This window comes from Magnolia sinica, chromosome 9, assembly GCF_029962835.1.
Source record: "Magnolia sinica isolate HGM2019 chromosome 9, MsV1, whole genome shotgun sequence".
Classification (NCBI taxonomy): Eukaryota; Viridiplantae; Streptophyta; class Magnoliopsida; order Magnoliales; family Magnoliaceae; genus Magnolia; species Magnolia sinica.
The window spans coordinates 34,161,874-34,233,962 of NC_080581.1; the positions used below are offsets into that span (position 1 = coordinate 34,161,874).

The following is a 72,089-nucleotide window of genomic DNA, read 5'->3' on the forward strand; positions in this document are numbered from 1 at the left end:
ATTAAAAACTTCAACTTCTTGAGGGCCACCAAAGTTTTCAATGAAGCTGATCTTTGTGTTTTCCCTTTAATCATGTTTTTTTTTATTTTTTATTTTTTATTTTTTTTAACCTAATCAATAAGTTGAATAGAAAATAAACATTACAAGGGACTATAGGAAAATTTTAATAATGGGCAATCAATCACCACTATTTTCTTGTGGTGTGGTCCACTTGAGATATGGACATATCTCATTTTTCGGTCTAGATCCTAGAATGACTTGATAAAATAGAAGGATGGTATGGATTAAACAGATACATTAAGTGGGCACATGAAGCACTGCCCAGTAGCCACCTCACTACTAGCAGAGTCAATAGGCAAATCGGGAAATGGATTTCCTGTTAAAGGCTTTCAGCTTAGGATGCTTAGGTAGGGCCTCCTTGATGTTGATGAGAAATCCATCCTGTACATCTGTTTAGTGAGCTCATTTTAGTGTATGTGACCATAATTGAGAATGAACTAAAACTCAAATGGGCAGACCATAGGAAAACGTGGGGATTCAATGACCACTTTGAAACATTTGTATGGCCGCAAAAGTTTTTCACCAAGACAAGTTTTTAGTGTTTTCACTTCATCCCAGTGATAATGACCTTATAAACAGTTTGGATGGCATATAAACATTAAGCTGACAACTAGGAAGGTTTTAATGGTAGGCATTTCTTTTACCAAAATTTTCCCTTATGTTGTCCACTTTTGGATCCGCCTCATTTTTTGTTTTATGTCCTAAAATGATATCTTAGGGTGAATTTCTCATCAACATCACAGTGAGCCCCCACCTAGCATTTCAATGCAGTAACTTTGATGTTTGTGAGAAATACAAGAGGTCCATCTATTTTTTAAAATCATTTTAGGATATGGGATCCAAAATTACACAAATCTAAAAATTATTTTAGGACATGGGATCCAAAATTATGCAAATCTAAAACTCTAAGTGGGCCGCATGACTAGAAACAGTGGGTAGGGAAATGACTACCATTAAAACCTCCCTGGGTCCACCATGTTGTCCATACTATAGGTCATTAAGATGAACTGAAAACACAGGTATATTAGCTTGATCTAAATATTTTATAAACCTACAAATGTTTTAACGGTGGATGTCCAAACTCTCCGCGCGCAGTTTTGGGTCTGCCTTATTTTTTATCCCATGTCTCATAATAATACGGCAAAATGGATGAACAGGTAGATTTTCCAAAACCATCAGGATGGGCTCCACATTGCTTCCCTCGCGTAGCTTCCCGCCAAAACGATTTTTGGGCGGGAAATCTTTATGTGTGGACCCCACCTTTTATCCATTGGATATTCATGAAGTAAAACGAAATTAACATACGAACTTAGACTGTTCGTACGGACAGCGAATTTGAGGACGAAAAATACCCCTGCTTTTAAAAGGAGACTAGTGGCGGCCCTCTATAGCTACGGATTATAACCGTAGCATAACCGTAGTCATTGCGACCTGCCGAGGCAGTATCGCCGAACCGGTGGTAGTGCCGCGATAGTCGATGCAGTCTGTGCAACCTCCATGGCTACGGATTAAAACCGTAGCTATTTCTGCCACACCAGTCTATTTTTTTTTTTGTTTTTTAATTTTTAATTTTTAATTTTTAACACGGAGAACTTTATTCTACCTACTTATATTTTTCTCTAATACATATTTACATAAATATGTATATATAAGCATATAAAAAAAAATTCTCTCTTTTTATAATTTCTTTCTTTATTCATTTAACAAGAATATGTTCTAAACCAAAATTATTTATTTGACATACCATATATGATTTTGGGGTAGGAGAAGCAACTTTAGCCAACTAACCTGATTATTTTCAAGATTTCATCAGGTCAATGGTTGAAAATCCATATCATTCACTTTGTGGTCAATTTTAATCAGTTTGTGGTCAATTCCAATCAAATTTAGATGGCTTGGATTGTCACGCAACTATGCCGTGTGCGGTGGAAGAATTTCCATAATTTTTTAGTCAGTATTGCACTAAAAAAGAAGAGAAAATGGGCTTTATTGTTATACATTGTCAGCATGACGATTCATATGCAGGTGTAGCAATTATATATGACATAGGCAAATAGCAAAATTGTGTTTGCAAAAATGACGATTCATATGCGGGGCAAACTAGAAATTGAGTGGGGCAAACTATAAATTAAGTGGGGCAAACATGAAATTCAGCGGGGGAAACTGGAAATTGAGCGGGGCAGACATGAAATTCAACGAGAGAAACTGAAAATTAAGCGGAGCAAACATCAAATTAGAGAAGTAAACTAGAAATTAAGCGGGGCAAACATGAAATTGAGCGGGGCAAACTAGAAATTGAGCGGGGCAAGCATGAAAATTGAGCGGGGCAAACATGAAATTCAGCAGAAGAAACATGAAATTCAGCGGGGCAAACATGAAATTCAGCGTGACAAACATGAAATTCAGTCGGGGAAATTGGAAATCGAGCGGGGCAAACTAGAAATTGAGCGGGGCAAACATGAAATTGGGAGGGGCAAACAGGAAATTGATCGGGGCAAACTAGAAATTGAGCAGGGCAAACATGAAATTCAGCGGGGCAAACATGAAATTCAGCGGGGCAAACTTGAAATTCAGCGGGGCAAACAAGAAATTCAGCGGGGCAAACATGAAATTCAGCCGGGCAAACAGGAAATTCAGTGGGGCAAACTAGAAATTGAACGGGGCAAACATGAAATTCAGCGAGGCAAACATGAAATTGGGCGGGGCAAACTTGAATTTCAGCGGGGCAAACATGAAATTGAGTGGGGAAAACATGAAATTTAGCGGGGCAAATATGAAATTCAGTGGAGCAAACTTGAATTTCAGCAGGACAAACATCGAGAGATCATTCAATATTATCAAGCATTGCTCGATATATCGAGATTTGAACGTCGATATTATCGGGACATGCTCGATATATCGAGAAATTATTGAAATTTTAGTGTTGGCTGCTGAACATTTCAAAGGCAAAGTCGATATTATCAAGCAACGCTTAATATATCGAAGATTGAATCTTGATATTATCGAGACACTCTCGATATATGTCGATACTTGCATCTTAAACCAAGCTTACTGAGTTGAAGTGATTATGTAACTTTAAGTAAAAAAGTTACTTATAATTGATCTTAAACCGAGCTTACCAAGCTTACTTATCTCGAATAAGCTACTTATCTACTACTGTAGGTATACAAAATAACTTATTTTGGGGTATCCAAATAGGCCCTAAAAGCCAAATACCTTACACCAGCACAAGTTAGTGATAAGTAAACATCATTTTAAGCTAGCCTTTGAGAACATTTCTCTTTGGTTGATGTGTTTTGAACAGTGGTTATTGTGTTTGTCAATCCAATCTCCAATATATAATGAAAGACAACAATTTCATTAGAAATGAAAGAAGGGCTACGCCAAGTCAAATGAAAAGAATTTACAGTACATAGAAATTGTTTCGTGGGTACCTTAGTGAGCATTCATGCTTTTATGATGCAACAAGGATCTATTGTGTCAGAGAGGATCAAATACTATCAATATTATCTAAGTACCCTGAAATTGAGCGAGGAAAAATGAAAATTGAGCGAGCCTAGCATGAGAGGGAGTAGGGAAAACTGAAATTATAGCGAACTTAGTATGAGAGGGAGTGAGGAAATTTGAAAATTGAGCGAGCCTAGCATGAGATGGACCAGCAAGATAACCCAATATAGTTTTAATTAGCCCTTTTGCAATCAACCCATCCCTCGGATCAACCCACCCAAGGCTATCGTGATTAGAGAAAGAACTCAGACTGAAATGCACAGACTTGGAAATTTCCTGCACTCCAAGATTACTGTAAACCTTGTACAATTTACTTGAATCAATGGTCTGTAAGCTGGACTGCGGGTACCAAATAAATAGAATATCATCTTCGCTAGCTTCCATAAACATTTTCCCCAGTTGTAGGTCATCTGGTATAAAGAGTTTATCCTTCTTTACTAACCAAATTCCATTGCCAGAGGCAGTCTAGGAGGGCAGCCTGGTTATTTTTTCTTTGAGAATCTCTTCAGTTTTAGGGTTCCAATTTTCAAGTACATGAGTCCAAAAGGAGCAACACTTCGCCAAATTCACTTCATAAGACTAAGCAGCAAGAAAGAACCACAAAATTTAACAAATGGTAACTGCATGATCAATCATATTCTGGAGTATTGGAATTCAGCTCAATTAAAGTGCTGGATTTCACACCAATGGATTGCACATCATATACAAAAAGGGACATTGTCACTAGTCAAAATGGAAATTGAAACATGTGTGGTTACAATACTTGCCAATGTGAAAACTGCAACATAATTAAAGATGAAATTTGTCATTACATGCCAAAATGGAAAGCAAATCCTAACTACTCTATTATCAAGTTAGTAACCGTCATCAGTACTAACTACTGGTCATCCAAGTTGGGTGAGGGAGGGGGCGCTCCCTCCTTTTGTAGACAACACAATATCGTTTTGATGTTGCGACTCATATTCTTAAACTTCCTTTCCAAAACTGAACAAACATGAACTTCAGCGGGTCAAGCTAGAAATTGAATGAGGCAAACTAGAAATGGAGTATGGGAAGCATGAAAATTAAGTGAGGCAAACATTAAATTGAGCGAGACAAACTAGAAATTGAGCAGGGCAAACTAGAAATTGAGCAGGGCAAACTAGAAAATCAGCAGGGCAAACATGAAATTAAGCAGGGCAAATTAGAAAATTAGCAGGACAAACTTGAAATTGAGCAGGGCAAACATGAAATTGAGCGAGGCAAACTTGAAGTTTAGCGAGGCAAACATGAAATTGAGCAGGGCAAACTAGAAAATTAGCAGGGCAAACATGAAATTAAGCGGGGCAAATTAGAAAATCAATGGGGCAAACTTGAAATTGAGTGGGGCAAACATGAAATTCAGCGGAGCAAGCATGAAATTGAGCGAGACACTGAATAGAAAACATGAAATTGAGTAGGGCAAACTTGAATTTCAGCGAGGCAAACATGAAATTGAGCAAGGTAAACGAGAAAATCAACGGGGCAAACATGAAATTGAGCTAGGCAAACTAGAAAATCAGCGGGGCAAACATGAAATACAGCGGGGCAAACATGAAATTTATCGAGGCAAACTTGAAATTCAGCGGGGCAAACTTGAATTTCAGTGGGGCAAACATGAAATTGAGTAGGGCAAATTAGACAATCAGCGGGGCAAACTAGAAATTGAGCAGGGCAAACATGAAATTCAGCGGGGCAAATTAAAAAATCAGTGGGCGAAACATGAAAATCAGCGGGGCAAACTTAACAGATAATTTCATGGCTTGAGCCCAAAAAACTAAACGTATCCAATGTTCAAATGGACCACACGACATGAAAATTTTGAATTGAACTTCTACTAATGATCATTTCTTCGGGGCCACGGAAGTTTTGGATCAAGCTTATAATTGTGTTTTCTATTAATCCATGTCTGTATGATATTATGAACAAGTTTAATTGTGTTATGCAGATCATTAGCTTCATCCAAAGTTTTTTTTTTTTTTTTTACACAGGCACCCAACACACACTGACCCATGCACCCACTCATGCCATATATAGTGGGATTTCACCACCTATGTGGTTCCCAAGACCTCGTGTTGAAACTCCATGTTTGGCCGGGTGGATTGGAAGGGCCGGATTGAATGGTATTAGGGTGGATGGTATTACTTTCAAGGTAATGATGGCTGCGTCAGTGGATTGGTGCAAAATCTATGGGATTGCTATATCCTGGGATTAGATCACCGAGTCTGTTTGGCACGCCAGTCCAATCCCGCGATTGCACCTTCCAATCCCTTCTAATTCGTCGAACCAAACACGTTCAATGCAAAATTGAATGGGATTAGGGTGGATTGGATGGATTTTAAGGTAATGATGGTGATGTCAGTGGATTGCTGGGGATTGCCATATCTCAGGATCATAATCCTAAGTCTGTATGGCAAGCCTGGCCAATCCCGGGATTTACCTTCCAATCCTTTCCAATCCCTTCTAATCCGCTGGCCAAACAGGCCCTTAAGGAAGCGGCCCCACAGTGATGTTTTGTCTTTCTTAACGGATTGAGGAGAGGGGGTGAAAGAGCCGAACGCACCAGTGGAAGGGGGTGAAAGCAACGCAGTGAAAGGAGGGATATTTTCGTCCTCATATTCGGAGTCCGCACGAGGAGGTATAAGTTTGTATATGAAGCTTGTTTTGCTTCATAAATATCCAATGGATAAAAGGTGGGGTCCACAGTCATAAATTTCTTATTTTTGGGCGGGAAATCTTTATGTGTATGGCAGTGTGCGTGTAAGAGTTGGCAAAACAAATTTTCTGGGAATACCTTCAATTTTTATAAAACTGCCCATTCAAGGAGTAAAGAAGGATCAGGAATTTGTCCCCGGTTGGTGACTCACCTGATATTTGGATTGGAATGAAATTTGGCCATTAAGTAAAAACATCGTTAGACATACATGATGGACGGATTGGATTTTATACAAGCCTAGTATTGGACCTATAGAATGTACATTTAGTTTAACCTGCAGGCGCTTGGAGTAGATCCTAGCCCCAGTCAGAGTAGGTAGCGGTCTACTGCAAATCACATTAAAGGAGACCTTAAAGTACTCTCATAAGCATAAGATGGGTAAAGTGGGCTCCACCGTGGTGTTTATATGAAATCTACCCCAACTATCAGTTGCTTCTTCCCATATTAGGGTGAAGGCCCAAATATGGGCCCTCTCACTTATTCAAGTGAGCCACACTAAGGAAAAGAGTTTGGAAGGTGACTATTGCCTGTACACTGTTTTCAATCTCATGATCCACTTGAATCATATATGTATATGGTTTTTCATCCTCGTGTGTGATATTGGATCATTTACTAACTGGTTGGAGTAGATTTTTAAAATACACAATGATGGATCCCACCAAAATTACACAAAAGATTTTTATGGCCCGGACTTGATGGTGCGGTGAGAGCTCACCACCCTTTACAATGGTGTGAACTCTATGGGCCCACCGTGATGTATATATTTTATGCATGCCCTTTGATTATGTATGTATGACCTAATCAATAAGTTGGATGGTAAATAAACATTACAATATGCCTTGGTAACTTTTTAATGGCTGTCATTCAATCACCACAGTTTCCTTTGTTGTGGCCCATCAGAGTTTTGAATGTCTCATTTCTGGACACATGCCCTAAAATAATCTAAAAAAGGGATAGATAGTGTGGATAAGACATACATCTGTATGCTACACTATGCAAGGGAAGTCCTCCCAAAATCTCTCACCTCCTCCATCGGATGTGAATGAGGGGGATCAAATTTTTTTGGACAAGAATTTGACATGTGGCAGTACTCATGCTACAAGGGCCTGTTTGGCCGGTCACTGGATATGGTATTAGATGGGATTAGGAGGGTTATCCTGCACCATCTCATCCCATCTCCCATTTGGGATGGCGGGATGTACCTCGCCCTCTAAACACCGCCCATAGCTAACATGGATTCTGCCAATCCCAAGATATGAATTTTCACCTCTATGTGGGGTCCACCAAGATATCAATGAGATATCCACTCCGTCCATTATTTTCACCAGCCTACAGTTAGCCATAAACTTGTTTTAAGGCAAATATAAAACAGTAAGTGGGCACACTACAAGAAGTAGTGTAGATGCAAATCCATCCATTTGGAATGGTCCAAACAGGCTGCTGTATATCCCATGGGCTATCCCAAACCCATGGGATCAAGGGACAAACACTGACACTACCATCATTACCTTAAAATCCATTCCATCTCACCTAATCCCATGGAATTCGTCGGGCCAAACAGCCCCTAAACGTACGTGGATATGCATGTGGGCGCGCAAGCATGTATGTGCGTGTACTATATATACATGCATGTGTACGTGCGCATCCCATTATCGTGTACTGTATATACACGTATGTGTACGTGTGCATGCCGCGCATGCCCATATAATGGGAAGCCCCTTTGCTTTGCTCACGGATGCCAGAATTCTATCTGGCACTTTGGTCATGGCTTTGGTGGATCCTGAACATGGGGCTGCCTTGATTTATGTGTCTTACATCCATCTCGTTCATCTATTTCTCTAGGTTATTTTACAATTTGAGCCCAAAATTTATAAGATCCAAATCGCATGTAGAACACACCACATGAAACAATGTTGATTTACAATTAAAACCTTCTTAGGGTTACAATATAATAAATTTTAGGAAACATTAGAATCAATGAATAAAGACTCATCCAAATATTTGACCATTTAATCACCACAGTTTCCTGTGATGTGGTCCACTTGATTTTGGATCTACTAAACTTTTGAGCTCTTACCCTAAAATGTTAGGGTGAAATAGATGGATGGCGTGATTATAAGATACATATTATGATGGGTCCTGCAGCCAACCTAAGCTGATCCACTGGCTCACCCAGAAATGTGCGGCCCTAATCATGGGGCAACCTTGATGTATTTACTGTATATCCCCACCATCAATTCATTTTTCTAGATTTTTTTACATCATAATCGCAAAAATAAAAGCAGATCTAGATCTCAGGTGGACCCCACCATAGGAACAATAGTGATTGACCATTAAAAATTTATTATGAGCTACAAAAGTTTTGAATCAAGTGACATTCATCCATGATCTTATGACCTTATCAACTAGTTGAAGGAAAATAAATATTAAGGTGAGCTCTTAGAAAGTTTTCAACGGTGGTGCTCGTTCAATTCTAACTGTTTACTCATGGTATGAGATGAGAAAATGGATGAATAGCATGTACGTACAACACCGATATCGAGGTGGCCAATGGTCAGGGCCGAAGTTAATCCACATTGTGGGGAAGGCACTAGAAGTGCGTGTGCCCCCACACACAAGTTCCTGTGGTTCTTGGGAAGCAGGAGGGGCGCGGATTTCCTGCCAAAGCCTTCCAAGCAAGAAATTCCTGTGCAAGGATGCTAGGTGGGGCCCACTAAAATGTACGTCAAAAATCCATTCCATCCATCGGTTTTGAGAGCTCAATTTAGGACATGCAAAAAAAAATAAAAATGAAGGGGACCACTTGAGAGGGAAAATTGGGGAAAAAAATTCCTACCCGCGAAACCTTCCAGAGTTCCACCTAGATGTTTATATGCTATCCAAACCATTTATAAGGTCATTCCTAATGGGATGAAGTGGAAACACCGAAGAGATAGCCTGATACAAACCTTTTATGGCATTTAGAATGCTTCAACTATGCTCATTGAATGCCCACTGTTTCCACTCGTGTGGTCCACTTGAGTTTTGGATACACCTCATTTTTTGTCGCACGTCCTAAAATGAGCTAGAAAAATGTATGGATGGGGTGAATTTCTAACAAACATTTCGATGGGCCCACCTAGCATCCTTGCGTAGGAACTTCCTTTATTAGGGAATCCGTCCCTTTCCATGAAAACTCTCCTCCCATCAGTCTATAAACATCAAATAAAGGAGTATAAATATTAAATTATTATCTTATTGTGATATTTAGAAACTGATAGATGAAATAGATTTATCATAGTAATCTCTATGCCCCACGTAGCTTCGGCCACTAGAAATCCCTGAATGCAGTTGGTCCTTATAATCCTACTGCCTATGGAAGTGGATTGCATAGTGAGTAGAGCTAGGCAATCCTAACCCGATCCAGTGGATCTGACCTGATCCGACTAAATCCGACCAGATCCGACGGCCTGAATCGGTGCGGATCGAGTAGGTTAGACTAGATCCAAAAGCTTTTCAGGTCGAGTTCGAATCCATGCCTACCCGGACCGATCCGATCCGACCCGATCCGATCCGGATGTATGTGTTTCGTTCATTCCGTTCATCCATTTTTTAAGTTCATGTTATAGCTTGGTACCAAAAATGAGAGGAATATAAATCTCAGGTGGACCATACCACATGAAAACAATAGCGGTTGGATATCCACCATTAAAATCCTCCTAAGGCCTACTATACTGTTTATTTGACATCCAATCTGTTGATTAGGTCATACAATCCCAAATGAAGAGAAAAAACAAAGATCAGCTTGATCCAAAACTTTTATGGCCTCAAAATGTTTTTAATGGTTGACTCTTATTCAACACTATTTCCTGTAATGTGGTCCACCTGAGATATGGATATACCTCGTTTTTAGACTCATACTGTAAAATGATCTGTAAAAATATATGGACGGCATGGATGAAACACATACGTCATGGTGGGGCCCGCATAGCATCGACCATGTCAGGGGGAGTAGTCAATCTGTTTCCCTCTTTGTGCGCCACCATGATGTCTATCTGACATCCACTTCAGTCTCCAGCTGCTATAGGTATTTGTCGTGCGAAGACGAACACTGCGCTCCTCGAGCTTCGAGTTGTACGAACAGTTCAAAGGATATCAAAGTTACATGGCCCACAGTGATGTATTTATTATATCTACACCGTTCATATACTTTTAGATATCATTATAGAGCATTATCCAAAAAATCAATAATATTCAAAGATCATCTGGACCACACCACAAATAGTAGCAGAGAATGATTTTCATCGTTAAATAATTCGTGTGGTCCCCACGATAGTTAGATCTGTCTTATTTTTCATCTCAAGCCTTAAGACGAGCTCGCCAAATGGATCGACAGTTTGGATATAACACATACCCCATTATCAGACCCGCAGAACTTATATACAACAAGTCACATTCTTGCGTGAAAAGGATGACACTGCACTTTTGTGTAGTGCACGTCAACACTGTAATACATCTGGTGAAAGCACGGATACAGTTTTTTCAAAGTCATATGGGGCCCACCTTGCTGTATATGTTTTATCTAAGCGGTTCATCCATTTTGACATATCATTTTAGGCCTTGAGCACAAAAAATGCGGTATATTGAAGGTTGAAGTGGACCACACCACATGAAACAATTTAATTAAATTAAAACGATCCGAATTGTACCTAACCCGATCTGACTCGGTTTCCCTGACCGAGTCGAACTCGGTTCAGGTCAGGCCAACCATGCATCGGATTGGTCCGAGTCAGGTGACCCGGACTCAGTCCCAAATCGGATCGAGTTCGGATCAGACCATAGAGATTTCGGATCGGATCGAGTTATACCCAATCTGATTCAATCCGGACCGATGCCCAACTCTAATAGTGAGTAACTCAGTACGGTTAGGGCCAGTTTGGGATGTTGTATTAGACTGGATTAAATGCAATGAAATTACACATAAGCCCATCATAATACCTGTCAGTGGTTGTCGTGGATTTGTAGTGGATTTGAGAAGGCACGGATGTTAAGAAATCTTGTTTGGATGGTTTATGGGATTCAGCCATGTCCATTTGAAAAATTGTGGAATTGTTTGGGAATGCTAGGATATATTGAGATGTAGCGTGTTGTACCGTGGGTCTTGTTGACGGGTAGCCACAAAAAGAGCTCTAAATGCGAAATCCTGATGAGGTCAGTGAGGACGGCGTAGCTGAGATTTCCATGGACAACGACATCAAAGAAGATGTTGTTCTCGTACTTGGTGAGACAACGGCGGTCAAGGAAGACCTGGAGAGCGCCTGATTCATTGAGGGTGAAGGATTTCACGGCTTTTGGGAGGAGCCTGCAGGCATGCCCCTGCGTCAGAGGATGCCGTGGATTGTAGAAAGAGAGCGCAAGAGAGAGGTTTAATGAGAGTTGAGTGAGAGAAAATAAAGAAATATCAGAACTTTGGAGATGGGTTTTTCTATTCTCGCTAAAAACAGAGAAAGAGAGAGCTTTAACGAGGGTTTTGGGGAGAGAAAGGGGGGTTTTGGGACGTGGATTTCTTTTGCAGGAAGTTCCTACGCAGGAAACCTAGGTGGGGCCCCCCGTGAAGACTATGAGAAATCCACATCGTTCATCTGTTTTGTGAGCTCATTTTAGGATTTGAGACCAAAATTGAACAGTATCAAAGACGCAAATGGGCCTCACTAATGGAAAATTTAGGTAGGGAAATTCCTACCGTTGAAACCTCCTTAGGGTCAACAGTTATGTTTAAATGCAATCTATATCATTCAAAACGTCATTCCTATGGGGATTAACTGAAAAAAAAAATATTACCCTGATTCAGAACTTTTGTGGCGCCACGAATATTTTAACTGTGAAAGTTCAATCCTCACTTTTTCGGCCCACTTAAGTATTGGATCTGGCTAATTTTTGATCAGTTGTACTAAAATGAACTCACAAAACGGATGGATGAGGTGGATTTCTCACATACTTCATGGTGGGCCCCACATAGGTTTCCAACATAGGAAGCAGGAAATTCGCGGCTGGATTTTGGTTGGGTGAGGGATGAGCGAAGCCAAGCGGAATTAGCAAGGTGGGATTCGCGAATCCCTTCTATCAGATGTGCATTTTACGAGGCGTTTCTCATCTAGCCATCCAAACATGCAGTGGATGGATATCGGGATCCAATCCCACTTAACTTAAAACGATCTACTTCCATCCATTGCCGTGGGCCAAACACGCCCTTAAGGTACAGTGGGGTTCATCGTGATTTATATATTTTATCCACTCCTTCCATCCATTTTATCATATAATTTTAGGGCCTGACCCTTAAAATGAAGCACATCCAAAGCTCAAATGGACCACACCACGGGAAACAGTGAGAATTGAATGTATACAGTTGAAATATTTTCGAGGGCTACGGAAGTTTTTGATCAAGCTTATATTTCTATTTTCCCTTCATTCATGTTTATGTGATGTTATGAACAAGTTAGATGACAAATAAACATCACTGATGGGCCTAGAAAGGTTTCAACAGTGGAAATCATTATTCCCACAATAAACACCACTGTGGGGCCTAAAAAGGTTTCAACGGTGGAAATCATTATTCCCACATTTTCCTTTGGTATGGTTGACTTCAGATTTGGATATCTTAAATTTTTGGTTGCAGCCCCTCAAATGATCTAGGAAAGCGGACGGACGGCGTGGATAAACCACATCCCTTCAAGGTAGGCCCACCAGAGTTTACTGGTACCATATTACGATAATAGCATTTTGTGTAACTCAGTGCCCAATCCGATTTCATTACCTATTGCCAAGCGAAACGACGCGGTTTGGCTGGTGAGCTTCCACCAGCCAGGTGGCTTAGTAGTCGGTACTATGTAGACCCTACCATGTTGTATGTGTTTTATGAACACTATTGAGAGATAATTTTAGAGCTTTAACAAAAAATGAGGCAGATATAAATCTCATTTGGACCGCACCCTCGGAAAACAGTAGTAATTTAATGTCCACCGTTAAAAACTTCCTAGTGCCCAATGTAATGGTTATTTGACATCTAACCTGTTGATTAGGTAATAGAGACTTGGATGAGGGGAAAAAATATATGTCAGCTTGTTCCAAAACTTTTGTGGCCCCAAGAAGTTTTTAATGGAGGGAGTTCAATCAACACTGTGCGGTCCAGTTGAGATTTGGATCAATTTGATTTTTGGGTTCATATCATAATATGATCTGGAAGAATGTTTGGACGGCGTGGATGAAATACATACATCACAGCGGGGCCCACAGAGAACCGACTAGTAGGCATTGGCTAGAGGCGGGGTGAGTATATAATCCGTTTCCCAAGCGAAATGCCACAAACGGCTCTATTTTCGAAAAACTTAGTACCTAAAAGTAAAAAATCAAATGTCTACTCTCCCAGCGTTCCTCTCTCTCTCTCTCTCTCTGCGCCCACGGCTTCTCTCCGACCGTTAGAGAGAGAGGACAATTTACTCGGAAACCCTGCCTCTGCATTCTCTCGCCTCTGCCTCGCCTTCTCTCTCCCAAGAAAAACCCAACCCCCCTCCTCCCTTCCTCTCTCACCGGTCTCCTCTCGCCCCATGAAACCCTTGATCTCTCTCCTATCTATAATGGCGATGATGGTGAGAATATGATGATGTGATCTAGTCTGTTAGTCTGCATTTTCATGGCATCCAAACCCCGACAACAACCACCAGGTCATCTCTCTCTCTCTCTGGTCGAATGTCCTTTAATTTCCTGTTCTTTGATGTGCGATTCAGGGATTTCTAGGGCAGATAGATGTATTTTGTCTCTATTCTTATGATTTGATCTATTGATTGGCCTCTGGGAAATCGATTCTCCATCTGTATTCTGCTACGATTATGGTCTCTTAATAGGTTTTATAATACAATCAATGGTATCGTGAAATATTTTCCAGAAAATGGTAGTTTGGTCCTTTTTTGAGGACATTGAGTGTTGTATTCCGAATTCGTTAGTGTGTTGGATTTGGTGATCCAGGGTTTGGATAGTTTTAGTTTAATGTTATTCTTTCTCAAAAGCATTTTGGTTTTTTCTTTATCATCTGTAGAGGTTGTTCATGAGGACATTGTGGATTCGAATTGGTTCTAATAAGGATTTTAATATGTTCATCTAGGGCAGTCTTTCTGATTTTTTTCCTTATTACGTAGAGGATATCCGCAAATGTATTGAGTTTTAGATCAGGGATTCTTTAGGTTTTTAGATTGGTTTTAGTCAAGAATCCTCCATGGGTTCAGATGGATTCATTGATCAAAATTCTTTAGAATATGGTATTTTGGTCCCTTTATGTTCCCCTTGTAGAGACTGGTTGTGAGGGTATTGTGTTCCAACTTGGGAAATCATTAACCCTTTTAGTTTTGGATTGTTGAAGGCTTTGATAGCTTTTATAACTTAATGAAATTCTTTCAAAAAATAGGGAATGGGTCTCCATCTTCACCACCCCCCCCCCCCCCGGCAAGGAAGTTTGAGTTTATTATTTGAAATTTGTTATGAATGATTCAATCATTTCTTTCCTTTCTTTGTGGAGCCTTCCTTGCCCTTCTTAAAACTCATACCTCATAGGAAGGCTGCTACATTTCAGTCCACCTATTTCTACATCAGTCCACCTGTTTCTTTTCAATGTTGGAAGTTGGCATGGGCCATGGAAGTATGCCCATGGTTCGGAGTATTGTACAATATGACTTGGTATTGTCAGATTCATATTGGTTTTGGTGGGAATTGGTTCGAGTCGGACCACCTATACAACTATGTTTCTTTATTTTGGAATTTGAATTGTGCTAATAGAGGTAATATCCCATATGGTCCAAGTCCTTATAAGCCTCCGTCTGCTGGTGGAGCACTAGGAACATATCATACATTTAAGGAAATTATCAGTCCTGAGTGCTCCAATCCCTCTGATTTTTTCTTATTTTCACCTGAATCTATTATTCAAACAATTCAGTTCCTTTTTCTTAATAGGGGAATTGGATTTTTTTCTGCTTTTGTCTGTGTTATTGACCAATTTTCATCTTGAAATTTTTTGGAGTTAATTCCTCCAAATAATTCAATGGTTTTCAAGCGGTCTTTGCTCGGAATTATTTAAAGATGCCGTCAATTTGCCAAATTCCAATGGATTAAAAAAGACTCCTCTTTGATGCAGTTTTTAACTTATTTATTTGAACAAAAGAATGTGCTTTTTTTTTTTTTCCCCTTGCTGGTACAGATCCTTTTCCCCTCATTTCATATTTTCCTTTTTATCTTAGCTTTTGATTTCCCCATCCAAGAAAAATGCTTTTCCTTTCTATAGAATTATAGAATCCCCATTGTTGATTTCTTTCTTACTTTTCCTTTTTTCCTAATTACTGATTTTTCCATTGTTGTTCTGATTATTATCTTCTTTCTGGATTTACAACTTGTTAGATGCCTTTGATCTCATTCTAGCTGATGCTTGGAACTTTGTTGTTTCATTTGAGAGCTAACAACATCTACTACAACAATGCTAAAGAGAAGCTCTTCAAAAATCAATTTGTTTTTGGCACCTCCAACGCCAACGGTTATGAAGTGAAGCACATGTATGGACATGATGATCTTTCCACCCAAAATTACTTTAGAAGGCTTTTCTTTCGATTGATAGATCACGGAAAAATGGTATTTCTATGTTGGAATCTAAAATGATTTTTTTTTTTGTTTGTTTTTGTTTTTGTTTTTTGTTTAGTTCTTTTGATAGGTTAAGTATGATTATAGATTAGCGTTCTTCAATGTTCAACATGAATTGTTGGTGTTGTTTTCATCTGGGGCCAGTATTTCGCACACGTGGGCCCATCAATCAGTTATTTTGATTTTTGGATGGGATTCATGTAAAACACTTGTTGAGTGTGGGGCTTCCTTATTTTGCGTGTGACATCTATTCCATCCACTTGATTGTTGGATAGTAGGGCTAGTTTTGGATATATACGGTGAGAGAATGAGAATTAGCACTTGATGAATGGAGTGGATGTTACACTCACAACATGGTGGGCCACAGGGTTTGGTTTTTCTCTTTTGCGTATAACAGTTATTGTAGTTGATTTTGGTCCCTAGTAGTTTGTCTATTGGGTTTCACTTTGTATGGGTGTTGTTGAGGAACTCTGTTTCATCGAATAATACGTCCTAGCCATTTAATTGGTGAAATTTTCTCCGATATGACCATGGGCTTAGTACTATGGAGAGGACACCATGCAAATTTGCCTTAGATAAGAAAAACTGATTAATAAATTGATTAGGAAAGATGTTGAACCTCTAATGTAGATGAAGACATATATTACTTGCATTGTTTGAATATTGGAATGATGATTTAAATAGATTATAAGACACCTTGCCATCCCCTTTCTTTTTGCATTTTTCGTTCAGTCTAATAAAATTATCGTTACCGTTTAAGCAAAAAATTATTAAAGAAACCCAAAGGGTGAAAATATACATTAGTTTAGGAAGACAATGCATAAGAGTCCCCAATATAGAGAGAAGATGTACAAAGTCTTCCCTTAGCTAGTGAATTGATCATTTTATTGCCCTCTAATATAATTTATATTATATATATAATATTTAAAAATAATAAAATCCTACCTTACTCGTCTGATGCAGGACATGAAATTCAAGTATGATGTGCAAGATTTTTAGGGTTTAGATCACACTAGTTTAGAAACAGTTACACAAAATTCCACATCCCACACAAAAGTTCAAACACTTAATTAAGGGGAGTCTTATGCGGATCCAGGCCTACACATGCTAGGGTTGGATCAATCAAAATTATAGACCAAACAAGAATCAAAGGAGGGTAAATTCATCCACACATGCACAGAAATAATTCCCCCAACTCAAGGGATTCAGAACTTTCAATTCGGGGAACTCTAAGGTTGAAGAAAGGTCATAAAATTAAGGATTTGAATAATTTAGGGTTAGGGTTAGAGATTTTGGGTGAAAGAGGAGTGAAAGAGATGAGAGAGACGAACCAGAGAAGTACCGCATGTGTGGACAGCAACAATGGCCAAGACGCATGTGCGTGTGATCCCGCCTGCATGTGTGTGCGACCCACTATTCAGAAAAAGGCTAGCTTGGCCTTGGTCGGCCAGGGGTGGACTCCAAAACCCCCAAATTTCAGCTGGATCCGATGCACGGTTTGTGCGTGGTGCTCCGCCCGCCGAAGTTCCAGCCCTCCTGCAGGGCCAGATTCTGAAAATCTGCTGTAGAGAGAAAAACGGTTGTAATAGAGGATGGATTTGAAGCGTAGATGATTGTAGGAGAAGAGAAATATGGATGGAAGAAGGTGGGGGCGAATCAGGATAGGTGGGGCTTCGCACCACGGTAGTAGCCCTTCGAAGAAGGGAGGGTTTCGCACCCAAGTAGGCTTTCACAACTCAGAGAAGAGCAGGAAAATGTAAAAATTTTATTTAATCTTCACTGAAAAATAAAAGACTACAAGGGGTGCCTATTTGTAATAAAACCCTATGCCCCAAAACACGCGCCATGTGCGCAACCTATTACTTGGAGACGAAGTAATAAAAAATAACAACTAATCAAAGTAATCTAAACCATCCATGATATTCCTAATAACAATAATAAGCAAAACCCAAAGTACTAGATTAATTAGAATAGTGGGCCACGATCATGAGAACCCATGGTGGGATTCACATGACTATCGGGTCCACTCCAACGAACCAAAACGCAGTCCTCTAACTAAGAGGCCCTCCCTGGACTTCGTCATCGATCCCGAAACACGCGCCATGTGCGCAACCTATTACTTGGAGACGAAGTAATAAAAAATAACAACTAATCAAAGCAATCTAAGTTGTCCATGATATTCCTAATAACAATAATAAGCAAAATCCAAAGTACTAGATTAATTAGAATAGTGGGCCACGATCATGAGAACCTATGATGGGATTCACATGACTATCGGGTCCACTTCAACGAACCAAAATGCAGTCCTCTAACTAGGAGGCCCTCCTTGGACGTCGTCATCGATCCAGATCGATGGTGGGGCCCTCTTCCTTGCGTACGTGCCTAGGAGGGCGTGCGTGTGCGCGTGATGTCCACATCAACTCTCCCCGGCTGCAAAGATTTCGCTATTGGCGAAATAAAATTCCTGAACCGCTCTAAGATGTCAGAATCAAGTCTTTAAAGCTCCTCCTCAGTGAGCCACGTACTGTCTGAAGCTGGGCGTGACTTCCACTTAACCAGGTACTTCTGAAACCCGCCGTCCGACGTTGATACTATCTGATGGTCTAGAATATGTTCTATTTCCTCTCTTGGTGTGGGAAGGGTAGGTATGGGAGGTAGAGGTTGGGAAGAGGCCATGGATTAAGGGACAGGTCTGGGGAATCAGGATGGGTGGGGGAAGGGCTGGACAAAGTATCAGTGGTCCCCTGAAAAGTAACTAGATCCTCCACATTGAATGTGGAACTAATTCCTATGGAAGGTAGAAGATCTACCACATACGCATTGAGACCGTTTCATTTTATAATGTGGAACTAATTCCCATGGAAGGTGGAAGATCTACCACATACGCATTGAGCCATTTCATTTTATAATTCTGACTAGATCCTCCACATTGAATGTGGAACTAATTTCCATGGAAGGTGGAAAATCTACCACATACGCATTAAGACCGTTTCATTTTATAAATTTGAAAGATCCAGCGCTTCGCGCATGTAATTTACGAATGGCCCCTTGAGGATACCGCTCGGGCCTAATGCGGACCATCATAGAGTCCCATACATTGAATTTCTTGAAATGTTTATGCTAGTCTGCAGAAAATTTGTAATGTTCATTATTAGTAGTGATCTTTCGCCTGATTTCTTGATGTAATGAATGAATGTGTTGCGCAAAGGACTCTGCAGACTCTGATGGCCTATGGGACGGTGACATAGGGACAAAATCAGTAGGCTTCCTAGGCTTATAACTAGTAACGACTTCAAAAGGACTTAGACCTGTGGACCTATTGACAGAACTATTGAACGCAAACTTGGCTATAGGTAGTATGGTGTCCCAATGAAACCTATCCTCCACTTGGGTAATGGTCTTTTCTCGACCGAAATGACCCGCGACCCCTCCTGAATGTAACTCCTAGACAAGAAAATCGCGAAGGGCGGTGCGAGATATGCACAAGCGATCACTCCTAAACAAATATCCGTCTAACATCAAGTACTCACTGCTAGCTCCTGACGGGCTCTCTAACAACGATGTGTACACAACTCCAAAATCTAGACACTCAGAATAATCTTCTTTGATGCGCTTGAGGCCCGTGACTTCGTCACTTATGGAATTGAGTAACACGACTTGACGACTCAATGCGTTGGCAGGCTTATTCTCTACACCGGCCTTGTGCTTAAGCACAAAAGTTTACTCCTGAAGGAATTGAACCCACTTGGCGTGCCTAGGATTTAATTTCTTCTGAGAGTTCAGATATCTCAAGGTCTCGTGATCTGAGAATAAGACGAATTCTTACGGCAATAGGTAATGATGCCAATGGTGCAGTGAATGCACTACTGCATAGAACTCTTTGTCATAGGTGGAATATTTTTATTTCGCTTCATTCAGTTTCTCACTAAAAACGGCGACAGGGTGCCCTTTCTGACTAAGTACTCCTCCTATGCCGACTCCAGGCGCGTCACATTCGACTTCAAAAGCTTTTGAAAAGTCTGAAAGTCGCGTGATTGGAGCTTCGGTCATCCTGACCTTTATCTCCTTGAAGGCCTTCGAGGCTACCTTTGTCCATTGAAACTCTCCATTTTTTATCTTATAAAGTAGATCATCAGCAAGGTAAATGTTAATGATCTACTTTAGGATATGTATTCTTACTCGGAGGAGGAGCTATCTCATGGTCAAGTAAGAAACAAATATTCACAGCTCTTTCATCTATGGAGGCTGAGTACATTGCATGTTGTGCTCTGGTTCAGAGTGTGTATGGGTTCGCAGATCTTTACTAGGTCTGGGTGTTGTACCGAACGTTTGTCAGCCCATATCGTTGAAGATAGACAATACTTCTGCCATTGACTTGGCGAAAGACCCTAAACACCACTAGAAATTTAAGCACATTGAGATCAAGTATCATTATGTCCGCGATCAAGTGAGAGATAAGAAGGTCGCCCTCAGCTACATTCCTACTAAAGAGATGATGGCTGATCCCATGATGAAACTTATAGCTAGAGATCTATTTCAGGTTCACATCAAGTAGATGAGATTGAGGAAAACTTGAACGATAAACTTGTTTTTAGTACCTTTGATCTTTCATTAATGAATAACACATTCCGTTTATTTAGTATTGAACACTAATATAACTAGGTAAGTAGATCATCAACATTTACCTTGAGATCATGTAGGATTTCTATTTTTTTCAGCAGGCCGGTCACCCACTCGCACGGGTTGACCAACCTTGAATGTACAAGAAAGGTACATTTGGGGCGATGTTCATACATTGAGGTATGAACTTCTCTTTATTGTGAATAATAAAGGATGGGGATATAAGTGAGTCATATTCGCCTACAATCTTAAAAGATTAAGGATGAGACTGATAAACTCGAATAACATAATCGCACCATTCCTTTTCATGCGATCAATGTTATGGCCTAAATTGATAGCCAGGTTCTGAGGTTATGAGATAAGTCGTACCTCATGTGGAATGACCTGCGTATTGTAGACCCGACATACACCTAGTGTTGTCTACTTTACGACGTGGATTGTAGCCACATGCGGGGACCTTTACCAACAGATTGCTTTGATTCGATTTAATCATTGTAACGTGTGAGTAGCCAGTCGTGTAGGTGACTCTTTGTGTCCTTAGCTACCCTCTTGTGTATAGGAGAATGAGATTGAGTGTCGCTACTTTAGTATACTATGACGAAAGGTCCTTGATTGGCCAGACTCGGTTATGCTAGGAAAGCGGCTTGATTGATTCCAAATTACACATCTGCGTGGGGGAGATCCTGTGACAGTTACACAAAGTTTCTAGAACTATAAATACGCACTTGAAGACTTTACCACGTGGATTGTAGCCACGTGCGGGGACCTTTTACCTACAGATTGCTTTGATTCGATCTAATCATTCCAACGTGCGAGTAGCCAGTCCCATAAGTGACTCTTTGTGTCCTTAGTTACCCTCCTCTTGTGTATAGGAGGATGAGATTGGGTGTCGTTACTTTAGTGTACTATGACGAAAGGTCCTTGATTGGCCAGACTCGGTTACGCTAGGAAAGCGACTTGATTGATTCCAAATTACACATCTGCGTGGGGAAGATCCTGTGACAGCTACACCAAGTTTCTAGAACTATAAATACGCACTTGAAGACTTATTCGCCGGCAGTATCGAGTTGTTTTTAATAGACTTTTACAAACAATATTTTTTCTTAAAAGCATATTTGCTTTAAAATTGATTTTAGTCGAAGTTTGTGAAAAATCGAGTCTTCAGAATAACTTGATAAGTTGGGTAAGTGCGTATGTTGGCCGAGTACTCCAGATCGGAAGTTAACTCCATCCGGTGTGGTCATGCGGACTAGGACAGGCATTGCATAGCTTGGGTTATTGAGTACTAGTTAGGTGGTCACTTAGTACTTTAACACTTGTGAGAAGATTACGGTGATCTAGCTGGTCCCACGCCTCTGATTCTTTTGATCGCGATATTTGGTTTTGATTGTTATTAGGCGAGTTAGATGGACAAATTTTTGTGCCTATCCCACAATGTGATTGAGTGGGAGATGTTGGTCATAGGCCCATGGGGCCCACTAGTGGGCAATTACTAGTGGGTGGGTCCCATGAGTTTAGGCCTCTTCTGGCTTCTTCCGTTAGAAGATATTTTCAAATATAAATTTGAATAAGGATGGGAGATAGGGATAAGACCGGATAATCCGGTCTCATCCAAACTCCCACCCTTTCCTATAAAAAGGGATGAGTTTCTCTCGTGAAAAGCATTATGAGAAATACCGAGAGTACAAAGAGGCATGGTGGTTGGTATATAGGATCGTGATTCGGGGCCATCTATACCATTGAATCAGAGGGGTGAATAGACCCATCTGCTCCAGTAGTAAATAGGCGGGCCGCTGGATCTAGAGCATTAATCTTCGGCTTCGTGCAGGTTCCATATCGTGTAGACCGTGCCTTTGTCCATTGAAACTCACCCTTTTTTATGCAATCCATGATTGAAGCCATAATGGAATTGAAGACTCGAATGAACCGCCTATAGAAGGTGGCTTGGCCGTGAAAGCTGCGGACCTCATGAATATTGCGGGGTTTAGGCCAATTGACGATGGCCTTGACCTTCTCGGGATCCGCCTATACGCCCTCAGCTGACACAACAAAACCTAAGAAGATAACACTACTAGATAAAAATGCACACTTCTTTAGGATGGCATACAAATTTTCGGCTCTAAGGATCCCACAAACCTGCCTCAAATGGTTGAGGTGTTGTTCCTTGGTCATGCTATAAATTAAGATATCATCAAAGTATGCGACCAGAAACTTCCCCATGAAGGGCCTCAACACTTGGGTCATCACATGCATGAAAGTACTTGGGGCGTTAGTCAGCCCAAAAGGCATAACTAGCCACTCGTATAGCCCCATCCTTCACCTTAAAGGTCGTCTTCCACTCATCACTAGGGTGTAGGTGTACACGGATTTGGTGATAACCACTTTTGAGGTCAATTTTCAAGAAGATAGTAGCATTGGTCATCATATCCAACATGTCATCAAGACGCGGTATAGGAAACCGATACTTGACTGTGATTTTGTTGATAGCCCTACTATCAACACACATCCTCCATGTGCCATCCTTCTTAGGTGTAAGAAGAGCGAGCACGATACACGGGCTCATGCTCTCTCGAATGAAACCCTTTTATAGGAGCTCATCAATCTATCTCTTCAACTCTGCGTGCTCCTTTGGGTTCATTCTGTAATGAGGGAGGTTTGGTAGAGTCGCCCCAGAGACTAAATCAATGGTATGCTGTATATCTCTCATAGGAGGAAGCTCATTCGGTAGATCATCAGGAAAGACATCATGAAACTCATGCACTACCTGAATGGCCTCAGTGGGTAACTCTACACTAGCATCTGGTACACTTTCCCTAGCCACAAGGGCGTATACCATTGAGTCCGCCTCCGTTTCTCGCTCAAAGTCTTTGACATTTAGAATATGGAGAGATTTGGACTTGGACTTCGACTCCTTCAAATCTTTTGAGCCGCTCACACCACTCTGTGTGGTGGCCTCTTTTCTAGTAGTGTTCTTGGGTGGAAGTGGATTTAGCTTGACTTTCTTACCCTCAAACAAGAATGTACACACATTCGAACGGCCAAATATGGTGACATCCCTATCATAGAGCCAAGGTCTACTTAGAATGATATGGCCCATATCCATGGGAACAACATCATACCAAAGTGTGTCTTTATAAGATACAAACTGAATAGGAACAAGACAACAGTGCAAGATTGGAACGGAAGTTTCATTAACCCAGGACACTCTATAGGGTTGAGGATGGGCTTCAAGCTTCAAGCCCAAATGCTTCACAGTGCTAGTTGATGCCACGTTGGCACAACTACCATTATACACGATCATCTTACAACTCTTTTTCCCACATTTTGTATAAGTATAGAAGATAGTGTTGCGGCGCCAATTGTCAGTGTTCTTGGCTTGAGCAAGGGCGCAACGCACAACTGCGAGGGTCGTAAACTCTTGCGCTCCCTCTTCCTCATCACTAGGGGTTTCTACTGGCTCATATTGTTCCTCTTCGCCGTCACTCTCTGGGGGCACTACTTCTATTTGCCCATCAGTAAGGAGCACCTTGGTGCCCTCTCTCGTGCCTCACTGGTGGGCAAAGTGACCAAACCCTTAACACCTAAAACACCTAGCTGCTCCACTCTTACGTGAGCTAGACCCGATAACTTATTTACCCTTATCATCCTTAGGCCTGGACTGAGAATTAATGTACACACATTCGAGCGGCCAAATATGGTGACATCCCTGTCATAGAGCCAAGCTCTACCTAGAATGATATGGCCCACATCCATGGGAACAACATCATACTAAAGTGTGTCTTTATAAGATCCAAACTGAATAGGAACAAGACAACGGTGCGAGATTGGAACGGAAGTTTCATTAACCTAGGACACTCTATAGGGTTGAGGATGAGCTTCAAGCTTTAAGCTCAAATGCTTCACAGTGCTAGTTGATGCCACGTTGGCACAACTACCATTATCCACGATTATTTTACAACTTTTTTCCCCACATTTTGCATAAGTATAGAAGATCGTGTTGCAGCGCCAATTGTCAGTGTTCTTGGCTTGAGCAAGGGCGCAACGCACAATTGTGAGGGTCGTAAACTCTTGCGCTCCCTCTTCCTCATCACTAGGGGTTTCTACTGGCTCATATTCTTCCTCTTTGCCGTCACTCTCTGGGGGCATTACTTCTATTTGCCCATCAGTAAGGAGCACCTTGGTGCCCTCTCTTGTGCCACATTGGTGGGCAAAGTGACCAAACCCTTAACACCTAAAACACCTAGTTGCTCCACTCTTACGTGAGCTAGACCCGATAACTTCTTTACCCTTATTATCCTTAGGCCTGGACTGAAAATTATTGGAAGGTTTGTTTTGGTATCCAGTGTTAGGCTTAACCTCAGAAGGGTTGGCCTTAGTGCCAGAATCGCGAAACTCAAACCGCCTTCCCATAGATGCTTTGAAGTATTGCTCAACCACCAACACTACTTGATGCAACTGTTCAATAGTGTCTATGTCTTTGGCGAGCAATTCTTTTCCAATGTTGGAATGGAGGTCCGTTTTAAATCAAGCAAGGGTGAGTACGAGATCCTCATCAATTTCACACCTGGTCAAGTACTCTTCGAACTTCTTAATGTATTTTGCCATACTCATGGAACCTTGTCGAAGAGACTGCCATTCCTCAATCAACCGTAAGCAATAAGAGAAAGGGAGGTACTTCTCCTTAAGCGTTTCTTTCTCCCCAATGGACTATTGAGAGCTCCCTTGCTCTTTCTTTCTTTCGCTCTACAATAGCCCAAAACCTCTTTGCTTGGCCCACAAACTTCATCTTTGCGAATCGGACTCGACGAGCATCCGACATGTCATACCACTCAAAATAGTGCTCCATATCCGCCAGCCAGTCTAAAAAGGCTTTAGGGTCCAAGTGGCCATCAAACGTAGGGGCATCTACTATAACTCCCTTGAGGAGTTGCGCATCTGGGTCATATTGATCATGATGTTCCTCGCGGGGTTGGTAAACGGGTGCGCGCCCATGACCAATTCCTAGGCCACCTCCATTCCTTGGTCTATCCTCTTGACCACATGCCTGAGATTAGCATCTTCCCCAATGGTGGAGTTTGCCCCGACGGAGGTCTTTAGTTGGGTAATGTGCACATTAAACTGCTCAAAGCGTTGGTCTATACGTTGTTCCAAGCGCTTACCCAAAGACTCAAACTGCTAGCTCAGCTTGTTCATTGACTTTTGCAATTGCTCCATGTTTAGTGTAGGGTATAAGCCAAAACCACGACCCATATGTGTGGGCATACAACTACTAACTCAACTTAAGGACCTTCTAATATGACTATATGCGCTTAGATGAGACTAAATGCTCCTATAAGCCTTTATATGTGGGAAACGACACAACACTACTCAATTTCCAGCACCCTATCTACCCAAACAATCTGTCAACAGAAAATCCAGCAAAGAGATATGAGGATTTTTGGATAGCAGAAAATTCAGCAGCTTATATCAGAAATTATGGACCTCTAAACAGCTCTATACGATGATACTTAATGCATGATAGACACAAGTAAACTAAACTCTAATCATGCAATGCATTCCCCTATAAAAAACCTTGTGCTCTGATACCAAATTTGATGCAGGACATGAAATTCAAGTTTGATGTGAAAGATTTTCAGGCTTTAGATCACTAGTTCAGAAACAGTTACACAAAATTCCACATCCCACTCAAAAGTTCAAACACTCAATCAAGGGGAATCTTATGTGGATCCAGGCCTACACATGTTAGGGCCGGATCAATCAAAGTTACATACCAAACAAGAATTTAAGGAGGATAAATTCATTTACACATGCACAGAAAAAATTCCCCCAACCCAAGGGATTCAAAAATTTCAATTCGGAGAGCCCTAAGGTTGAAGAAAGGGCATAAAATTAGGGATTTTGATAATTTAGGGTTAGGATTAAGGATTTTGGGTGAAAGAAGAGTGAAAGAGAGGAGAGAGACGAGCTAGAGAAGTACCGCATGTGTGGACAACAAAAATGGCTCAAACTCACATGCGTGTGATCCCGCCTGCACGTTTGTGGGGCCCACTATTCAGAAAAAGGCCAGATTGGCTAGGGGTGGACTCCAAAACTCCCAAATTTTAGCTCGATCCGATGCACGGTTTGTGCGTGGTGCTTCGCCGAAGTTTCAGCCCTCCTGCAGGGCCAGATTCTGGAAATCTACTGTGGAGAGAAAAACGGCTGCAATAGAGGATGAATTTGAAGCGTAGATGATTGTAGGAGGAGAAATATGGATGGAAGAAGGTGGGGGCGAATCGGGATAGGTGTGGCTTCGCACCACGGTAGTAGCCCTTCGAAGAAGGGAGGGTTTCGCACCCAATTAGGCTTTCACAACTCAGAGAGGAGGAAAATGCAGAAATTTTATTTAATCTTCATTGAAAAATAAAAGACTACTAAGGGTGCCTATTTATAATAAAACCTTATACCCCAAAACTCGCGTCATGTACGCAACCTATTACTTGGAGACGAAGTAATAAAAAATAATAACTAATTAAAGCAATCTAAACCGTCCATGATATTCCTAATAACAGTAATAAGCAAAACCCAAAGTACTAGATTAATTAGAATAGTGGGCCACGATCATGAGAACCCATGGTGGGATTCACACGACTATCGGGTCCACTCCAACAAACCAAAACGCAGTCCTCTAATTAGGAGGCCTTCCTTGGACATCGTCATCGATCCAGATCAATGGTGGGGCCCTCCTCCTCCTTGCGTACGTGCGTAGGAGGTGTGCGTGTGCGCGTGATGTCCCGATCATCGTCCGTCCATTTCTTACAATTTCCTTTCCTCACCCAACCTGTCGTGCATGAGCTCCTCTCTCTCTCTCTCTATAGCATGTTGAGAGCCAATTGACGGATGCATGGTTGGACATCCAATGCATGCTGGGTAGCTCATGATCAATGGCAGATGTAGCTTACATTATGCATATGAAGACCATTAAAATCATAGACTTATTGGACAATCAAGTGTTTGTTATCATTGTTTCAAGCTAGAGGAGAGTTATTTGATACTCTAGTCACCTAAAAACATGGTAGAATGAAGGATCCTTGCTACATTAATCTTCAACCTTTTTTCAGTTGAATGCGTACTATTTCAGCATTTCTATTTTGGTATTGCCATTGATCAAGGCACACATGGCAGCCATAGTGATCTGGCTGCTGATTTGATACCTCAGCCAAGTTGATGGGCTATAGGCCAAAAATTGCATTGATTGGACAAATTTCCCTGTCCACGATCGTCCCATTGAGTTTTTCCAAATGATGGTTTTTATTTGGGTGGTAGATCTGGTGCCTCACTATGTGGATGGGCTATTGATATAAAAAAAACAACTTGATAACTCTCGTTGTCTTGTCTTGTCTTGAAGGATTAAACTTGAATGTAGACTTATTCTTCTAGCAATTCCTTTTACAAGCCCAGTGATATGATGTCTGCCACAAGCCAATCCTTTTTCTAATGGGGATATGGCCTATCCACTTTGTGATCCACTAGGTACACAGTCAAAATCAGTAAATGTTTGTGATCTCTTAGGTTCAATTCATTATTCAAATATTTTTATGTTTTCTCCCACCGGAAGCCCACAATATGTAGTAGTTTAGTCAAGAAAAAGTAAATTACATGTGGTTTTTTTTTTCCTTTTAAATAACAAGAAATAGTTAACCACCCAATCCACTACTTGTGATAATCTGGATAACGTGAGATGAAAAATAAACCAAAATTTATGCTCCACTACACCTTCCTCCATTGCCGCCCCGCGGCCCCCCCCCCCCCCCCTTCTTTTTTTTACCATCAAAATTGATAGCCACCATAATTGGTGGCAATCAATTTTAATTTATATATCCAGCCTAAACTTGACCCAAGTTGTCAATGGGTCAGGTTAATACCGAAACCTAGGCTAGCCAGGTCTAGGTCTGGATCTTAGATAGCCGGACCTGGATCTATTTACGGTTGAGACACTGATTGAGTACCTATTGGGTTTTTGGATCTAAGTTTGAGTTGGGTTGGGGACGATTAGGAGCATTTGGTTGGCCCTACACTATGGATGGATTAGATCACACACGTGTCACTTTGACACATGCATGTTGTGTAGACAGGTTCTCTTATATGTGCATGGAATACGTTTCTTTACTAGAATAATTGTAGCGTATCAAATGTATATAATTTTATAAACACGAGCTAGACCAAACTAGACCGAAGATAACAATTGAGTACCTATGGGGTTTTGGATCTAAGTTTGAGTTGGGTTGTGGACAATTAGGAGCATTTGGTTGGCCCTACACTATGGTTGGATTAGATCACACACACATGTGTCCCTTTGACACATGCATGTTATGTAGATAGGGTCTTTTGCATGTGTATGGAATATGTTTCTTTACTAGAATAGTTGCAGCATATCAAATGTATATAATTTTATAGACATGAGCTACATCAAACTAGACCCAAATTTAACTAAGTCAATTAAATGGACCTTACCTGTACTTAACTAGGCTAGATTTTTAACCAAGTCCAAAAGATAAGACTCGATCCCGAGACCTGATCTCTTATCGGGTTCAATTTATTAGACCTGATTGTAAACTGTAATATGCATAATTGCAAAGGACTGTGCTATACATCAAGTAGGAGATCAAATAACCTGAATAAATGACGTACCTAATTGGGATGTCATCTCTGTAACCTTGATGTCGCGGTCTTCTGCACCTTATACTCTTTAGAGAAGCACCAAGATGGGAATAGAAGCTTCAATGTGCGTAGGCTTGGGACCCAACCTTGCTCAAGTATTTTAGAGGATTAAGGAGTTGGAAACCCATCAAAACTCCTCTCCCTTTAGGGTTCACACGAATTTGTCAATCCTAGTCCAACTAGAAAACTGTGCGTGTGTCACAGTTGTAGCGCACAACCCGTTACATGATTTTTGATGAATCACTACTGAGTGGGTTCCACTGTTTCTCCCGATCACACAATCCAACCCTTAGGGCGATCCAGAGCGTTGATCAATTAGGCTTACCTTATAAAATTCTTATACCGAACTCATTAACATCATGCAGTGTTCATCGGGAACCCATCGATAGCCCTACCGATCCTATCGTGACCCGTGTGGTGGGCCCAACTTGTATGCGACTCCATTGACTCTGATCACTCATTCAAAGATGGTTTTTGTGCATACCCGTATATGATAGGACCATTAGATCAATCATCAATCACACTTACAGAGTTGGTGGGGATTTGGTCCTAGCCCAATACAAGTCCAGTATAGCTTGTAATACAAGGCCTATCAATCTTCTATCAACTTGATTTTGAGGTTTGCTTGACTATGGGGAATATGCAAGAGAACCATCCTATCCATTATGTGTGCTACCTAATGTTGGTATGGCTCTTGGGTCTCCCTTACCTGGGATGCAAAAATCAAGTCGATCCAAAACACAAGTTGGCCATACCTTAGGGAACAGTTGTGAAAGGGATGCCCATCCTTTGCTTTGTCGGGCTCATCATGGTGGTTATCCGCCATCTAATCCATTCATTTAATGCACCTCATTCACTATGGCATAGGAACACCCCTTCGAATCATGTTGTTCCAAAACTTAGGAGAGCCACACAACGTGAATATAGTGGTTTTAAGGATGACTTTACACTGTTCTCATATTGTGGCTTAGCCCCTTTTTTTTTTAAGGTCAAGGCTAAAAATGTGGTGGATGGGGTGGATCTTCTGCGCATGAAGCTGTTATTGGTGTTCTTTGAATTTTGGGCCCAATTAAAATTGGGCCGTTGCTTCGACCTAGTCTATCTTAACCCATTGACTCAACTTGTTGCATCCCACATTTACAAGGATCATGCACCAAACAACCTTTCGTTAAGGTTGTTCGACATCTGAAAATTCGGAATATATGTCATCCACAGTGTCCAATTCGATCAATAGTCTTGATTTTTAGACAATAGTTAGTGAAATGCATATTGTGGAAGGGAACAACATATAACTTTTAATGCAGCAAAATGCATATTAGTAGGCTGTCAACTCATCAGGGATGAAATAGTGTTCAATTGGATAAGTAGTGTTGATTGTTAGACAATAATTAGTGAAATGCATGCCGAAAACTTTTAATGCAGCAAAATGCATATTAGTAGGGCTGTTAACTCATCAGATTCCGGTTGGCTCCTATAGTACCCGTAAGGGGCCAACCTAGTTATGGTCTTCCTAGGCTGAGTTCCCTTCAAGCCTAGGTCTACTTCTTAAAGGCCCAAGCTTAGATCCAATTGAGTTTGGGTTTAGAGTTGAATTTGGGACAAATAAGAGCATTTGGGTGGTTGATCCCATAAGATGCATGGATTAGATCACACATGTCCTACTCAACAGATGGGGCTCTCTTACACATCAGTGGCTTAGGAAACCTCATTTAGGTGGTTGATCCCATATGATGCATGGATTAGATCACACGTCCTACTTAAACACATGGGGCTCTCTTACACATCAGTGGCTTAGGAAACCTCATTTAGGTGGTTGATCCCATATGATGCATGGATTAGATCACACGTCCTACTTAAACACATGGGGCTCTCTTACACATGAGTGGCTTAGGAAACCTCATTTCTTTAAAGAATAGAGTAGTGGTCTAACGTGAACCAGACCCAAGGAGAGCCCAAAGTGCTTTCTTAAACAAACGATGGTTTAAGTGGTCACCACCATGATTTTTATTTGAAATCTACCCCGATTGCCAGGAGCTTCTTCCCATATTAGGCTCAAGGCCCAAATATCAACCCAATAACTGATTCAATTGGGCCACACCAAGGAAAAGAGTTTGGAGGGTGAGTGTCGCCTATACATTATTTCCAATCGTGTGGTACACTTGAATCATGAATGGATCTGGTTTTTCACCCTTATGGCTAAAATTGGGTTACTTAACCTGCTGGTTGGAGAGGATTTTGAACGTATGTAATGTTGGATCCCACCCTTACTACACAATTACCCTAAATTTTCCTAAAAGATTTTTATTGACCGGACTCAGATAGTGCACTGAGAGCTCAGCACCCTTTACCATGGTGTGAACTCCATGGGGCCCACTATGATGTATATTATTTATCTACACCCTTTGGTTAGGTCTATATGACCTAATTAACATGTTGGATGGTAAATAAACATTACAGTGGGCCTTATTTATTTAATTGCTGGCATTCAATCACCACAGTTTCCTTTGGTGTGGTTCACCAGCGATTTGGATCTGTCTCATTTTTGGGAACATGTTCTAAAATGATCCAAAAAATGGATGGACGGTGTGGAAATTAGGGAATGGGTCTCTTCTCTTATTTATTTTTTCTTTTTTTCGTTCTTTTTTATTTCCTTCCTTTAGAGATCTGCAGTGAGGAAATTTGATTTTCTAATTTGAAATTTGTTATGAATGATTCAATCATTTCTTTCCTTTGTGGAGCCTTCATTGCCAGTCTTTCGACTCATACCTCATAGGAAGCTTGCTACATTTCAGTCCAGTTATTTCTACATACTTGTTTATTTTCAATGTTGGAAGTTGGCATGGGCCATGGAAGCATGCCCATGGTTCAAAGTATCATCCAGTACGACTCATACCTCATAGGAAGCTTGCTACATTTCAGTCCACTTATTTCTACATACTTGTTTCTTTTCAAAGTTGGAAGTTGGCATGGGCCATGGAAGCATGCCCATGGTTCAAAGTATCGTCCAATATAACTTGGTATTGTTAGATTCATATTGGTTTAGGTTAGAACCGGTCTGAGTCAGACCACCTATACAACTGTCTCTTTATTTTAGAATTTGAGTTGTGTTGCTACAAGTAATTTCCCATCTGGTCCTAATCCTTAAAAATCTCCGTCTTTTGGTAGCACAAGTAACATCTCGTGCATTTAAGGAAATTATTAGTCTTGAGTGCTCCGATCGCCCTGATTTTTCATTTTTCACTTTTGTCTGTGCTATTGACCGATTTTTCCGTAATATTTTTTTCCTTTTTCAATCCACCTGCATGTTTCCATCTTGAAATTTTCTTTTAAATTAATTTCCCCAAAGAATTCAACGGTTTTCAAGCGGTCTTTAAACAAAATTGTTCAAAGATGTTGTCAATTTGCCAAATTCCAATGGATTAAAGAAGACTCCTCTTTGATCCAATTTTCAACTTCTTTATTTGAATTTTGAACAGAAGAAATTTTTTTTTTTTTTTTTTTCCCTGCTGGTACAGATCCTCTTCCCCTCATTTCATCTTCTCCTGTCTATCTTTAGCTTTTGATTTTCCCATCCTCACACAAAGAAAAAAATGCTTTTCCCTTGCTACGGAATTATAGAATCCCCATTCTTGATTTCTTTATTGCCTTTTCTTTTCTCTCAATTGCTAATTTTTTCATTGTTCTTCTGATTATTATGTATCTTCTTTATAGATTTACAGCTTGTTAAATGCCTTCAATCTCATTCTAAATGATGCTTGGAACCTCATTTGTTCAGTTTGAGAACTGCAACAACATCTACAACAACAATGCTAAAGAGAAGCTCTTGAAAAATCAAATTGTTTTTGGCACCTCCAACTCCAATGGTTGCGAAGTGAAGCACAGGTATGGGCATGACGATCTTTCCACTCAAAATTACTTTGGAAGGCTTTTCTTTCGATTGATAGATAACATAAAAATGGTATTTGTATGCTGGAATTGTTTGAATCATGAATGCTTTTTTCCGTTTGGTTCTTTTGATGGGTTAAATATGATTATAGATTTGCATTGTGCAATGATTAGCATGAATTGTTGGTGTTGATTTCTTCTGGGGCCAATGTTTCACACACGTGGGCCCATCTAACAGTTATTTTGATTGTTGGATGGGATTCCTATGAAACACTTGTGTGTGACGCCACCTTATTCTGCGTGTGACATCCAATCCATCCACATGATTGTTGGATAGTTGGGCTAGTTTGGATATGTATGGTGAGAATGAGACAGCACTTCATCGATGGAGTGGATGTTACACTCACAACATGGTGGGCCAAAGGGTTTGCTTTTTTACTTATTGCGTACAACAATTGTTGTAGTAAATTCCAGTCCTTAGTTATTTGTCTATTGGGTTTCACTCTGTATGTGTGATGGAGAGGAACTCTGTTCCATCGAACAATACACCCTAGCCATTTGATTGTTTTTTTACTTATTCCGTACAATAGTTATTATAGTAGATTCCAGTCCCAAGTTGTTTGGCTATTGGGTTTTGCTCTGTATGGGTGATGGAGAGGAACTCTGTTCCATCGAACAATACGCCCTAGCCATTTGATTGGTGAAATTTTGTATGTTGGATATATGACCATGGGCTTTAGTACTATGGAGAGGACACCATGCAAATTTGCATTAGATAAGATAAACTGAGTGATCAATTGATTAGAAAAGATATTGAACCTCCAATGGAGATGGAAGACATAAACTTGCATTGTCTAAATATTGGAATGCCAATTTGAATAGATTTTAAGGCACCTTGCCATCCGCTTTCCTTTTTGCATTTTTTCCTTCAGTCTAATAAAATTATCATTACTGTTCAAGCTAAAAATTATTAAAGAAGCCCTAAGGTTGAAAATATATAAGAGTCTAGGAAGGCAATGGATAAGAGTCCCTAATACAGAGAGAAGACCTATAAAGTCTTCCCTTAGCTAGTGAATTGACCATATTAGTCAAAGGACTTGTGAAAAAAGTAATATCCAAATAGATAGTGCCTAGTTTAATACTATTAAGGATAAAAACTAGATCCAACTTATCATATTGCTAGAGTTAACCTCCACCTAGGACTTGTATCTACCCATCCTAGAATAAAATATCTTTGTACTTATTTGATGCCAACAACTTTCCTCTATTTGAGGAGCTAACACACATCAACCCAAAAAAAAGTAAATTTAATCATGCGTTGATCATCTCTAACAACTCTGACTCTGGATGGCCTTGGATTACTAAACAAGCTACTATCCATACAAGTTTCCACCAACCTTATGGAGGATTCTAGACAACGACACAAGAAGGTGGTTGCAAGAAGACATCGATCACTCTCTCCAGTCATGGATGAGGTTTTATTTGGGTGTTCCTTTGAACTCTTCGTTGACCCATTCCAATTAACCAAGGATATCTTAGTTTTCTCCGCTATTTGAACAACCCCCACTCAAGCTAAAAAATGCCGAGAAAGATTGAGGAGCACCAAGTAGAGGAAGTTGACTTGTAATAAAGGCAGAGATGGTCAATAGATTCTATCTTTCAGCTTTAGAAGCATTATTGGAAGAGCTTGTTACTACACTTTTTCCCTCTCATTTTGTTAATTATTTATAGTCTAATATTGCGAAGGATGATGGATTCTTACTTGGTGAATGTTAAAAGCTAAATTCACAGAAGTTCTAAAATAATTCTAAGAGATTGATGAAATCCGCTTCCTTGTATAGATCCCTTTGTTTAAGTATGAGGTTTTGAGTAACTGTTTTTCTATAAGTATCAGCCAATCCCAAAAATGATAAGATATGTGGCGTATTGAACATACAAAACCTGTATTGGTAAAAAACTTTTCACAGAAAAAATCTTCAAAAAATATTGGGAAAATAAGGGAAAATTTTAGAAACTGTTGAAATTAAGCGGACCCAACTAAAAAAATGTTAAAATTAGAACCAACCCAAAACCGTTTTTAGCAATCTAATTGGTTGACGTGATACATCCCAAGGTAGATGTTGAATTGTAATTTTCCAAATGTAAGAGACTAGTACATGAATCATCCACGGTGGACCATTTTCAATTATCCAATTTGTTAATACTTCCCAGCCCATTTGGAATGCTACAAATTGATCATATGATTGGGTCTATTTTAATTGTCCAAATTATTTATATGATTGGACTCATTTTAATTATCTGAGCCTTTCTTAATGATTGGGATTACATCTTGTTATCCAAATCATTAATATTGTAGGGTGCCTATTATCATTATAAAAGAAGGTAGAGCCTATTTTCAGTGATCCAATTAATATGGTAGGGCTTGTTGTCAATGATCCAATAATTAATATTGATTAGGAACATTTTCACCCATATGAGTATTTGATATGGTTGGGCCATTCCAAGTGATTCAAATCGTTCATTTGATTGGGCCTATTATTGAGCAAGATTTCAAGTATGTGAAAACTAAATAATGCCCCAAATTTTTTGTTGGAATGACCTTTTGTCAATCAATAAAACTCCATATACAGATTAACTTTCTGGTCTCTAATAAATACATTATTTGAAATTACCACTTATGAATGATTGTTTTGTTCGAGGCTAACCAATCTTCATGCTAAGGGTCTTTCCTAGGATACTCTTGATCTTAGTAGGGTTTGATAGTTTACACATATAGCTAATTACATCCTCAACACACAATACAAAACTTCACTAAATGTTGAATATCAATCACCTCCAATAAAAGGATAGTCAAATCCATACTCAACGATGAGCCTATCCCAAACATTTTTTTTTCTCCTTTTACTTGGATCTTTGAAAGATGTAAGGTTTCACTTCCTAAAACCCGTCATGATTTTGAGAGAACAACTTGCTCCCCACAGACTTGAATTCGATTCCCCTCCCTGTGGATTACTTGTCATGAGTTTGTCCGAATGGCTTTGGTCATGGGTTTGCTCCCCATAGAGACAAGTAAGATTCTCCTCCCCATGGATTAGACATCACGAGTTTGGGTGAATGGCTTTGGTCGTGGGTTTGCTCCTCATAGGCATAAGTTTGATTCCCTCCCCGTGAATTACCCGATGCACTTGGTGGGTGATTGTATGTATCTGCAGGGAATGGTCACACCTTAAAGGGTGGGGACACCTGTCATTATATAAAAAACTTCCCAAAATCGGTCATGAGTTTAGGAGAATGGCTTTGGTCGTGTGTTTGCTTCCCACAGACACGACTTCGATTCCCCTCTTCGTGGATTACCAGTCATGAGTTTAGTTGAATGGCTTTGGTTGTGGGTTTGCTCCCCACGGACACGAGTTCAATTCCCGTTCTGTGGATTTCCCATTATGAGTTTAGGCGAATACCTTTGGTCGTGGGTTTGCTCCCCACAGACACGAGTTCGACTCCCTTCCTCGTGGATTACTCGATGTATGTGGTTTATCAAGGATTATTTTTAATCTTCACATCTTAAGCTTGTGCCCATCCATTCCTTTCAAGCTTGATCTTGCCCCTATATGCGTAAGCTCGTGACACTTAACAACTGAGGTTGATTCCCTCCCTGTGGATTACCCAATGCATGTGGTTGGCAAGTGGTTACTGTTCACAACCCCAAGTGTAGGGTTGCGATGTAGTAATAACTCGGTAAGACCGAGGTCGAATCCACAGGGACTAAATTTGTACGTATTCTGAAAATAATTAGAATTAGAACTAGAAAAAGATCTAAATTGAAATCTGTATAATTTAGAGTAATGGTGAAAAATGTTGATTAAAACTTATGAATTTAAAGGTGAGAACTAGGGTGCTAAGGATCCACTTGTAGCTATCAAGATGTTACCTTACTTGGTTCAAGGAACACAATTGGAATTGGAGTCACATCCTATCCAATTGGAAGATGAAGCAATTTAAATCAAATCTGAACTTTTCATTGACCTAATTTTCAAAGGAGGAGAATTGTGATGATTGGAAGGGATTCCATCACATACCATGCCCAGGAGACAATGGTGAACAACAAGATTTACTAATCTCATAATCTCAAAACAGGAAAAGAAGATATCCAAAGCTATCACAACATCTATTGTAATTTAAGTCACAATAAATCATAGAAAACTGAATATATTCTTTTAATATCAAACTAAAAATCAATAAGATTCAATGAGAACAAGAATCAAAGCAAGATAATCATTCAAACATACTAAAAGCTTCACCTCTTAGCCCTATCTAAGAGGTTTAGTGTTGAGGGTCAAATATTGCATATCAGACCATAGTTATTGCCTGGATTTACGAACATGGTACTGTTTAATGACCCAATTTAATTGTGTTTATGCTGCAAGGTGTGTTTAGGAGCTTGAACTAAAACAGGGTGCTAAAAGCATGAAATTAACACTCAAAAGTCACCAAGGTAAGGGGCGGACTCCAGAGGAACAAGATCAACGGATTTGCACGCCAGAGATCTAAGGAAATTGAGAAACTAAAGCTTAAGTGGCCTGAAAGTCAACCAGAATGCAAGATCACAAGGTTTTCACCATCCGTTCGGCTTGAAAATTCATACATGGACTGAGGACCATAAATTAACCGTACACATCGAAATTCAGCCGTTGGATCCTTGTGGAAGTTTCCCAACGGGCAAATCAGCCCACAAAACACTGATCTGAGGCCCACTTGATATCTAGACATGCTTCAATTTTGGTCTCAACCGTTTAAATTAGATGGCATAACAGATGGTCAGAGCGGATGTCTGATATACCTCAAGGTGGGACCCACCTTACATGGTGCGTGTACACAACACACGTGCATTGGATGAGCATCAAATCAGAGGAATCGGCAACAGAGCTTTGACCGATTCTTTCTAAATGGATTTGAATCCTTCTCTCCCGCCTCTGTGAACACTCGAAACAGAGCTTGCGGCCCTTTCTTGTGGGCCACCACCATGATTCGACGGACCAATCCGGACTGTCCATAAGACTTGCACGGCCCCTCTCACTCAAGCCTAGGTGGCGGAGTTTCAAAAGACAGCAGAGATCGGATCTCAACCATCCAAACGTAGGACGAACAGTAGAAGCACAAGTCCTGTGGGCCACATCGAATTTGAGCCAAAATAGACCATACCTGACTGGTTTTTTGAGAGGAATCTGGTGGACGGCGTGGATTTCTCAAATGTCAGCTGAAGTGGGCCCCACCGAGCATCAGCGCAGCTCCTTGCGTTAAGAATACGCGTGTCCGAGAGAAGACCGGACTTCCATCCGTTGCACGATCATGGCGGTGATCGGACCGTCCATCTGGACCGTCCAAAAGCTTCCCAGGGGCCGACCGTCCATCACCAAGGAGTCTGAACGGCTCAGATTCCGAAAGCAGCCATTCCTCCGGCCCAAAAAGGGATCAAACACAAGGTTTCTTTTGCGTTTTTCGCTGGCTGCAAACCAGAGTCGGTTGTGTAAACTGACTTGCTACGTACGTCCGCACCGACTCCACCTATCCAACCACCGACTGGAGTTTCCTATAAAGGAGGACGAGGACGCACAAGAGAGAGAGAGAGGGATCATACAAGTTTTGGGACGTGAAGCACAGGAGAGAGGGAGTTTAGAGTTTTTTTTTTTTTTTTCTAGGTTTTTTTTCTGTTTAGTTTTGTTTTTTTTTCTTTTCTTTTAAGAATTAGTTAATCTTGCCTGTGGTTAGCTAACCTCTTAGCTAGGGCTAAGAGGTGAAGCTTGTAGCGTGATTAGGATGGTAGCTTTGCTTTGATTCATGGTTATTGAACTCTTATGGATTCTAGCTTGATTATTAAGGAATACTGTTAGTTTTTAATGGTTTATTGTGACTCAAATTACAGTAGATCTGCAAATAGCTTTGAGTATGTTCTTTTCATTATGAGATTGTGAACTTAGGAGGCCCTGTTGTTCACCATTGTCTCCTGGGCGTGGTTGGGTGACGGAACCGTTCCTAACTTTCGCAATTCTCTCATGATTGGCCGTGAGATTGGTAAATTGTTGTTGTTTGCCATAGTCTCCTGGGCGTGGTTAGGTGACGGAATCACTTCCAAATCTGCACCAATTGTATCTGTTGATGATTAGATTCATGAGACGTTCAGAGATCTGACAAATCTCTTCTTACCAATTGGATAGGATAGGACTCTGATTCCAGTTGTGTTCTTGAATCATTGCTAGGTAACTTCCCAATTGCTACAAGTGGATCCTCGGCTCCCTAGTTTCCTACCTTTGAATTTCTCATATTTTAGTTAATATTTCATCATTATTCCTTCAATTACATTTGATTTAGATTTCATCTTAGTCTAGTTCTAGTTATATTTAGTTTCAGATTACGTACAGGTTCCGGTCCCTTAGGATTCGACCTCGGTCTCACCGAGTTTATTACTACATCACAACCCTATACTTGGGGAGTGAACATTTAGCCAACCATAGACATGATTGAAACCTCTTAAACAAAGCATGAAAAATAAACTAGGGAAGAAGAAAAACTCTTTGGCAGCTGCTCAACCCTTGTGGAACTCCAACTTTCGTACTGAGTTGGAAAAATCTAGAAACTGCCTCAAATTTACGCACTCTGCGCGGTTTCCCCAAATAGACTTCCAAAACATTCATTTTTTAGACTTAGAGTTTCAGAATATGTTTTTTTCAGGACAATTTTCAAGAATATATTTTTTAAGGACAATTTTCAGGATTTCTTTTCTTTTTCTTCACTTCAAATCTTCGATTCTCTTCATTCCTCACTTGGTTTCCTTGGATCTTTGGCATGCGAATTCTTCATTAATGACTTCTAAATCTCTAAATCTTCATTTGATAATCTTTTGAGCATAAATTTTCTTTTTGGCATCGATTTCACCTTAAGCTCTCGAAAGCACCTCGCACATGAAAACATGCATAATTAGATCGATTAAGCACTATCATGTTTATAACACCAAGGTATAAATCGGGGGAATATGCAATATTTCACACTCAATAGTTACGTGCATCCACAGGGATTGGTCTCTCTTTAAAGGGTTGAGGATACCCTGTTGTTATTACAAAAACTTCCTTAAACCCGTCACGAGTTTGGGTGAGAATGACTTTGGTCGTGGGTTTGCTCCCCTCAGACATGAGTAAGATTCCCCTCTCCATGGATTACCCAGTCACGAGTTCGGGAGCTTTGGTTGTGGATTTTGTCCCCATAGACAGGAGTTCAATTCCCTTCCTCGTTGATTACCCATCACGAGTTTGGGTGAACAACTTTGGTCTTAGGTTTGCTCCCCATAGATATGAGTTCTATTTCCCTCCTCGTGGATTACCTGTCACGAGATTGGGCAAACGCCTTTGGTCGTGGGTTTGTTCCCTACAGACACGAGTTCGATTCCCCTTGTGGATTACCTGTCACAAGTTTGGGTATGGCTTTGGTTGTGGGTTTGCTCCCCATAGACACAAGTTCGATTCCCCTCCCCGTGGATAACGGTCACAAGTTTGGGCAAATAACTTTTGTCATGGGTTTGCTCCCCACGGACATGAGTTCGATTCCCCTCGCTGTTGATTACCTGATGCACGTGCTTGGCAGGTGATGCGTGCATCCGCAGGGAAATAGACTCACCTTACAGGGATAGGGACACCCTGTTGTTACATATAAAAAAAATCCCAAAACCTGTCACAAGTTTGGGCAAACGGCTTTGGTCGTGTGTTTGCTCCCTACGGACACGAGTTCGATTTCCCTCATGGATTACGTGTCACGAGATTGGGCAAACTCCTTTGGTCATGGTTTTGCAACCTACAGACGAGTTCGATTCCCCTCCCTATGGATTACTCGTCATGAGCTTGGGTGTACTGCTTTGATCGTGGGCATGCTTCCAGCAGACCCGAGTTTGATTCTGCTCTCCATGGATTACCCAATGCACGTGGTTGGCGGGTGATTCCGTGCATTCGTAGGGAATAGTCTCGCTGTAAAGGGGCAGGGACACCATGCCATTATTTAAAAAAATTCCCAAATTTACAAGTATGGTGTTTCTCATCATTGCTATATCAAAATTATAAGGGCAAGAAAGAGAACAAAAGAGAGAAAAGAAAAGACTTGAAGGAGCTAAGAAAATGAAGGGAGCTTAACGGGGTATTTTTAGACGTTGGACTTTTCATAGAGCTTAACCTTGAAGAGAGCTAAGAAATTGTCTTACTTTTGAAACTATGGAATCCAATGGTTTGTTGCCATAATGATTATTTTTTTGGCTAATTAACTTGAAGGACATCTGGTTCTAATAGTAAGGGTGCTTTTCCGAACTCCTTTGAAAGTTATTCTTTTTTATAAGACCTTATGTTTCATTTTAGTGAAAGAGCTTAAGAGTGTTGCAGAAAGTTCTTTATCTCAGCTGAAGACTCTCGAAATCTTAACATCCTTTTCGTCATCACTCCTCACTAATGGTGCGCTAAAATCATCCTACAACTTTTATCACTTAGTAATTGCTTCTATTCACTAGGAGTACTTTTTTGAACTCTGGTTCTAATACTTATTTTTTTGGCCAATTAACTTGAAGGACATCTGGTTCTAATAATAAGGGTGCTTTTCTGAACTCCTTTGAAAGTTATTCTTTTTTATAAGACCTTAGGTTTCATTTGTAGTGAAAGAGCTTAAGAGTGTTGCAGAAAGTTCTTTATCTCAGCTGAAGACTCTTGAAATCTTAACATCCTTTTCGTCATCACTCCTCACTAATGGTGCGCTAAAATCATCCTACAACTTTTATCACTTAGTAATTGCTTCTATTTACTAAGAGTACTTTTTTGAACTCCTCACTAATGGTGCGTTAAAATCTCATCAATAAATATTTTCGATTCCAAGTTCGAATCAAGACCGCAACCAATCTAACTTCGATGGTGTCACTTTGCCGCGTAAACTATTTGTGCACATGGGGGCAATCATGCTCTTGACAAGCAATTGTTCATTTTTTGAATGAAGGTTATTTTCTCTTCCATTTAAAATGTTTTTTTTTTTTTTTTCATGCACTCATGCTTTTGATGTTTTTGCGACCAAATATTGAGAAGAACCAACACTGTTTAGAGCCTTTGATTCTTATGGGGTGTTTTCAAATGTTGGACTTTACATATAGCTTAACTTTCAAGAGAGCTTAGAAAATATTTTACTTTTGAAACTATGGGATCCAATTGTTTGTTGGTTTTTTCACATCGCAATGGTGTTTTTTTCCCCAGCCAATGAGGGACATCTAGTTCAAATAATGAGGGTACTTCTCTAAACTCTTATGAAGGTTATTCTTTTTGTAAATTCGAGCATTCGAAAGTAAGCCCATGAGCAATCTAACTTCGATAGTGTCACCTTACTGCATCATGACTATGATCACCCATTCATGATCATATGTTATCTTCAACAATTGTTCACACTACGACTTCACGAAGCAATTGATCTATATGGTCTTTGCTTGTCTGACACAAACCGAAGAAGAAACAGCATTGTCGGAGCTTTTGACACTTCTGGTGTGTTTTCAAATGCTATAGTTTGCATAGATCTTATCTCTCAAGATAGCTTAGCGAGTATCTTACTTTTGAAACTATGGAACTCGAATGGAGCTTTGGTTATTTCACATCGTAATGTTGTTATTTTTATTATCCAATTAACCATAAATATGTCTAGTTCTAAATTGGTACTTTTTCTAAACTCCTTTGGAAGTTTCTCTATGAGAAGACCTTAGCAAAAGACATTGCATTCATTTTTGTTCTTGAATCTTTATCCTAACAAGCGTCGAGGAGTGGTAATCCACGAAAGAATTGGTGTATATGAAAACACCACTAATAAACGCTCCGTTTGTGGGAAATGGTTAAGTGGGCATGAAAATATTAAAATGCGTACCTTGGAATAGAGACCACTTGTGTTGGATGTGCACACCACAAAAAAAAAGGGACTACAAGATATTTATCGAATTGATCCCTTTTGCCTTAATTACTGTAAGGCACTGCTGGAAAACTTCTCTTATTGACAACACTAAGATTTTTCATTGAGAATAATTGTGAAAATGTAGCGAGTAACTTCATCTAAGAATTCGTCTTCAGACAACACTGTCAAAATGTCATCTTAATGTCTAGTTGAAAACCTTTTTTTTTTTTTTTTTCCATTTTATACGTATTATTGATACATCTAACATATTTCTGTTCGTCACAATAGTTTTTCCACACCTTATTAATATGAAGACGTGGTACTATTGATGTCTCTAACATATTTCTGTTCATCACAATAGATTTTCTATACATTATTAATGTGAAGAAGTGGTTTAAAGGCTGGCCGAACCTACTTAAAGTTACCCAGCTAGCAGTTATTCCTAATCAAATACGCATTTCCGCTGTATTGGTGCTCCTTTCTACTAGTTAAAACGTAGAAAAGTAACAAGTTAAAAGGCTTAAAAAAAAAACTTATTTAGGTAAGTATCTTTTGGCACATAAGTTAATTTTACAATGATGCTTACCAAACTAATTGAAGTGAAAAAAGAAACTAAATGACTTAAGTGAAAATGTAACCTATTTGGTGGTATCCAACGAGACCCTAAATATGTCCTTTTGATGCTCGACTTCTTTTCCATAGACAGCTGGTTGTTATAGCTGCAGCATGCCTTTTTTCTCTTATTCAAAATTGTCATGCATTGAATCTTTTTCTCTCTTTCTTCTTGTTCTTGTTCTCTCTCTCTCTCTCTCTCTCTCTCTCTCTCTCTCTTATAGAATAAGGAAAAAAAAAGAAGAAGCCGAACTGCTCTTATCAAAGAGCACTGCATTCTCCAATCTCATTTTTTAAAACTGGTAATGGTGGTAGTCTATTAGTTTTCGAGTGAGGATTTACACTATCAAGCAAAAGGAACAATTGTTTTCTGCAGTTTTTTTTTTTTTCCACAAATTGATTAGAGCAAGAGACCTTTGTTATTCTAAGCATCCAATAATGAAGTTTGCTTTGATAATGGCAGAGGACATTGATATAGTAAGTACTGCTTGATTTTTAGATCATTGACGTATAGAATGGATTGTTTTCATTAAGTTGTAGTTGTTTCTTTGTAGATCTCTTGAGATTTTTCATGTTGGAAAAAAGAAAATTGTCAAATGTCAGTGACCTTTGTTATTCTAAGCATCCAATAATGAAGTTTGCTTTGATAATGGCAGAGGACATGGATGTAGCAAGTACTGCTTGATTTTTAGATCATTGACGTATAGAATGGATTGTTTTCATTAAGTTGTAGTTGTTTCTTTGTAGATCTCTTGAGATTTTTCGTGTTGGAAAAAAGAAAATTGTCAAATGTCACACACTCCAATTATTTTCAAGCAGAAGATCCATGTTTAAAAATTAAATAATTTTCAGAGCATGTTTATGAAAACACTACATTTGCTACCAATGAATGGTGTCTTCTCGAGTAAGAAGTCTTGCATTGTTATCCAATATTATAATTTTACGGAATCTTGTATTCAAGTGGTCAAGTATGTGTTTAGATGCCTTGAATGGTGCTGAGTAGTTCTATCAAGGAAATACTGTTGAGATCATTTACAGCAGAGTTGAATGGGTATGCTTTAATAGTCTAGTTGAGTTGCTAACCTTGAAAGACCCATGCCTATACTTGCTAACTCATTTATAATTTCCTTTTTGTTTGTAGATGTTGCATAGGAAGAATGATGATATGAATCTGAACTCCTCTTGGAAAAGGACTTCAAAAAAGGAATTAGCTGAGGAGTAAAAAAAAAGAATTAGCTGAGAAAAAAGGAATTAGTTGCTCTCTCTAATACATAAACAAGGGATCATGTATATATGGATGTGAGTGTGTGCACACTCGTGTGGGTGTGTACACACACATGCATATATACATGATCCCCTGTTTATTAGTTGGTGAACTTCCACAACAGTGAAGCATTTTCTATTACTTGCATGCTTATGTGAAAGCATGAATCTAGAGCATTTGGCATACATTTGAGTTCCAATAATTTGTTTCCAATTGGGTATTGAACTTTTTAGAAGTTGAATTACGTCATCTTTGGAAGATCAATAGCAAGTAATATTGCTTAGATGAAGCGGTCTGTTGTTACTGTCATTTAGTCTAAGCACCAAACAGTATGGGATTTTGGTTTTGTTTGCAGCTACTGAAGATAACCTTGTGCTTTTGCCATTTAAAGTGCAGAAAAAGGAGTAATGATTACTTCTTTTGTTGAAGAAGATATTTGTAAAATTCAAATGGATGATGTGGGACCAAACACTTTCCTGTCAATATCAACGAGACTAGAACAAGATTCAAAGTCTAATCTTGTCAATATTGACAGGAGGGTTTCTGCATTTTGAGCTCCATCAACAGTCCTGACATTTGATTGGTACGGTTTGAGGTTTCGCAGATTCAGATGTTAGGACCCAACCGCACATCTGGGGTTAAGCAAATTTGGGTTGGCTTGGGATTAATCACATGTATTTTAGTTAAGGTTTCATTAGCTTGAAAATCTTTAACATGTTCTCCAGTTTCTTTGTAAGGCAATGCTTTCATAATGACTGTTCTTGCTAAAACTTCAGTTTATTTATTTATTTTATTTATTTAATGTTTTCGATATCTTAGATAGAAGTCCAAGCAATAGAAATGGTTGGCATATGACATGCTTCCTCGGCACTTGCTATTATGGCCTTTATGTGGCCTTCCAATCTCACATGCTATTTGAACATAGATCTTCTAGTGAAGGAAGCCCATAAAGTCTCCTCCACAGCCCCAAAATCTTTACTTCACGTAGACTGGCAAAAGTTTTAAGATCGACTGTCCACCAGACATCAACCTTCCTCTTTCACCCTGATTTAAGAGGCTTGTCATGGCAGAGGTTTGCATTGAAAACACTCGCATGACAACATTATCCCATTCCCAGCTAAAGCTAATATTTTCTCAAATTAACAGAGAAAGGGGGAGAGGCTAAAAATGAGTCGTGATATTTTCTTTCTTTAAGGATTAGATGGCTGATGCAAGTTTGTCTTTTTAAAAATATGCAATAAATAGTTTGCCTTTCCAAAATAATCAAAAGATAGGCACAATTAAATTTTTTAATAGTCGAATGGATTGTGATGATCTAATATGCTGATTCTGTTTGATGTAAACTGAGTCTATAACATAAACTGACACAATAATGGTTAACTAATGTATATTCTATTTTGGGTAAGCTGATTTTATTTTCAGTTTTATGGTCAGTATGCTCATTTGTAGATCAATCAATACAGGCTTTTCTGGTTATGAAACTTTTATTGGTCCTGCAGATATTCATACTTCAATTGAAACTTTTAAGATTAACCTGCGTAGCTGATCTTCATACTTCAACACAGAATCTCTCTCTCTCTCTCTCTCTCTCTCTCTCTCTCTCTGTTTCAATCCCTGCCTGAGCTCTTTATCTGAAATATAGGAGCCCACAAAGTGGGCCATGACATGATGTGAGACAGCATGCACCCCACTTGTGGGGTCCACCGTGATATTTTTATGTCATCTGTCTGACCTATTCATCAGGTAACTCAGATCTGGAAGAAGAGATTTCATATGTCAGCATGATCAAGAACTTCTGCGGGCCCAAGCCGTGGGGGCATACCATAATTTTATTTGTTAATGGTCTCACATACTTGGATGAACGGAAAACACAGATATTAACTTGATTCTCAAATTCTGTGGGCCCCAAATTTTATTAGAAAACTGTGGGATCTCTGCATCCCCTGTTAACCTAGGGGTCTGGTTCAAATTTATGCCACACATCAGGTTTTGAGGCGGGACCAATACTCTCCAACGTGGATAGTGGTGACACCCCACCTTATTATTAGTGTATGTCTGTGGTGGGCCCCATAGTCGCGAGGGCCCACCACTGACGTGATCTCTCTCTCTCTCTCTCTCTCTCTCTCTCTCCCTTTGTTTCTATCCTTGCCTCTCTCTCTTTGAAATACAATGTGAGACAGTGTGTACCCCACCTTGTGGGCCCACCCTGATATTTTATGTCATTTGAACTGTTCATTAGGTCACTCAGATCTGGAAGAAGGGAAAGTTCATATGTCAGCATGATCCAGACCATCTTTAGGCTCACGCCGTGTTGGCCCACCGTAATGTTATTTGTTATTATGTGGTTCTACGCTGTGAGGGCCCATTGTAATGTTATTTGTTAAGGAACTTGTTGATGAGGTTTCACATGCCTGGATGAACTGAATACGCTAATACCAACTTGATTCTCAAAGTTTGTGGGCCCCTATTTTTGTTAGAAAACTATGGGATCTAGATATCCCCTGTCAACCTGGGCGTCGGGTTCAAATTCATGCCATTGGGGACACCCCACCTTATTGTTAGTGTATGTATGCGGTGGCCCCTAGTGGTGAGGGCCTGCCACTGATGTGATCTCTCTCTCTCTCTCTCTCTCTCTCTCTCTCTCTCTCTCTCCCCTCTATTTCTATCCCTGCCTCTCTCTTCTTTGAAATATAGGGGCCCACAAAGTGGGCCAAGATGTGAGACAGCGTGCACCCCAACTTGTGGGGTCCACCGTGATCTTTTTATGTCATTTGTTCATTAGTCACTCAGATTTGGAAGAAGGGAAATTATGTTAGCACGATCCATAACTTTTGTGGGCCCACACCCTGGGCCCCCACCATAATGTTATTTGTTATCCAACTTGTTGAAGAGGTCTCACATACGTGGATGAATGGAAAACGCATTAGCTTGATGCGTGCTGTGGGCCTCATATTTGCGAGGCCCCACCACTGACGCTCTCTCTCTCTCTCTCTCTCTCTCTCTCCGTGTTTCAATCACCGCCCTTCTTTCTCTGAAATATAGGGGCCCACAAAATGGGCCACGATGTGAGACAACATGCACCCCACCTTGTGGGGTCCACCATGATATTTTTATGTCATCTGACCTATTCATTAGGTTAGCATGATCAAGAACTTCCATTGGCCCACATCGTGGGGACCCATCGTAATTTTATTTGTTATCGGTCCTCACATACCTGGATGAATGGAAAACATAGATATTAACTTGATTCTCAAATTCTATGGGCCCCAAATTTTGTCAGAAAACTGTGGGATCTGGACATCCCTGTCACCCTGGGGGTCTGTTTCAAATCCAGGCCATACATTAGGTTTTGGGGCGGGACCATACTGTCCAATGTGGACAGTGGGGACACCTCATCTTATTGTTAGTGCATTTATGTTGTGGGCCCCATAGTGGGGAGGGGGAGGGCCCACCTCTGACTCGATCTCTCTCTCTCCCTCTTTTTCTATCCTTGCCTCTCTCTCTCTCTCTCTCTCTCTCTCCCTCTTTTTCTATCCTTGCCTCTCTCTCTCTCTGAAATATAGGGCGCCACAAAGTGGGCCACGATGTGATACAGCGTGTGCGCCACCCTAATATTTTTATGCCATCTGACCTATTCATTAGGTTGCTCAGATCTGGAAGAAGGGAAAGTACATATGTCAGGGAAAGTACATATGTCAGCATGATCCAGATCTTCTGTAGGCTCACATCGTGTGGGCCTACCGTATGTTATTTGTTATTATGTGGGTCCACGCTGTGAGGGCCCATCGTAATGTTATCTGTTAACGAACTTGTTGATGAGGTCTTACATACCTGGATGAACAAAATATACTGATATCAACTTGATTCTCAAATTCTATGGGCCCCTATTTTTGTTAGAAAACTGTGGGATTTGGACATCCCCTTATCAACCTGGGGGTTGGGTTCAAATCCATGCCATCGGGGACACCCCACCTTTTCATTAGTGTATGTATGCGGTGGGCCCCACAGTGGCAAGGGCCCACCACTGACACGATCTCCCTCTCTCTCTCTCTCTCTCTCTCTCTCTCTGAAATATAAAGGCCCACAAAGTGGGCCACAATGTGAGACAGTGTGCGCCTCACCATGCGGGCCCACCCTGTTATTTTTATGTCATCTGAACTGTTCATTAGGTCACTCAGATCTAGAAGAAGGAAAGTACTTATGTCAGCATGATCCGGACCTTTTGTAGGCTCACGCCGTGTAGGCCCACGAAATGTTATTTGTTATTATGTGGTTCCATGCCGTGAGGGCCCATCGTAATGTTATTTGTTAACGAACTTGTTGATGAGGTCTCACATACCTGGATGAACGGAATACACTAATATCAACTTAATTCTCAAATTCTGTGGTCCCCTTTTTTTGTTAGAAAACTGTGGGATCTGGACATCCACTATCAACCTGGGGGTCGGGTTCAAATCCATGCCATTGGGGACACCCCACCTTATCGTTAGTGTATGTATGCCGTGGGCACCATGGTAGCGTGGGCCCACCACTGACACGATCTCTCTCTCTCTATCTCTCCCCTTTGTTTCTATCCATGCATCTCTCTCTCTCCCTTTATCTCTTTGAAATATAGGGGCCCACAAAGTTGGCCACGATGTGAGACAAAGTGCGATCCGAACATCCCCTGTCAACCTGGTGGTCGGGTTCAAATCCATGCCACACCCCACCTATTGTTAGTGTATGTATGCGGTGGGCCCCATAGTGGCAAGGGCCCAGCATAGATGCGATCTCTCTCTCTCTCTCTCCGTTTCTATCCCTGATATAGGGGCCCACAAGATAGCGTGCACCCCAACTTGTGGGGTCCACTGTGATATTTTTATGTCATCTGTTCATTAGGTCACTCAGATCTAGAAGAAGGGAAAGTATGCCAGCATGATCCATAACTTTTGTGGGCCCATGCCCTGGGACCCCCCACCATAATCTTATTTGTTATCCAACTTGTTGATGAGGTCTCAGATAACTGGATGAACGGAAAACACAGATATCAGCCTGATTATAAAATTCTATGGGCCCCATTTTCTGTTAGAAAACAATGGGATCTTGATGTCCCCGATCAACCTTGGGGTCGGGTTCAAATTTATGCCATACATCATCAGGTTTTGGGGTGGGACCCATACTTTCTAGGGTTGAAATTCAGGAGGGTTCAACCTGATAGACCCAAAATTGGGTTGGTCTTGGGTAGGATGTATCGGGTTTGGTTTCGAGCTTGGGCTATACAAAACCAACTCGATAAAGTTTTGGGTTGGGCTCGGGTTGCCCAACCCAACCCGAACCTGATCAATATATAAGTTATAAATTATCCACCCGACCAAGCCCACTTGGGTTGGCTTGGGTTAAGAATTCCCAACCCGAGGTTGGGTTGGAGTTGAGGTATTGGAACCTTGGTTTGAGGTATAGCACCAACCCGACCCAACCTACCTGATTTTCAGCCCTAACACTGTCCAACTTGGACACTGGGGACACCCCACCCTACCTTTTGTATATATGCGGTGGTCCCCATAGTGGTGAGGGTCCACCACTGATTCTCTCTCTCTCTCTCTCCCGCTGTTTCTATCCCTCCTTTTTCTCTGAAATATAGGGGCCCACAAAGTGGTCCACGGTCTGAGAGTGTGCACCCCACCTTGTGCGGTCCACCATTATATTTTTACGGCATCTGACCTGTTCATTGGGTCACTCATATCTGGAAGAAGGGAAAGTCATTTGTCGGCATAATCTATAACTATTGTGGGCCCTGCCATGGGGGCCCACCGTAATGTTTTTTATTTTTTATTTTTTATCCAACTTATTGATAAGGTCTCACATATTGGATTAACGGAAAACATAGATATCAGCTTGATTCTCAAATTCTGTGGGCCCCAATTTTTGTCAGAAAACTGTGGAATTTGGATGTCCCGTCTCAACTTGGGCGCACTGTGATCATTCTAATTATCTGGCAAGCAGATGATATGGCTGACTTGTGATTTAGGTGTGCCACGCCAAGGTAAAAAGTTGAGCGGAATGTCCAATCCATGATTTATGTGTGGTTTTGAGGGTGGGTGCCTCGCACACATTTTTCACTTGTGTGGTCCACCTGAATCATAGATGGCGTTGATATTTAGGCCTTGGGCCTAACATGAGCTAACTTGTCTAATGGTCACGTGGCATGTACGTCATAGTGCGGCCTAGCCTAGCTCGGTTTGTACGCTCGTACTGTGTCATGAGGCAGGAGACCACTAAAATCTCTTTCACTAACCAACGGAAAAAAATTGGAGGGCGGGTGTACCCTGTCTTGTAGCTCATTTGATCCAAGATTCTGCTGACTTTTGACTTGTATGTCTACTATTGGTTCACACACTCCATGTTTGGAGTAGATTTCAAAAATACATGACAGGTTCACACACTCCATGTTTGGAGTAGATTTCAAAAATACATGATAGTGGACCACACCCTAGCTAAATCACATCTTTTGGTCAAGTTTGCCAAGCTACGTAGGCCCTGGCCTCACTTAAGACAGTGAGGCCCTTAGCGTAGGGGCACCTTAATATATCTAATTTTCCAGATCATTTTAGGGCCTTAGACCAAAAATGACGATCCATGGTATAGGAAACAATGATAATTGACCGTGTTACTACTAAAAACTTCCCCTTTATGATCAATCACCATTGTTTCTTATGAAATGTTCCACCAAAGAGTTGGATCCGCTTCATTTTTGGGTTCATGCCCTAAAATGATTTGGCAAAACGGATGTACCACCTGGATGTAGAATACTTATATCAATGTGGGCTCATGGTAAGGGCAGACTGTCATGGGTGACGCATCCCCACACCCAATCCGCTCCTCGTCGCACAAGCCATTCACCCAACAGATTATCAAGTGGGCCCCAACGCAAGTCCTTTTTGAAATCCACCCTGTTCACCAGGTGCGTTGTCCATGTTAGGCCTAGAGCACTAAAAAATCAACTCAATCTATGATTCATGTAGACCATACAATTGAAATCAGTGTAGAAGCTGTGATGCCCACCCTTGAAACTTTTTCTCTTAGTGTGGCCTGATTTTTTAGCCTCAAGCATGAATTCTTTGTGTGGTACCTAATTGTTTTCATGGATTTCACATAATCATTACACCAAGTCTTGTAAAAAAGATCAACGTTTTTCTCTCCGACTGTTTCCCTTGGTCAGGCCTATCTTCATGGATGTGGCTAATTTTTTAGCATGAGCCGAGATGGTTAGGATAGATAGGAGAAACACGTCAATGCGGGTCCCTTGCAATTGAGGAGTCGAAAGTAAAATACATTAGGCGTAGTTTCCCTACTCGCTGCAGACGACTTTTTCTGTTTTTTTTGGAAAGAGTTGTCATTTGTGAGGGAACTTGGAGCCAGAAATCAAGTTCGCCCCAACATATACGGCAGGAGCCGGATGAGTTTTTTATCTTTAGCGGTTGAGATTTTCATAGTGCACAAGGCTCCATCTCTAATAAATGTTGCCTGGATAGTAATTATTTCAAAGAGAAGAGGAGTCATCAGCTTGGTTGGGCCCCATTGTAAGGTTAATGTGGGACGCAGATCAGGTACTACCCCCGCTCGCCTGTTCGGAGCTCGATACAGGCGAGGCTCCCAGGGTCACCGAGGGGCCACCGTGATGTTATGAATTTTATCCACACCGTCCATCCATTTTTACATATCATTTTAAATTATGAACCCAAAAACAATTAAGATTCAAGGCTCAAATGAACCACACATTGGGCATTAAATTCCTACTGTTGAAAAATACTTGGAGACCACAAAAGTTTTGTATCAAGATGATATTTGTTTTTTTTTTTTTTTCTTTCAATTCACCCATGTTCATATGTCCATATCAACAAGTTGGATGGCAAATAAAAAACACGGTGTACCCTAAGAAGGTTTCAATGGTGTGCGTCCTTAGCACCACCGATTCCTATGGTGTGGTCCAATTGAGCCTTGGATCTGCCTTTTTCTGATCCAGTATTCTAAAACGATATGGAAAAATGGATGGAAGGTGTAGATAATATTCATACACAACGGTGGGTGGCCCTTCAGTGGCCCTCGGAGCCTCCGCCTGTCCCGAGCTCTGAAGAGGCGGGGTTAGTACCTAATCCGTGTCCATTAATGTGAATTCCACCTCAACAATTAGGTGTGTAACCTCATTTACTTAGGACATAAATCAGTCCCATCCCTGGTTCAGGTGGAACATAAGATTGAAAGCCACACCTTCCAAACTATTTTCCATGGTGTGGCCCACATCAATCACGTATGGGCCTCACGCCTAATAACTTTTGGTGTTCAATTTAATGGTTGATGTGGATATCAAATGAAGGTCAGGTCAAAAACGAGGTGCTCCTAAACCAAAGGCCAACCCTCTAACCATTGGGATTTTGACCTCCTAAAATTCAAGCCCCATTTTTAATTGTGCTTGATTTAGACTAGGTACAATATCTTATAATCTTGGCCAGGTCGATTAGCGTTGAAAGGGAAATTTTGTAACATATATGTATATCTGTGTGCACGTGCATGCACACGCAAGTGCATGCATGATCTCATGGAAATTAGATGATTCAACTTCTCATTTGTAAAATAAAGAAATTGAAAGTTTTAGGAGTTTTCATGATCTTTGTTAAGAACTTTGTAGGAGTTTTCCCGAGCACTACTGCACAATCTCTTGGCCTATCTATCATGTGCCTGCTTTCTTTCGGTTAAGGTTATGTCGGCTTAGACCAGGCACATTAAAAATTTTGAATACCCCAACACGAATAGTTGAAAACCAGGCTAAGGCTAACCCAGGCCCAACTCGTTGGAGCAATGATGTGTTGGATGTTGGGGGGCCGACTGTGGTAACCACGCCATCCATACCTTTTGTCAGCTCAGTTTAGGGCATTAATATAAAAAATAAAAATAAAAAAAAATGAAGGAAAACTTAATAATGGACCACACCACAGGAAAAGTTGGATAATGACACCCACCATTGAAAGCTTATTGCCATCCAACTTGGTGATGAGGTCCACGTGACCTAGATGAAGGGAAAACACAAATATCAGCTTGATCCAAAACCTGTGACCCCTATTCAATCCCTATACTATGTGGTCTACTTGAGCTATTTACTTAAATTTTGGGAAATCCCCTAAAAAGGAGCTAGAAAAACTGATGGATGGCATGGATATACAACACATACATTAAAGTGGGCCCACAATGCCCCACACATCACCACACCACCACAAGGTGGCATGGGCAATGCCAGGATATGCGTCTAAAAAAGGTATAGAGTTTCTTTCGGAAATTTTACAAAAATACTACGTAATTTAAAGTCGCAACTTTGGTGGATCCGGTGGAAATGGGTGGGATCCCTGACTGTGAGGCCCACTGTTACGTATGTCTTATATCCACGTTCCGTATGTCTTATATCCACGTCGTCCATACATTTTGAAAGCTCGTTTTAAGGCATGAGCCCAAGACTTAAGCATATCCAAATCTTAGGTGGATTATAATATAGGAAATAATGGTAATGGATCATCATCTATCTATATAGATGGATCTGCTCTTTTTTGCTTACATTATTTGATTTTCCGTTAATGGATAATGGGCTTATTATCTTTCAGTTGCCTATGCATTTTATATGACCATTTGCATCTGAACCGATTTGCGTATGTTTGGTTTCTTTCTTTCTTAGCTTGTTTTTTTTTTTTCCCTCAATTTATTGTATTTGTTTGATGAGATTTTCCTTTTCTCTTAGCATATCTCATGTATTATGGGAATGTTTATGTTTTGGGGGTTTCAATCACAAAGTTGATGGTTTCGGTATTTGGCATTCTGGTTGCTTGTAGGAATGAAAAAAGATAAAAGGAAATTAGTTTTGCAGGATATTTAGTCAGAAGGATGAAAATTGATGAAATGTATTGTCGTTTTTTTTTTTAAAAAAAAAATTTAATTTTAATTTTAATTTTAAAGACCTGAACAATACACCAAAGCCCCAGACTGATGGAATGTGTCCTACACCCTTAAACCAGTGGGGATCATGACATTTTGCTTGTCTTTTTAGAGATTTCTGTAGTTTTAGTTCATGCGTTATTCGCGGGGATATTCCTTTCTATTTATTTATTTTGATTTCCAGAGAGTTGCTTTAATTCAAGAGCAATGCTGTTGTGAAACACACTTCAGAAAAGTTGCATGAAGTGTGTTCGAGACAAACGTGTCTGGTGACAGGGACAATGGACCGGTGGGTTGTGCCACATTGATATCACATAGGCCAAAAGTCACGGGAAATATGGATTTTATCAATTTTTTGGGGGGCTCCTGGTTGGGAGGCCCAACCAAATTTTCAAGCTTGGACTTGGGCATGTTGTGTTAGGCCCATGCCAGGCTCAGGCCTTGGGTCTTAAGTGTCAGGCCGAGCCCTGGCATAGCCTTTACCATGGAGCCCACCTTGATGGATGTATTCTATATCCACTCTGTTCTTACAGGAGGAGAGGTGAGATGCAACTCTTTATGCTTGAATTCTATTGCATTAGACATCTCAAGAAATACAATGCCACATTTGATGTGCAGGTTGTCTCTGAAGATCATGGCATGAACCTTGATAAAGTCCGTATTGAAATGCTTGGTACTGCAAAAAAGGTCTGTAATAGTATTTAGATGTACTTGAATGTGCTCTGGGACTGTACTGATTTTCTTTAAACAGGTTACTGTTTCCCTTGATGATACCATTGTTCTACATGGTGGTGGTGAGAAGAAGCTAATTGAAGAACGATGTGAGAACATTTGTGAGCTCATCTTGGAAAGAACCACTAGTTTTGATGTTGTTTTGGTTTTGGAAATGGGATGTATGGCTTTAATTGGTGTCTTTGCTTCTGACTTCTGGTCTCAAATGGTAAAATTGTGAAAAAATGGCAGATTTTTTAATGTGCCTTATGTGATTGTATTCACAATTTAAGTCTATGGAACATGGTTTTTTTAAGAGATTCATGGTTCTGACTTTTATAGCTTGAAAAAGTTGGGCTGATTGGAATTTTCTTTTCACTTTCAGATTAAAAGATGCTTCGGTGTTGTTAGTTACTGGTGAACAGAGAAGTCATTGGTGAGTTTTTTTTTATGCTTTCTATTTTTAGTGAATCACTCCTCAGAGACAATACAAGCAGTATATTCAATTTACCTTCAAACCTGCACAACCTACTATTCCTGTTGACTACTGTGACAGCATCCGGGTGGCGAGCAACCAGAAAATTTTTAAAGCTACATTAAAGAATGAAACTGCCACTAACCATAAATAGAAAAGAAACTAGACAATGTGGCAGACCTCTATGACAAATTCCTCTCCAGGAATGATCTCAGGCCTGTGTTCAGCATCAGCCAAAGCCTCTTTGAGTTCACCAACTAATGACTCATTTTTGTGCCTACGTATACTATTACTCTCTCCTTCTTTAGAACTTTGTACATTACTGATCTATCCTATGATTGTGAATATGGTTGTAGTTCTCTTGTGTTCGATATTATTACGAGTGGTTTTGAAGGGATTGTTTCAGCTGCTGCTGCTGCCGCCCATGGGATTGAAGTTGCTGCGGAGTTTAAGCCAGTTGAACATCCGATTAAGCCTCTAGACACTGATCAGCCAGTCAGATGTCCATTGCCCGAACCCAACTACTAATTCTCTATTCTGCTGTAACTATATATCATGATTCTGTTTTTTTATTTTTTTCTTTCTGATTTGAGTGATTGAATCGGTTTGAAGAACTGACATTTTTCTATCGTATGGTAATTATCTGAAATTGGTTGTTCTTGACACTCTTCATGAAGTGATGGATCAAGATTCTACTCAAGGATCACAACTCTGCTTAAAAATTTTCAAAGTAGCTCCATTTCTACTCACACATTTTCTTTGTCATTGTTATCTGTGTTCTCACTCTGGGTGGGAAGGATATGATTGAGTCTGCATGAGCTGGTTTTGATGCTTGTGGGGCTGCAACTCAAATCAAAGTGTTATTATTTCACACTCCATGCTGGAGATATTTTTCACATTGGAAGGATTGATTGGTTAGGATGGGCTGTTCAAATGACATCTGCAAGCATGTATGAAGCACTTTGCAAGCATGCTAGAAGTTTAAAGGACTTGTCATGCATTTGTTGTATTTGTCCATATCATGTGTTAAATGGGAGCATATTGTTTTTCTGCATCTACCGTGCAAATGCTTCTTCTTCGTTTTTTCTTTTCTTCTTTTCTTGTTCTTTTTTTCCCCCCCTTTTTTGGGATTCCCTCTCATCACAATGAACAGAGGGAAATTGGTGTGCACCAATCACTAGCCTACATCGTGTATGCTTCAACTTTTTTCTTTAAAAATATATGTAGAATACATTATCATGACCCTGGTTCTTAGAACAGAAACTCTTTTTAAATACAACCTTCTACCTTGCAAGAAGCAGGAAGGCAGGTGGTTTTGTCATCAGATCTCTATATATAATGCTGGCAGTTTTGGTGGATTTTAAACACTATGCCTTGTGCAACATTGGGTCATGATGGAGGTCCAACAATCACTGGTCCCAAGCCCATTCAGATCCTAAATCTGAATTATTAGTTTCTGCAGTTGAAATACAATCCATGTTTATTTTTTTGATGTCCTACATTTATAAGGTAAATCAAATAGTCTGTTTGGATAATGGAGAAAGACCCCAGATTTGGTTGGCTAATTGCAATCAAATCATTTTCTTCATGAAAACTGGTTAGATGCTTGTTGCCTTTGTTTAGTTAATGTGCTTGTTGGACTTTTATGGTTTATTTATTTGTGTAATTTTTTATTTTTTATTTTTTTTGCAGAACTGTTTTGTCTTTACACCCGAATTATTAATGGCGCGCATTCAGCAATTACACTAAAGACAAAGAACGTGTTCATTGAATGCACAACCACTTATTTTCCACATTTGTGTTGGGGACAACACTTCATGGAATTTCTATTGGGTACTCTTAGATATGGTTCTTTTTAGTTCTCACTTCTTATCACTTTGTCCAAAATGATATTTATGTTTATCATGCATTTTCAAACTTTAAGCGAAACAAATATTAGTGATTTCTGTGGCTGGAAGCCTTCTAATCATGAGGATTGCTCTTGCAGATATCTTCAGATATGGAGTGCTTTTCTATTGTGGGTGGGCCCTAAAAGGGTTTAAAAACTAAAGCCCTAAAAAAATTGCTAAAAAAAAGTCAATATCTTACTGATTTTTATCAGTTATTTACGCATGGGATTGAGTTCCTATCTTGCTTACAACAGATGTTGACAGCCGTGGTTTAGATATTCCAACAGTTGATCTTGTTGTGAACTATGATATTCCAAGGTTAGAATTCTTATTGAACATTTCTATTGATTTGAAGTTGTGTGATCCTTGGGAATGATTGCCAAACACTGGTTTTAAAAAACTGTACTAGTTCTGTTTGATTGGGTTGGATTAAACCTGGGTGTTAACTGAGACACTAACATTGGTCAATCCGGGATTGAACTACACCGGCATGGTCCAGCATGAACTAGTACTAATCTGCAGTTGATCCGGTTTGGACGAACATTACTTTTACTTTTTATAAAATTTTATAATTGATATAGAACAGAACCAGTGCTTGAAGTGTTTGGACCAAACTACCCCTTCACTGGTTCAGACTCTGTTACCGTTTTTAAAATGTTGATACCAATTGTTCCCGCTTTGTAAAATCCAATTCTAGAATATCTTTACAAATTCCTGACTAATTGCAGGTATCCACGGGATTATGTTCATCGTGTGGGCCGTACTGCAAGAGCTAGCAGAGGAGGGCTGGCTGTGAGCTTTGTTACACAGGTATATTTCCAGAAGCATGCTAAATGTTTTTTTGTTTTTTTATTATTTATTTATTTATTTATTTTTTGAGAGGTAACAATGATTTGATTAAAAAAGAGGATTACAAAAAAAAGAGGATCAGTCCGCTGAGAAAGCGAGAAGGTTATCCTCCAACAAGAAACAAATTAGAACCGATTTTGATTTATTAAAGATGTGTTGAGGATACATTTTTATTGTTTGTTTGCTTGGTTGTGGAATAGATGACTGTGGAAGAGAGCAAAGAGGCAGATACAAGTACTGGTGGAGAAACTCACAGAATCTCTAGAGGAATTCATGACAAGGTATTGTAGTTGTCGTCTGCAAATTTTATTTTATTTTTCATCTCATTTATAATCTGCCTGTCTAGGTACATCCCATTGTCTTGCATAATGTGGGTGAGAGGTATTCCTTTCTTCCTGGATCTTTCTCCATTTCCTTTCAGATCCTCTACTTAAAATGGAAACAGAGGAGGGTTTGAGGCAGGAATCAATTTGTGTGTAACACTATTTATGGCTCATGCTGCTGGAAACAGATTCACATCCATATTCATAACTTAGTTAAAGAGCATGATGGAGCAGAATTCTAGGAGGTTCGCTTGTAGGATTGTCCATTTTAGCTTTTTATATGATTTGAGCCGGAGGCACACTTACTTTTTTATCTCCTAGCTAGGCTTGCACAGGTACATGGAAAGTTAAGACATTATGTTGACTGTGTTATTCCGTCTTTAGATACATAATGATATATGTTTGACTCTTTTTTTTTCTTCTTCTTAGGCTTCTGTTCTAACACTAGATGCAATGTGCTTATAATTCTGCAAAGTCAAAGAATAAGTTTCACCTTTGGGGAAGCCATTGGAGACATGGAGATTCTTTACTATTTGCTCTAGCATGTAGCCAGGTGACCCAAGCTTCATACTGAATTACAGATTTGTCAAAGCCAAAGTCTTTCTTGCTGTGCGTGGATCATATACAATTAACTGACTCCTAGGGAAAACCTAAGACAACAGGAAACTGCATGATCCGTTATTGATTTCCACCATAATTTTTCCGATCCACCTAAATCTCCACCAATCTAGTCCAAAGATGAGGGTGTGGGACTGAACACGGCTTTGGCTAGGGGGCACCCACACATTTTTTATGAGTCCCTTTGGCTGTGGGAATCCTATTTCCACTGACTGATGAACATGTTGATTGTTAAAGTTTGCCTTTGAAATTTCGGGGAAACATAAAAAAAAGTTTTATGATTTTTGACAAGAAAATGTCCTTTTCTTATAGTTTGGCTTAAATGATTTCAGATATCAGGTGGTTGGAGGCACACTATGGCAATCACATCTGATGGAAAATTTTATGGCTGGGGATGGAATAAGGTTGGTGTTTTCCGATCTCCCCTCTCCATCATTGATCTCTTGAATTAAGTGAAGTCCCCACCATAGGGATACAGATCTAGTGGCCATCATAAATCATTCCAACTGGTACAAATGAAAAGGGTTATAGCAAAGTTTGTACATGTCATAAGGTTGCCTACTACTACAGTTTACTGACAAGCAATTCCAACTAATGCATGACTAAACCATTGTTGTCGAATTTGGAGCCAGAATGATTACAATCAACAACAAGCTTATAAAGCTGCAAATATGGGATATGGTCAATAATCTCAGATCTTTTTCTGGAAGATGGTTACAGGATGAATCTTTGAATGTATTTTCTTGTATAGATTTTCAATTCAATGTCCTTTCTTCATTTAATAAATCAACAACTTTTTTTTCAATCTTTTTTTGTTCTTTATGTTGATTTGTCAAAGTGGTTTGATGGGTACCACTTCACTACTGGCTTAGTTTTCATTGAATGTAGACTAATGTTGGGTTTTTTTTTCCCCCCCCTTAATTGTATAGGTGGGTTGATCCTCTTGAGGCCTGATCATGGTGGCCCACTCCAGTTTGCAGCAGCTGCAGCGTTTCTTAGTAAATTATACAAAGACTATCTTGGTATTATTAGGAGTTATGGAGGGAGTTGTGGTTCCCAGTCATTTTCCATGGTGTCGTTTGTTGATAATGTGGGTTTGAAGCTCGTCATGTTGTGTGCATGATATGTTGTGTGCATGATATCCAATCTGTCCATCACATTCGCCACCACATTTTCTTCTTATATCTCAAAACTCAGGCCCATTCAAGACTTAGAATTCAGCTACATTAATCATTTTAGTGGTTTAATCCAAACTGTTCGAAATTTATCTCTTGATCTAACTTTACACTTTGTTTGAATGTAATAGTTTTTTTTTTAACTATGAAAAGTGTGAACTAGCTTATATTTTGATAGATTTACCTTATATGATTTGTGATATTTAGGATATTTTTCGCTAGTAAAGATTTTATTTTTATATCTTACATTTTGTGTCATTGTACTGCAACATTCTTTGAGTTTCAAATATTTTAAAAAATACAGGTTCCAAATGAAAAAAAAAAAAAATAATTTCCTAAATAAGAAAAAAATACCGTTCCTCAAAATTAAAAAGGATTTATGAGTGTGCTAAAATTGTCGTCTCTAATCTTTTGCGGTGCTTGAAACCTTTACGAAATTGAAAATTTGCGACGGTTTTCAACCGTTCCTAATTTTTTGTGACGCCTTCTTTAACCACGGTTGAAAACCGTTCTTGAATCATTTAGGAATGGTTTTCAACCTTTCTTGAAGAGGGATTTTGGTGTAGTGATTCAAGTACAAGGAGAGGATATCAAGTATGGTTGTGGAAAGAACCTTTTATTTTTCTCCAGTGAAAACCCAGATTCTAATAAAATTTTCGGTTATTTTCACTTATTTTTAGCTGGTGAATCTCTGATTTTAATTTTTTCCTAAAACCCATTTTAGGATTCTTTCCCTTATGCTTAGCTATTTGACTAAATTCCATGTTAGTCCAACCAAAATTGCATGGTACACAACTGGAGTTGGAGAATGTAATATAAAACATGATGGAAAAAAGATCCTAGAATGTATATTTATTACATTTTGAATTTCTTGTACCTGATAAACAAGCTGTTATTGTAAAGAGAAGTAAATGCATATAGCATACAAGTAATAAATAAGACAAGAAGAGGTTAACAACATGAAGAGTATGGTTAGGGTTTTGAGTAACACAACCATGTCAAGGAACTGAAACGAGCCAAAACACAGTGGATATGGAGAACAATTCAACTGTTGAAACCTGAAAACCATGAAATTCAGTTAGAACATTAAGAATAGCAAGTAAGAAGGCATACAAACCTTGTCTGAAGCTGTCACAACAAATGCTACATTGTTTGTATCAAAAAATTGTAGCCTAAAATGATCTATTACCAGTAGGCCAATGGAAATGGAATTCATTAGTGAGGGTCATTTTTCATGTTTTCCTGCTCAGAAACGGTTGGAAATAGAATCTTTCAGGAACTCATTTCATGTGAAAAAAACATTTTATGATTCATTCTCAAAAGCTGGCTATTAGATTCCACAGAGAAAATATAACCTTTCTAGAGGGTATTGACTCTCTTGGTGTAGATCTGATCTAAGACGGGTCAAATCTAATCTTTATTAATACCAAGGGCTCAACTTTAGTTTTGATCAAATCTGGTGTAAAACCAATCAGAAATACTTCAAAGCTGTAAGACCCGACCCGAGTTCCTGCATGTGCATGTATGTGTGTGAGTATACATTTCATTTCTTGTGGTCCCGCGGCCTTACCAGTCGAATCCCGGCGACTCACGACCCTCGGATAGCATTTGCAGTCATCCTTGAGTCCGGTCACGTTGACCCAACTCAGATCAGATCGAGACCTATGTCATTATGTTTGCATCGTCGTTGTGGTTCCAACGACGCGTCTTGTGCATCCATTCGACTTATGGATCAAAAGTTATGAACATTATATAGTATGACCCTTAATCATGTGGCCCACTTTTGTGCAATGCACATGGACCACGTCCTTGGCACAAGTCCCTATACACACTACACACACCGTACAAATTTTATAAAAAACACCACCCACCTTAACACACACTACATAAGCCTAGCCTAAAGCCTAAACATTGTAAACTCCTCCCTTAGGCAATGATTGTTTTTCTTACAAACTCATCATAACCCCTTTCTCTCTCTCTCTCTCTTTATCTTTCTCATTTCCCTCCATTTGCTAGCAACCTCTCCTTCTCCCAACATCCATTTCTCCCCCTTTTCTCCAACCCTCTAATCCCCAACATACTTCAATCCCACCATTAAAAATAGATTTCCACCATTAAAACCTCTTCTTAGGCTCAAGATCTCCTTAGTGTGGAAGTTTGAAGGCTAGCGTTGCATGTGAGTGAATATAAATTTTTGATTTCTTTCTTGACCTTTAATCTTCTCTTTTCTTCATAAATGGATCATATGGGACCCACCAATCCATGGTGAGGATCTCATTTGACCCCATGGATGTAGCCCTTTCGCCCATCCTACATGCATGTCATGATACATGATGGGGCTATTCTCCATGGACCCCATATTGTCTTATCTACTTCATTCCAAGGGCATCTAGACCCTAGAAGTCATGTTGGGATGGCATCCCAACCAACCATTTTAGTTATGGATCATGCATGCATTGGTTTTTTATTGCAGGTACAATCTACATAGTTGTATGGATGAGATTGAATCTTGGAAGGGCCCATTAGTGGCAGGTCCCTACCCCCATGGCCGGGTGGTATTTCTTCTTCTCTTTTCTCTTATTAATGTGGATGATGATGTGTGTAGCCCACTTGGTGAGCCTAGGACGTCCCAAAATTCAGCAAGGGTGGGACGCCCCTACCACCTTATTCCATGGTTTTTGGACACCCTAAATTAATACATGCAAGTGTCTTGACCTTAGTTCATGATATGGACATGTGTGGGGCCTACTAAGGAAGGCCACACACCCTTTTAATTGCTAAGATTATTGAGATATATGCTGATATATCCAGCCATGTATTGCTGTCCAAAAATCTGGACTGTTGCATGGACTGTCATAGTCAATATTCGTCATGGATTTTAGATCATAATTTTCACTATTTTCTTTATGATTATGAGGTGTAATATGAAGGTGTGGACGCCACCTTGAGGTGTGATGGATCACACCTCAGATGGCCCATGAAATGGTACCCAAAAAGGGAGGCCCATAGGGGCGGGTGATCCACCTTGTTGGAGCGTCCAGCCCACATGTATGGAGGGAAAATACAAATTTCAGCTTGGTTTCTTTGAGGGGTGGGCCACTTTTGTAGACCCCACCTTACTGTATTTTATGAAAAAAATACTAAACATCCATTTTTCCCCTCCTAGATGAAGTTTGGGCCCACCTTATTGGATAAGCATTTCATGGACAGCAACATTTCACTCTGGACAGATTGTAATTCCGAATTTAATTAAAATATTTCTAAGTATCCAAAAATCATGAAATTTTGTGGAAGTGTGGCCCACCCATGGAAGGACCACCCTACAAATTTTCAGGGACATCAGGCCCCTATACCGTCCGTGGTATGGCATGGAGTGGCCCACTAGGCTGGGACACCTAAGCTGGGGTGTCCAGCCTTGGCTGGCCGTCCAGGCCACTTTGTGGGCCCACCTTAATGTATTTTATATCCCACCATTCATCCATGTGGGGTCTATAGGGAAAATGATCATCCTTCCCTCCAGTAGCATCCAATTGGGGCCATTGGATGAGTTTTGGGGCCAAATACTCGGGCCCATAGATCTGCCTACACATGGGATGCCCAGCCCATTGGGCTGCTGCTGGACGTCCAGTCCAGCAGCATGGCCCATCTGATTTATGTGTTTTATCTACTCCCTTCATCTGGTGGACCCCCTGTGACATGTATAGGTCACCAGAAACTAAAATAAATATATTAATTAATTAATTTTTGAATTTTCAACAAGCCAGATTGTGGGTGGGCTGAAATTTCAGCATTAGGCCCATGGTTGCTGCCCATAAATGAATGTTTTGAGGCAGCATAGTCCACCAAATTTGGGAACATTATTACACATATCTTGCCCCATTTTAGTTAGATTTTTGGGCTTAATTTGTGCATATTTAAGGCCCATTCCAATTGGGTTTTTATTGGACTAGTCTTCTCAGTTATTTGTTGGGTTTTCCTAGGCCGAAACTTTTTGATAAGCCCATTGGACCCTTGGGGCTTATATTATCATGCCATTGTGATGGGTTTTATGGGCCAAATACTCAAGTAGTTTGGCCCTTGCTTGCCCATTAAAATAAACGCATACTTGGGCTGAGATGTGAGGCCCAACTTACTTGTTTTAAATATAAGGATCACTCATACGTTGGAATAATGGGCTGCCCATTGGGCCCATCACAATGAGTGGACTCATGATCTTTATGGTTGGGCCCAAACCTTGCTTGAGGGCCTACCATGTTGCTTATGTATTGGGCTTAGTGTATGGCCCACTAGGCCATGGATTGCTTGGGCCTTGGACTTTACTTTATATGCGTAGCGGGCTGCCTTTTTGGGATCCACTTGAAGTTGGATGTCCTCCTTGGTGGCCCTAATGTAGGCCTATAGGGTTCCTATAGGTGGTTGAAGGTCCACCTTGGGCCCTTGATTAGGACCGCTTCTTTGGATTTATGACCTTCTTAGTTTGTGGGCTACCCCAAAGAATTGGGCCCCCACTAAAGGACTTCTCCTTAGAGTACTTGTTTATGTATTTAGACCCTGTCCCTCCTTGGGAAGGAGGAGTATGATCCACGTCATCACCGTCGAGTAGCGCGTTTACACTATTATGACCCATGTGCATCATCTGTGTGAATGGATTATATTGTGTGTAGTCATTGGGTTAACATAGTAGAGGGATGGAGTTTCTCCCCTTGTGCACATCGAGTGCTTGAAGCTAGTGCATGATCTGTGTGCGTGACTCATGCATTGGCATCACATTTCATCCGTCCTTGCTTCATCATGGTCGTATGTGTGGACACCGAAAATATATTTGAGCATATCGGGTGCATAGGATGCCCATGGGTGAAATTCTCAAAACTTCTATGGTATCAAGGATCTGCCCCAACGCCGTGACCAAGTGGAAACTATGAGCGCACCAGGGCCTTATATCGTTAGGCCCGACTCCCACTGTCGTGTATTCAGTTGGATAGGAGTGTGGCCTTACCTGCCTAGTGTAAGAAGACATTGTTAGACTGAGTTTGACCAGCTCGTAAATGGGTTTGCTGCCGTCGAGCCTTGTTGGTAATTGGTTGTCCACTGGTAGGTAGTGAGGTCTCTTACCCTTGTTTGACTGTGCAGGTCTAGAGAGCGGCAGTCATGCAGCAGTGTAATGGACCACGGTGATTTCCTTATGATTGAAAATGTACTTGATATGTGGATTTGGATATGAGCACTGGCATCACTTCAATCGCATTTGCATCGGCTACTTAAGCCCCTTTATGCATCGCCTTGGTTTAACGCCCAGTACTTATTTCATTGTATTTATGATAAGCCTTGGTAAGGCTAGCGATATTATCATTGATCATATTTCCCTTCCTGTATCTCCTATTATTCTTCTGCGCACCATTGTCACACACTTTCACACCCTTTAAGCTTTCTATAAGCTTATGCACGATTGATGCATGCAGGTGATCTTAGGCTAGTATCGTAGCGGCAGAGCTTGGATTAGAGTTAAGCTAAGGACCCCTAGTGTTACTGATCTTCCTCCTCCTTCTCTTGCTATCTGATGTATTTCCATTCTGCTATATACTTGTAAAAACTCAAATTTATTATGGATTTTGTGATGTGTCCCTCTGTTATTTTAGAGATTTACTTGCTGTGATCTTGGGTATGCTCGTATTGAAAATGGTTATACGGTTATGAAAATCCTCCTCGTGGTATCTCAGGATCGGAACCTGCCTCAGGAGCAGAGAATGGGGTACTACGGAGGCTGTTGCAGCCAGAACCGGATATCAGGTTCCTTGTGAGTCCGCTTACCGAGTCTGGGGCGTGACAAAAGCAAATGAGCTTTTCATCTTGCGACAGGCCACTCGAAGTACCGGGAGTTCAGCTAAGGACAAGTGACAAAAAAGAGAAAGTGTAACACAGATTGTTAGCAACAAGAGGAGAAGGGACGAGGACTCAAGCAAGGGTGAGCGCCCGAGCTGAAGGCCCAAAAGTAGATTTCGTTCCAACACTCCTTTAAATGCCACCCCTGAGTAGACCCTTATAGAAGTTCGGGATAAAAGGAGCATAAGGTGGTCGAACAGGATGAAGACTGATGCCGACAAGCGAGACAAGAAGAAGTACTGTCACTTCCATTGCGACCACAACCACTCCACTGGCGATTGCTTCAACCTCAAGGAAGAAATTGAAACCCTCATCCACAATGGGCATTTGCAGAAGTATGTGTACATGAGGAGAGAGGAACGCTCAGACAAAGAGTCGAACAACAAAGTAATAGGAGAGATCCACACGATATTCAGCGAGCCTGCAGGAGGGGACTCTAACAGAGCACGTCGAGCTCATGCTAGGAGCATAAGTGGTAGCAGCTTGGAACACCATCTTTAACCTCACCTACAGACCCCTAAAGGAACAGAGGATGACCCCTTGCAATCCGACATTCGACGAAGATGTCCGAGGAATCCACGACCCGCATGACGGTGCCCTGGTAGTGGCCATGATGGTAGCCAATTGCAAAGTACACCGCATCTTAGTGAACATGGGCAGTTCGGCTAATATCCTTTTCACCGTCGCCTTTGACAAGATGAGAATTCCAAGATCTTGATTCCGACCCGTCTGAACTCCCTTGCTCGGATCTCCGAGGGGAGCATACTAGTCTCAGTTACTGCAGGAGTGGGGCTGTACATTGAGCCTAGTTGAGTTGACGTGGGCTAGGCTCAGCTTGACTTGTACATGCTCTACTCGAGTTCGAGCTCGAGCTCGCCCTCGAGGTCAACATTTGAGCTTAGCTTGTTTGCCAAAGCTTTCATGTCAAGCTCGTGTCGAGTTAGTGGATCGAGTCAAGTCGGGCTTACCTCAAGTCGAGTTGAGCCTGTTCCCACGTCAATTTAATATATTTTTTTGCTAAAAAATACAAATTAAAAGTCAATAATATTAACTCTAAAATGTCTCACATGCCACATTACTAAGAAAAAAAAGTGTCATATATACCTCAAGATACCACATGTTGGTCCTCAACTTCAAATCTAAAGGGCGAAAACACATCACAAAATAAAAAAACTTAAACAAAATTTTAAAAGCTTACATTCCTTCAAGTAGTTTTAGATGCATTTTAGACCTTGTCTTCACTTTCATTCTCGTTCTCATACTCTTCAGCATCGAAACTGCTACCGCCTCAAACTGGATGCAACCAATCTTACATACATATCAATGCTTCAATTGTTTTCGAGGTGAGTGAGATTCGATACTTGCTAACAACCCCACTTCCTGTGCTAAAACCTGTTTCTGATGCCACGATCGAAATTGGAATTGATAATATGTCTCGTGCCATTACTGAAAGTCTAGGGTATTCATAAGCTCTTGACTTCCACCACTGCGAAACATCAAAATCATCTTCTTGTAACCTTATGACCGACTCCTTTAGATACTTCTCCACTTCTGATTCAATTTTTGCGTATTAGTTTCTTCTTCATCTAAAAAAGACAAAGTCACGAAGTCGTTTTCCTCTAATAGAAGTACGACCCGACCCCTTAGATTGAGGAGTAACTTTTGTACTAGATGTTGTGGCAAAAGTACCAACATATGAAGTGAGCAACTCTTCAACTGCAATGTGAATAATGACAGTCTCTACTGAAACTCTTTCAGAACAGGAATAAAGTGATCTGAAAACATACTTAACTATTGTCATCTTATACTGTGGATCCATAACAACTGCAATGGCCATTAACAAATGATAATTAGCCTAATACTTATCTAATTTCATTTGCATTCCCAAAGCCATCATTTGTAAAAAAATCTAGACCCTCATCAGCACACTTTTTTATAGCGTACATAATGAAAATAATTTCTAGAAGAAACTAATTTCCCATAGGATACTTATTCATTGAAAATATCTTTATGTAATCATAAAAAGCTTTGAAAAACTGATGAACATTTTCAACTTTTGTCAAGTCTTCATCACTAGGCACATATGTGTACATTTTATTATGTGCCGCAAATTCAGGGAATGCAACTTCAAATTCCAAAGATGTATCCAATATTTCATAAGTGAATTTCAGCACGTGCAAACATCCAACTTCAACTTCCTTTTAGATTTCAAATCCAAACAATGGATTATATCATTCCACATGCTCAGTCTTGAAGGTGACCCCCTTATATATTTAATGTTATTTCGTATGTTAACGATCGTGGAGTCAATTGCTTTCAGTCCTTCTTATACAATCAAGTTCAGTATGTGGGCACAACATTTGACTTGAAATATTTTACCCTCAAAGAATAAATTTCCGGCTGCCTTAAATTGATTACGCAAAAAAGAAACCAAAGTGTCACTAGAAGAGGCGTTATCTAAAGTTATTGAAGAGATTTTCTTTTCGATGCCCTACTCAAAAAGACAATTGTAAATGTAGTCAGATATTACCACACCAGTATGAGGAGGAGAAACATAGCGAAAGTTTATAATCTTCTTTTATAGTTTTCAATCTGCATCAACGAAGTGTGCGGTTAATGATATATATCATTTTCTTTGATTCGATGTCATCTACATATCTAAAGTCAAACTTATTCTTGATACGGATGTTAGAAGAGCTTTCAAGTTTACTTTCTCAATCGCATTCATCTTCATGAACTCTCTTTTCACAGTAAGATGAGAGGCCTTCTCACATGTGAGATTAAGGAATTTACAAAATTTCATAAAAACTTTTCTTTTTACCATGCTAAATGGCTTCTCATTAACTATCACCAATCTTGCATACTACTCTTTTAGCTTTTCTGGATCATACTTATAAGTGGAGAGTGTAGCTTGCGAGTTGTCATTTTCAGAAGCGGTAAATGAAAGCAACAGTTGGACTCCACTCGTCGACGTTCTTAGTCTCTTCACACATTTATCATGATGCCTGTGATAATAAGTAGTAGAAGAAACATAATGCTTGACGTAAAGAGTTTTACAATACTTGCATCCAACTTTAACCGAACCATCTAGTAGCATGATCTTATCAAAAAATTCTCATATCGCTGAATTTTTTTTCCTTTCACTAAATCTGAAGTCGTTTCAACTTTGTTTTCCAATATGTCTCCCTCCACGATAAGAGATGTAATTGACGCACCGACACCGGGGGTACTTGAGTTTTCCTCACTAGCCATCTATAAATCAAAAGATAACAAGGATAAGGTAAGATCAGTGCTTTTACAAGTTGAAGTAATCAAATAATCACATTTATATGTGTATATATAAATATATAGTACAAAAAATATCGGGGCCCTTCCATAAACTGCAAGACACAAGTGTCTCAAATAGTTCCTTAATAAATAAATTCGTCAGGGTATATACATATAAATAACTATATATTGTTCCTAATTATTTCAAATTTTATTTACTAATTGTCTCTAAATATCTCATCTATTCCTACTTGTCTCTATCTAGAGGTCCTAATTGTCTCTATTTCATTCGGTAATATACCATGTACTGTCCTCATATAGTTTACATGCAAGCCAAAATTTCGACAGCATCTCCTCATATTTTCTAGATATATGTAAAATTCAATACTAATTAGTTGTCACATGTAATCCATTACACATGGATAGAGGAAATCAATTAGTAAAGAACCACATATCTAGAGAAAATATAGGGAGACACTACCGAAATTCTAACTACATGTAAACTGAAAATGAGGACAACCTACGTACATGCTATGGTACCGAACTGTGCAAAATGGGACAATTTAGGAATCCATATAGAACAAGCATTTTCACTCGAATGATGTTCAATATACATTCCTAAATGAGGGGATACATTACTAAACCACTAAGTGACCTAAATACTAATTAACAATATTAGTTAACACAAAATCTTAAGCATAAACATTTAAAGAACAAATATCGAAATATATAAGAGAAGAAAATATCTGATGGAAATTTAATATTAAAATTTTGAAATATAGATTAACTTTCTATGGATTGAAGAATAGAATAGCCTACCTAATGGTTTGGATCTTAACTTCAAGTTTTTGAATTGCTTTGAATACACTAGTCAAAAGTTTGAACCATTGCCAGAAAGAGGAAATAGATCTAACTGTGGCAAGAAAAACAACAAAAAATCAACCACAGAGAGAGAGAGAGAGAGAGAGAGAGAGAGAGAGAGAGAGAGAATCTGATGGGTTGTAGTTCTTATGAGTTAATTACAATCACTTGTTCAAAACTCACATATACAGGATGAAAGATATCTTTCTTACAGGCTGTGGGGGTCCACCTTGATGATGTTCAAAACTCACATTTATTCAAATATGATGGGCTTTTCTTTCTACATGTTGGATTTCTTTATAGAAAAACAGATCTTTCTTTATTCATCTTTCATTGTTCCTAGGAACTAATCTTTTATTGCTTTATGTGAATGATATTATCATTATCAATAATATTTTCTCTTTTATCTTGCTTACTCATCAAATTAAGATATAAATTTACTACAAAATATTTAGGCTTTCTTCACTATTTTCTCAACATAGATGTTATACCCTTGATGAATGTGTTATACATCCATTCCGCCCATCGGTATTCACCCTCAGTTTAGGACATTATCCCAAAAATTAAGAAGATCCATATCCAAATCTCACTGAAAAAAGTAGTAAATAGCCATTTAAAACTTTTTATAGGCTTAAAAGAGTCTTGGATCAAGCTGATCTTTGCATTGTCACTTCATCAAGGGGTTAGATGGAGTTTAATCACCTGGTTCCTTATATTTGCTTAAATTTTCAGACCACATCCTAAAATGAGCTGATAAAATGAATGGACAACATGGATATACAACACATCATCAAGGTGGTGACGCAGGGATGAACGTGATGAGGTCGATCACCGTCTTCCTCAAGGATAACTACTCTGAATCCATGGAGCTTCTCTGGACTCCTCATAGAGACTTCTCGAATCCACGAGGAAAAAGAGCAAGAAACTAGAAATAAATTCTAATAAATTTGAAATTTAATTGATTAATGAAATAAATGAGTTCACAACCCTTTAAATAGGGGTACCAAGAAATGAGAGAGAAATCGGAAGCAAACTATAATTAAAGCTCCTAGAAATTCGTAACTTACTATAAATAGTAAATTTACTTTTTATGGTAAGTT

At 40.0% G+C, this 72,089-nt stretch overlaps 1 protein-coding gene and 1 long non-coding RNA gene across 3 annotated transcripts; both read left to right on the forward strand.

Annotated features, from left to right (window-relative positions):
* Positions 1-13,724: 13,724 nt before the first annotated feature.
* LOC131254843 (uncharacterized) lies at positions 13,725-46,522 on the forward strand. 2 transcript variants are annotated; one of them, XR_009175963.1, is made up of 4 exons: positions 13,725-14,001; positions 15,722-15,873; positions 33,054-33,160; positions 46,484-46,522. It is a non-coding gene; the product is annotated as an uncharacterized LOC131254843 (long non-coding RNA). The 2 variants fall into 2 exon arrangements; XR_009175962.1 differs by lacking the exon at positions 15,722-15,873.
* Positions 46,523-67,062: 20,540 nt separating this feature from the next.
* LOC131254945 (uncharacterized) lies at positions 67,063-68,330 on the forward strand. The gene is made up of 2 exons (XM_058255644.1): positions 67,063-67,336; positions 68,131-68,330. Exons 1-2 carry the CDS (start codon positions 67,063-67,065, stop codon positions 68,328-68,330), a joined length of 474 nt encoding a protein of 157 aa, XP_058111627.1.
* The last annotated feature ends 3,759 nt before the right edge of the window (positions 68,331-72,089 follow it).

Excerpts from the sequence above, each read along its gene's own strand:
- LOC131254945 (XM_058255644.1), top strand. The coding sequence starts at position 67,063 with ATGAAGACTGATGCCGACAAGCGAGACAAGAAGAAGTACTGTCACTTC. Across the intron at positions 67,337-68,130 it reads TCATGCTAGGAGCATAAGTG|CATCGAAACTGCTACCGCCT; the intron begins GTAGCAGCTTGG and ends CATACTCTTCAG.